The 72,089-nt window shown below is 39.4% G+C and overlaps 1 protein-coding gene across 1 annotated transcript; it reads right to left on the reverse strand.

Moving 5' to 3' along the window:
- Positions 1 to 602: 602 nt before the first annotated feature.
- LOC117478279 (complement C3-like) lies at positions 603 to 44,023 on the reverse strand. The gene is made up of 42 exons (XM_034125264.1): positions 43,866 to 44,023; positions 42,791 to 42,986; positions 42,510 to 42,672; positions 36,459 to 36,553; positions 35,194 to 35,282; positions 30,842 to 30,924; positions 30,411 to 30,498; positions 30,140 to 30,242; positions 29,674 to 29,794; positions 29,303 to 29,418; positions 28,365 to 28,505; positions 27,972 to 28,071; positions 26,407 to 26,501; positions 26,087 to 26,278; positions 25,799 to 25,951; positions 25,079 to 25,208; positions 23,888 to 23,956; positions 21,689 to 21,806; positions 21,491 to 21,579; positions 19,714 to 19,853; positions 18,745 to 18,957; positions 16,214 to 16,277; positions 16,009 to 16,098; positions 15,604 to 15,810; positions 15,220 to 15,295; positions 14,973 to 15,132; positions 14,660 to 14,755; positions 13,919 to 14,069; positions 13,431 to 13,516; positions 10,421 to 10,498; positions 10,157 to 10,312; positions 9,680 to 9,742; positions 9,446 to 9,527; positions 9,303 to 9,351; positions 9,038 to 9,128; positions 8,836 to 8,925; positions 8,647 to 8,749; positions 8,400 to 8,489; positions 6,611 to 6,703; positions 6,416 to 6,499; positions 1,112 to 1,256; positions 603 to 884 (listed from the first exon to the last, which is right to left on the reverse strand). Exons 1-42 carry the CDS (start codon positions 43,940 to 43,942, stop codon positions 740 to 742), a joined length of 4,770 nt encoding a protein of 1,589 aa, XP_033981155.1. The 5' UTR covers positions 43,943 to 44,023; the 3' UTR covers positions 603 to 739.
- Between the last annotated feature and the right edge of the window lie 28,066 nt (positions 44,024 to 72,089).

Consider the following 72,089-nt stretch of genomic DNA (forward strand, 5'->3'; position numbering starts at 1 on the left):
GCACAGGCAGTATGAGAAAAATAAAGAGCTTTTTGAAAATTAAAGCATGGAGACATGTCCCAGTAGAGACACTAAATACTGATATACACCTGAAAATTTGCAGAATTTGTCCCCTTAAATCTTTTTAATGATCCACAATAAAAAAATTGAAAGAAATCATTAGTCTAGCACTACTTCATTACAACTGTATAGCACTATTAGCACTGCCAATTTTCTCCAATCAACACCACAGGCTGCTGAAATATAAAAAGATATTTGTTCGCTGGATGTACAGGTCAGGATGAATCCCTTCATAAGTTCTCAGTTGGGAAACAGAAAGGTCAACCCGATGAATCAGAGCAGATCCGACAGACACGAAGAGCACGAGGAAATCCCCGGGAAGATGAAGTGCCCTGATCACCTTTTCATACGCCTGCATTACAGGAGAATAAGCCACTGTGCAGATCCAGGAGCAGATGAGGGATTATCATGTATGTGATGAAGAGGCCACGAAGGTCCAAGAGACCTGGAACACGGGATGTTCTTTAACCAACAAAACAGTCAAATATTTGTCTAATTTTCTACATGAACTAAAAGTTAATAATAATATAAGACACAGAGAATGAGATTAAGATAATTGTATTTGAATCAATACACTACAACATTGCAAGTCCATACATCTTATAGCAGTGAAAGTTGTACAAGATGGGAATAATGTAAAAATATAAACAATTCCAAAAACAATTTATTTTCTTATGTTTCACCGCTGCTGACATCCAAAGAGTTGGTACTGCTGAACCATCTGCTCAATGCCCAAACAGGTAGGTCTGTGTTCATCAGCTTGACACTCGGCTTCTGTGGGCCAGTACTCGATCCAGGTTCTTTCTCCAAGTACATACTGATAGCTAAGGAGAGCAGAGTGAAAAAACACGTTAGGTCTTCATGTGAACAGCTATCTGTAACATTCAAACATAACATAAGAAAGCCTCCTTCCTCCTTCTGGATACTGTATTACTCTATCAATGGCAACAGTAAGTGAGTACAACACATCTTGACTTTATTTAGTATAAAAAGCAGTGAAACAGACATATCTTAAATTCCCACACCACACATCAGATTCAAACAAACTTACGTTCGATGTGCATCATCTCTGTGAATGTCATCTGATGTTCCCATGATAAGGTACGTTTTACCAACAACCAAATCTAAAGACTCCCTGCAGTGCAGAAAACTGAGGAATGTGCGAAGTTGATACAGAGGACCCTCATCAAACGTTCCTGTAATTTAAAATTAGGAGAACAAAGAAAAGGTAATGATCAAATTGATAGCTAATGATTAATCACAAAACAAAAGTACTTTATTCTCACATATCCTGTTGAATCACGTTTCTGGAAACACACTTTTTTGCCTTCTTGCCAAAAGTTATAAGGGGCCCTATAATGCTTTTGGGGGTTTTCCCTTTCCTGTAGTGTGTTATATAGGGTTTTTTTTTGCATGTAAATGGTCTGCAAAGGCTCAAATCCCAAAATTCCCTCGAGAGGGAGTTTCTCACCCACACTCCCCCCTATGCTTGACGGCTTTGTTTAATTTCCGCAATATAGTATTAGTGACATCACTACTGTAGCGTGAATCACACATGGAGACGGCTCTGACCCCTCAGAGCCATGGCTAACATCACAGTGACACTCTAGGGGTAGATCAAGGAGAAGATTCCCCAGAGACACAGTACACTCCTGGTTGGATAGCTTGAACGATGGGAATGCCATCTCTGTCCTTGACACAGACGTCGATTAACTTTAACATGAAATATTTTATTCCATAATACCTTGGTTTGCAGGTATCTACATATACATCCTGATGAATGAGAATTATATGATGTCATGCTGCCTCAATTGTGATTGTGTTATTTGTTTAAAGGGGACCTATCATGCAAAATGCACTTTTGTACGTCTTTTATAAATGAATATGTGTCCCCGGTAGGAATGTTAAGATTCACCGATTCGCATCGGTGCACCGGCATAAACGTTCAAGATGCGAGTGCACCGGTTGAAAGAGTGCACATCGGCTACAGTTTGGGTTGAACTTGCGATGCATCGATTTGTAGCGTCTTTGCATCAGTAAAAAAGCGATTCATTCATATAATATCCTTTCATCTTGTCAGCACTCAGCAGAGACAATCTTTGCTTCGCACTACGGAGGCCGAGAGTCTCACTTATCAACACACATGGAAGTCGAGGAGAAAGAGAAACACAGCGCACCGAAAAATACATACAAATCAAACGTTTGGCAACACTTCGGATTTTTCAAGAAAGACGGACAACTTGAAAAATCGCTCGCAAATTGTAAACGATGCTGTGCCGCTTTAAAGTACACAAGTAGTACGAGGAACTTAGCGACGCACATAAAGAGGCGACATGGGGTCTGCGGCTGAAAAGAAAACCTGAAAGTTAGACATGAGTTCAATCACTCAGTGAGGTGTAATGTCAGAGAGAGTGGTGTTTAGTTTACAACAGCCTGTGACTGCCAATAATAGTTTAAATATCTTCCTTACAATTGTAAGCAGTTACGAAATACCTGTTTGTGAAAGGTTATTTGTATTTGTTATTGTTCATATAGAAACCACTGCTTTCTGCTCACTGGTGAGTTAGCCTATGAATGAGTGTTAAGCACATCAGGCTGGCAGCTGTATGGGCATTGCACTATGGTAGTTGTTATTTGCACATTGTTCATCATGGGCAATGCATCCTTAAATTGTTAAACTGTGAGGTGTTATACAATTGTACTGTACTCTGGAGAGTGTTTTAAGGTAAAAAAGAAACAGCATGATGGGATGCGCAGTACTAGTAGAGAGAACTAAATATGTAAAGCACTTTTTTGTTAATGTATGATTTGCTGCATATAAGGAATACAACAAAATCCTCTGTCGTACCATATTGAATTGTATCATTATTTTGCATCGTGTTGAATCGCATCGTATCGCCCCGAATCGCATAATGTTGAATCAAATCGTATCGAACTGTATCGCAACAGGGGTGAATCGTATCGCATCGCCTGGTGTTTCAAATGTATCGTTAATGTATCGTATCGTTGGCAATGTATCGAGATGCGCATCACATCGGCCTCAGTGATGGAGATGCACATCCCTAGTCCCCGGTATGTCAGGGAACTCACCAAGTGTCAGAAAACACAACCCTCTCTCTTTTCCTCCATACCCAAATCTCAAAAAACGGGGCTGCAACCGAGCTGATACAGATTTGAAATTGTTCTGACGTCAGAAACAGGGAGCTCCGCCTATATGGGCAACTCTCCACCTATCAGGGGAATGAGAGGTTGCGTGGCATGGTAACAGCATGGTAACAGCATGGTAACATGACGCTCGTGCCTCGCCCCCCTCCTTTGCAGGGGGGCGTGGTCAGCTGCAGCTCATTTGGCACAGAATCAGCCCTTGTGAAGACAGGGCTGGAAAAGAGCAAATAGAGCGAAATGAGGCATGGCTAAAATGCATGATCTGTTTGGTATTTTGAAAAAAAAACTTCATAGACATGTTTTATATAGGTATGGCCCTACAATATATTATTCAAATATAGCATGATAGGTCCACTTTAAATCAAGTGAATGTGTAAATAAGGTCATTTGCATTTGATCTGTATTATTTTAGTCTTTCTCAACAGCTAAAACATTGGATATTTCAGATATGGGAGGGTTAGACATTTAAAACAATTACTAGTCTATATATTTTGTAAGTTTCATTTTAAGAAATCCCAACCAGAGCTTTATGACCTGGGAGGGATAGGGTAAGCCCCGCCTCCTTCTTGAGACATACAAAAGACAGATAAAAATGTAAAACATCCTCTTATCCACTTTTCATCCTCCTGATTCCTGACATAAACTCCTTTCCTTCTCCCTTCCTCCAAGATGACCCCCCACTGAGGTTCTTTGTCTCAGTTTAGTTCTGAGTTTAAGACCCCATTTACACGGGAACGCAAACGCAGACGAAATGCAAACGAACCAAATTCGATATCAAAAAGTATTCCGTTCACACGGATACGGCTCAATAAACGTATCCCTTCATACGAGGCCGCTCACCCGCTGGAGACGCTGTAGTATATATGCCGGGCCTGTAAGTGGCGCTATACTTCCGCCACAAATACACCAAAAGCAGCGAAGAAGACCCCCGAGCATGGTTGCCTGGTTGCCCTTCTGTTTATTCTCCGCGGTGGATTTAGCAACATGTAGTTCATGTAGTTGTGGTAGAGGAGCTGTAGATTTTGCACTAACAGCTGTTGCATGGTCAGTAGTTACTGTCAGGCGCGCCCCCCAGTTTGGGAACCACTGCGCTAAGCTGAACAGCCAATCAGAGTGATTTCATTTAAAAAAAAAAAATTCAAAATAAAACCCACAATGCTAACGCTGAGCCTCTGAATTAGCAACGAGCAAAAATGCTAACAGATTACTGCACCGAAATTCACTCACAAAACCTTATTATTTATCTTTTCTGCACATCCATGACATCGTTTCACATTGTGAGGTGACACAGAATCGAAGGGTACCCTCATTATCACTCAATTATACGAAATCGCGACGTTATAAATAAAAACAGACATCAAAACATGTGGCGCTAGGTAGCTAAAAATGCTAACATGGTTACCTTGTCTCTGTAGTCTGCTCAAAATTGGTCTTCAATGGCATTAAAATGATAAAAACGCTGCTGAAGTTAATCCATAGGTTAATCCAATGTGTCTGTGTCCCTTTGAAATGATTTCTGATAATCCATGAGCAATAAGACTGTTTTTCCGTTTCTAGATGTCAGAGCGAGAGATAGCTTCACTCTCATGCAAAACTACATGCGCAAAGCCCCCACCTTTTTGTTTTACAACGTGTGTGTGTGGGGAAATCCCCCTTCGATTCTATTGGGTCTAACGGTCAGAAAGAGGTGTCAACCATCAAAATCGACAAAGGGGGGCCAGAGATATGGAAAAAAAAACATTTCCACCCAAATCACCTCAGAGGTGGAGTTTTTTTTGCTAAACCTCTCTAAAAAGGTCAAATGTCACTTGTTTTGCATCAATCTTGATACAGGGTACTTATTATATGTTGTACTTTGGATTCCTAAAGCTTTTAGTCTACTAACCCATCATCCAAGGGTGGTTTTCTCTATAAGCAAAAAAGAATTTTTGGACAGACACTATAATTTACAGTTTTTTACTATGTAAAATAAAAAACATCTATATTGTTCTGACTTTTCTACATCCAACTCACAGGTTTATCATTACTTTGAGAAAAAAGATTATTAATTTAACCCTTTTAGAAGGGAAGATATGGTCATTTGTTCTGGGAATGTCATTTTCGAGCCTGAGACCTGAAAAACAGGTTCAGTGCTTAACAGGTTAAAACTCCCAAAATAGTTTCCTGCATCTTTCAGCTGTTAAAGAGTGTTCCAACTATACTTTTCAGTATTTATCAACCATCTGATTCACTGTCCATATATATTTTGTAACCTTCCCTTCTTCCATTCGCCATTCATATTATTTGTGTGATACTTATGTTTTTCTTGAGTGTGTATATTTTTAGTAGTTAATAAATGTTTCATTTATAAAGAACCAGGTCATGTGTTTTTATGTTTGAAGTAAATCAGCCTCTGTTCACCGAGCCTGGACTCCGACTTTCAGATTATGAGACTACAATAATTGATTATGCTATCATATTTTCTCTCTTATTAGAGAGTGGTGCCCAAACCTTATTAAACATTATATTAAAGTATTGTATTAAAGGTAAACTTTCGAGTTGATAGAGTGCTGGCATTTTAGATAAATACTTAATGATTAAATCTGCACGAGCAATATATACTACATATCTTGCCCACGTGCGAGGCTCATTGTTATACTACACTACATAACACTTGCATTTCTATTGTAAACCTCCCGACACATTGTACATGATAGGCTAAGGGGCGGGGTCTGTCCTGTGCCTTGTTCAAGGGCACCACGGCAGGGCCCATGAGGTGAACTGGGATCTCTTCAAGTAGCAGTCCACAATCCATATTTTAAGTCTGTTCAGGGACTTGAACCAGAGACTTGCACTGAATTCTGCTTAGCATGCATACAATTAGCCTGGCTTTGTCTAAAGGTTACACAGTCTTCTTACTTGAGCCTGTCATTTTCTTGTTGCAATCTGTAAAACAATCAAGTGCAAAAACGAGTCGAAGATCTTATTTTACCTACAAACATGAAAATTACCGGTGTTGTCATCCAACTGCCTGACATAAATGCATTTACCAAAATGTTAAACGTTTTATTTTATTGTCTTAGAGGAGATTAAATGTGCACACAAAATGTATAAAGGAGGTAAACCAACTGTTAAGTTACCTACAGTTTTGAGGGAACCTAGAAACATCATGGGCTAGTCCATTTTAGGCATTTAAGCTATAGACACCCACCTTCTTTGATGACTTCCAGTACACGCATTGTGTAAATGTCTGTGGACAAACCGTCTTCAAACACTTCCAGTTTCACTTTGAACACTGAGGACAGACACATTGTACAATTGTACGATTGTACACAATCAAACACATACATTTTTGGGGTATAAAAGTACTATATTGAGTAAATTCAATCCATTTACGCTCTCTTACCAAAATTGATTTTGCTGGTTGGTATACTCTCACAAGCCTTAGCTGTGCGCTGATCATTGCTGATGTTCGCCTTCTTCTGCATACTGCAATTCTCTGGAAAGACACAATTAGCATAAAGTAATAACACATCTGATCAAATGTTTACATTAGTAGGCTACATGAGAATGGATGATGGCAGCTGTATTTACGTCACAATTTAGATTATTAGTGAGGTTTTTTTTAGACTGCAGGTGCTTATGTTTCAATCTTGTGATTGAGGGGAGGAGAGAGAGAGAGAGAGAGAGAGAGGACGAGAGAGAGAGAGAGAGAGAGAGAGAGAGAGAGAGAGAGAGAGAGAGAGGAGAGAGGAGAGCGAGGAGAGAGAGAGAGAGAGAGAGAGAGAGAGAGAGAGAGAGAGAGAGAGAGCGAGCACCAGGGCAAACCAGGGCTGCGGTCGAATTGTCAGTTTAGCTTAGGAACTTTCCTAACGGAGTGAAATGACCCGGAAGTACCTCAGTGGCAGCCATGATAAGAGCAAGCCCCCCAGGAAGTGCCAATATTTGTTGTGTCCAAACGGCCGTACTGCAATTTCCGTATCAGTCCGTGACGTCACCCTGCCCAAATATTTTTTTTCCCATTGACTAACATTGGGAAAGAGACGTCTGTAAATCGGTGGATAATTTTTTTTAAAACTAAATAAACTACCCAGTATGAAATATTTTATAGCCCTTATTAGAATCATTCGGTCCTTAAAGTTGTAAAATGCACTAAAAGCCGAATCTAGATTTATTTTCTCTCTCCATTCATTCTAGTGAGCCGAGAGTGGGAGCTCGGGGGGCGGGGCGGGGCTTAAGGGGCGCGTGCTCTGTGAGCGCACATACGGGTTCTTCTGCTCTGACAGGCAGGCATGACGGGTAATCTGTGACGTTTCGCTTTCTCAAAAGTTGGGCCAATGAGCAGCTCTCAACGGAAAGAACGATACCCCGCCTCCCACGCTGTATCCAATTCTTATTATACATCCATGGATAAGAGCCATTTGAATTAGACCAGTGATTCTCAAAGTGTGGTCCACGCACGCAATCGACCTGGTTATGGGTCTGCGTCAACAGGCTTGAATATGGGCCATACGTCATCACCTCACGTGCTTCACGCACGCAATCGACCTAGGTTATGGGTCTGCGTCAACAGGCTTGGATATGGGCCATGCCCATGCGTCTCTGTTCGGCTTTAAAGGGCCAACGCTCCACACTTCAAGTGCAGTTCTACACAATATATAGTTCAATGCTACTCGGTAATATGATAAGTAAGGTAAGAAACTCCGTACATCAAACTGCCTAATACAGTTATTCTTTTGGGTGTTTTATCGGCTCGGTATTCCCCTCCTGGATGATACTCGCGCACAGCGGGGTCTAATCGCCAAACACCATTTAATTCATCTGTGTATCTTTGGCAATAAATATATATTGTTGCATCAAAAACGTGTCTCTCCTGATTGTAATGCCTTTAACCATTAGCCTGTTACCATGCCAAACTAAGATGATGACCACAATAATCCTTATATCAGCAAAGAGTCAACATGTTTGCATTGTGATTCCAAGCATTTTAGCATGCTGGGACACGCTTCTGAATCTTTGTTTGACCTTCTACCCCTTACTTTTTTATAGTACAATAATAGATTGCTGCAGTTTACACACCTCAGACCTGCAGTCTAACTCTACAAAGCATAATTTAAGTGTTGTGTTATTTAGAATTTTAAATTGAACAAATACAAGTTTACAGTGGATGGGTAAGGTTGTTTTGACCCATTTACCTTCAGCACATGTGCATTCATCATCTCTGCAGAGCTGCAGTAGCGGTCCACCTTTCCTCTCCGGATGGTAGAACTGCACACACTGTGTTTCTGAGTTGGAAGAAAAAGATATTTGAACATTTTTTTTTGGTACTTTATAAAATATACATGAAATACTTGAACATATAATAATGCCTGCTTATTGACAGTGTTATAATCTCTGACATATATTGGGAACAAAACACATGGAGGTTTCTCTAAGACTCACGCTCATAGTATTCATAGACAGACACAGCCGCTGGTTGTAAGACGCCCACTTTCATCTTCTGATGAACCCTAAAAATGATTTCTTCTGGTTGTGTGTGAGAAACCTGAAGATAAAGGTGAGATAGAGATAAATACACAAAGAGCAAGGCACAGAGGAAAACTATGGAGGAAGGAAACAGCGACGTCTTACCTTGTCCAGGTAGATGATGAGTGAGCCTCTTTCTGACAGGACTTTGTCCATCTCATATTTTGCAATGGTGCGGCCATGTCCTTTGGACAACTAAACACACACACATAATCAGACCACTCACCATAATACACATATTTTTTCTCCTAACAAAACCAGCTGGTGCATTTGTTGTGGGTTCATGTGTATCTGTAAAAGTTCTTACTAAGTCCAAGTCCTTTGTGTTAACGGTGAAGCCGGTTAGCAAGCCAATATCCAAAATTGACATTGCTGCATCTCTTTCCTTGTCCTTATACCTGTACACAGAATAGATTGAAGGAAATTCAAGTGTTAAGGAGACAGGGAAAAGGGTAATGAACAGAAGCAGAATATTTAATACAGATTGTGAAATATAATAATATTGTAAATAGCTGGTTAGAAAATGTTATGAATGAAGCCATGTGTCAGTGTGTTGCCTTGGTTGTACTTACAAAACCTCTATCCTCAGCTTGTATATCTTCTCGTCCTCATCCATTTTTTCTGCAGGAGTAAAATATTGTATTTGTATTTAGTTAATTTGTTTCTCAAGAGTAAGGTACAACAAATGAAGAAGAGACAGAAGGCACTAAATCACCTGGGATGAGCTGCACTGACAGGTTAAACTTCTGACAATCACTTTCCTTTTGTTTAGGTAGAATGTAGTACAGCGACACCATCTGTCACACAGAAAAGGTGCAATATTTGATATATAAGTCCTCACAAGGTTAAACGGGTATATGGTCACATCTTGATTTTTTTATTAATAGGACAGATCAGTTATTAACTGTTACTAAAACTCAGAGTATAAAATACAAAATATATTACTCACTGTCACTGTTGCTTCTCCTGAACCCTTGGCAGTCACTGTCACGTTTTGGTTGATAACATTGATCTGTCAGAGTTTAAATATGAGCACAAACACACACAGTCAAGGATAAGCAGATATTAAAGTATTATACCAATATTATTTGTGTGGCGAGATCAACAATCTGTGTGTAAATGTGCAATATACAAATTAAAACTACTTCGGACAAAAAATCGGATAAATCTGGCAAATCTCCACGGAAAAAAATTGAGATCCACAAGTGAAAATTTAGTTCGAAAGTAAAAAATCTTAGTAATATAGTTACTTTTTAGTTTTTTTTTCTGTATTTTCAGATCACTTTTATAGTTCAATATATTTTTGAGAGTTTATAGATTTATTTTGTATTTGTGGAAGACTACACACAATATTCATGCAGAATTTCAATCTGTTCACACATTACCACTTTAATGAGTGCATTTGTGTGTGTGTGTCTGTGCTTACTTGAGATGTCCTTGTGCCATAGTGGTTTTCCCTGTTGAAGTTGTACCTGAAAGGCCTTGCCATGCCCGGCAACAAAATGCACACGTTCAGATCATATTCTGGTTCTATAGCACTGGACCAGTACTCGGATATAGCCTGGTACACCATAATGGTGGCCTTAAGTAAAACAAGAGGGAGGTGGGGAAAACAAATGATCAGAACAAAATAAATGATAATCTAAAACAAGATGGAGGGATCAAGATGGAGAGAGGAGTCTCTTCTTACCTGAGTCGATCCATAGCCTCCGCCAACTCTCTGCTGTTCATTGAACCATCTCACAACAGGTCTGGCATCTTCAAAAGCCTGTATTCACAGAAGGAAGGTAAATGGTTGAACTTTTCTGTCATTTATTGCACATTGGCATTATCAAAAAACATACAAATATAAAAAAGACAATCAAATCAGTTACTTAACAATTGTAATACTTAAAATATTTTTTACTTAAGAGGATAGCATGTCATACGGTGGCCTGGAAGTGCAAGACACCACAGCATTTCACAAAACACCACAGCATTTCAGAAAACACAACAGCATTCAGAAAACACTACAGCATTTCAGAAAACACAACAGCATTTCAGAAAACACCACAGCATTTCACATTGGACGGAAAGGGTATTCCTTTAGGGAGAACACTTCTTGTTTGTGATTGGACAGAGCCAGCCAGAGAAGCACTGCTGTGATTGGTTGTTTTTGCTGCCAGTCAAGAAATGACGCTTCGTGATTGGTCAGCACCCGAGTGTGGACGAAGCAGCTACAGGTTAGTTTAGCTTGATGGATCTGATTCCATTCAGAAAACACGCATTTTAAAAGCTTTTCTTCTGCCGTCTTGTCTGCAGACTTGTCAAAGCATTAATTCATGGTTGTTACTAACCGGTATCAGTATGTAGTTACTTCGGCATCACTTTGAAACGTGTATTACAATTAAATCATGGTCAATATGTTCATTTTGTTGTAGTTGGTATCTCCCATAGGATTTACATGGAGATACGTCCCGCCCCCTCTCCAGCGCGTCTTGTTTGAATGACAGGAGCAAACACAGCTGACAGCCGCGGTGAAACTCGAGCGATTAGAGCGATGCGAATATTGGGTAGTCTACCATAGTATTTACATGGAGATAAGCCCCTTAAAAACCATGAATTAATAAAGCATTAATTCATGTTTTTTTCGCATCGCTCTAATGGCTCGAGTTTCACCGCAGCTGTCAGTGTTTACTCCTGTCATTCAAACAAGACGTGCTGGAGAGGGGGCGGATCGATCAGGCTAAACTAACCTGTAGCTGCTCCGTCCACACTCACAACAGCGTCATACAGACATAAATAAAGCAGCGACTGTATTCGCCATGACATAGACAGTCTGTGGTTTGTACTTGTTTAACTTTTGTCCAGTTTCTGAACAGATATGAGGAGCTGTGAGCTCTGAGTGTGTGCTAACAGCTAACGGTTGATGTGTTGGGACATGTTGCGCTGTCGGGTGCTGACCAATCACGAAGCGTCATTTCTTGACTGGCAGCAAAAACAACCAATCACAGCAGTGTTTCTCTGGCTGGCTCTGTCCAATCACAAACAAGAAGTGTTCTCCCTAAAGGAATACCCTTTCCGTCCAATGTGAAATGCTGTGGTGTTTTCTGAAATGCTGTAGTGTTTTCTGAAATGCTGTAGTGTTTTCTGAAATGCTGTTGTGTTTTCTGAAATGCTGTAGTGTTTTCTGAAATGCTGTTGTGTTTTCTGAAATGCTGTTGTGTTTTCTGAAATGCTGTGGTGTTTTCTGAAATGCTGTAGTGTTTTCTGAAATGCTGTTGTGTTTTCTGAAATGCTGTTGTGTTTTCTGAAATGCTGTTGTGTTTTCTGAAATGTTGCGGCGTTTTGTGAAATGCTGTAGTGTTTTCTGAAATGCTGTTGTGTTTTCTGAAATGCTGTGGTGTTTTCTGAAATGCTGTAGTGTTTTCTGAAATGCTGTTGTGTTTTCTGAAATGCTGTGGTGTTTTCTGAAATGCTGTTGTGTTTTCTGAAATGCTGTGGTGTTTTCTGAAATGCTGTAGTGTTTTCTGAAATGCTGTAGTGTTTTCTGAAATGCTGTTGTGTTTTCTGAAATGCTGTTGTGTTTTGTGAAATGCTGTTGTGTTTTCTGAAATGCTGTTGTGTTTTCTGAAATGCTGTGGTGTTTTCTGAAATGCTGTAGTGTTTTCTGAAATGCTGTTGTGTTTTCTGAAATGCTGTGGTGTTTTCTGAAATGCTGTTGTGTTTTCTGAAATGCTGTGGTGTTTTCTGAAATGCTGTAGTGTTTTCTGAAATGCTGTAGTGTTTTCTGAAATGCTGTGGTGTTTTCTGAAATGCTGTTGTGTTTTGTGAAATGCTGTTGTGTTTTCTGAAATGCTGTAGTGTTTTCTGAAATGCTGTGGTGTTTTCTGAAATGCTGTAGCGTTTTCTGAAATGTTGCGGCGTTTTGTGAAATGCTGTGGTGTTTTCTGAAATGCTGTAGTGTTTTCTGAAATGCTGTGGTGTTTTCTGAAATGCTGTGGTGTTTTCTGAAATGCTGTTGTGTTTTCTGAAATGCTGTGGTGTTTTCTGAAATGCTGTTGTGTTTTGTGAAATGCTGTTGTGTTTTCTGAAATGTTGCGGCGTTTTGTGAAATGCTGTGGTGTTTTCTGAAATGCTGTAGTGTTTTCTGAAATGCTGTAGTGTTTTCTGAAATGCTGTAGTGTTTTCTGAAATGCTGTAGTGTTTTCTGAAATGCTGTAGTGTTTAGTGAAATGCTGTGGTGTTTTCTGAAATGTTGCGGCGTTTTGTGAAATGCTGTGGTGTTTTCTGAAATGCTGTAGTGTTTTGTGAAATGCTGTTGTGTTTTCTGAAATGCTGTGGTGTTTTCTGAAATGCTGTAGTGTTTTCTGAAATGCTGTAGTGTTTTGTGAAATGCTGTGGTGTTTTCTGAAATGCTGTTGTGTTTTCTGAAATGCTGTGGTGTTTTCTGAAATGCTGTAGTGTTTTGTGAAATGCTGTTGTGTTTTCTGAAATGCTGCAGTGTTTTCTGAAATGCTGTGGTGTTTTCTGAAATGCTGTGGTGTCTTGCACTTCCGGGCCACCATAATGTCACTTATATTTTGAGGCTGTGACATTACTGAGAGACACATTTCATTGAAAATTGTTTACAAACCTTTATATGAAGTTAGCATGGATAAGGACTAAATTGTATGTTGTTTGTAGCATGAAAGGAACACACATACATGAGACATGCTCACCTGGGCCTTGACCAGAGCGAGAAGAGCGTAAGCCGTAGCCTCCAGTGTGTAGACACCTCCCTTAGGCGTCGGCCAGTGGTTCAACTCTAAGGACGACACACAAATATCTTCCTTATAACTTTGCTATACATACATCTATTTACTTATAAATCCAGGATATCTCATTTTAGAAAATAATGTATAATTAAAATATGTAAGGAAATATTCAAATGTGCTAAATAATCCCCATACATATATCTGTTATTCAAAAAGTTTTACCAATATTTGTTGTGAGCAGGACATCGTATGGCTGGAAGACTATTTATGTCAATTACAGACTGTTTCTAAATGAGTTCAAACATTTGACATTTCTCTACTGAGCAAAAATCATCCCATAATACCAATGTGTTGGTCAGGCTCTTCTTAGTTGTGGATGAGAAATCGTTTGAACCTAATCACCAAAACATAGACTATGTTTCCAAATAATAGTTTAAGAATATTAACAGCACCTGGGGAAGCAAACTTGTAGAGGATCTCGCGGTTCATTTTGTTTTCATTGGCCATGGCATATGATGTCATGGCAACAGCATATGGGTTGGTGAGGCTGGGCAGACGCCTTTCCAGATAGGCCACCGCTTTGCTTATACTGCCTGGTAGACTCTGTACAAAAGTAAGGGAGGAAAGAGAATAAGGTGAGAACAGTCAAAAAAAGTACTTTTCATGAAATGAACACAAACTATAAGTGAGTCTAAAACGAAAACATAGACAACATCCTAACCGGATAACACTATTTTAGCTACTATTCAATCTCATGGTAGTCACGCCATAAAGCATACGCTGATTATTCGTCTATTTTACTCTAAATAGGACCATCATTTACAAAATGAACATCATGCTTCAATAAAGAAGACTAAAATCTAGCGATTGCGACCATAACCTAATTTGGAAAATCTTTACTGAATACAAAATCAAGTGGAGTCGCCCCCTGCTGGATATTAGATGCAGCTTTAAGGCTCATCCGGATTGGCTTCACTTTTTAGACCCGGAGCATGCTGCTTGGACAGGAGCAGCAACAGGGCTGGCTGTAAAACAGAGCTTTACAGCTTTGCAGATGTGAGATGCTTCCCAGTGGTTTAGTGCCTCAGAAAGCTTTGTTTCGCACATCCTCTGCGAGGAGACGGTAAATAAAGAAATGAAACAGATGAGGGAAAAAGAGAAAACATTGTACAGTATGGAGGTAAATTACTCACACCAACACTGGCAGCACATAGCGTTCGTGACTCCTGCAAAGCAATGAGGCAGAAGGCCGTCATGGAGGCATCTGAATCTGCGCCACGCACATCACCCTAGACACACACACACACACACACACACACACACACACACACACACACACACACACACACACACACACACACACACACACACACACACACACACACACACACACACACACACACACACACACACACACACACACACACACACTTATTTATTTTTCGAATAAGGGTCGATAACATGCTATTGTTTTCAAACGGATTTCTATGAAACCAGTGAACGCACCATCATCTCTCCCAGGATCGCTGTTCCAACTTCTCGAAATAAGCCATTAGGTTGCTGTGCGTTGAGAATCAGAAACTTGATGGCCTCACAGATGTGTGGCCTGTCCACTGTCACCAGATTGTTTGCCATGGCAAACACTTTGGCAACATAGGCCGTCAACCTTAGAGGAGAGAAGAAGGTGTAATAGTTTAGTTGTATTCATATGTGACATACATCATTGTGTGAGTTCAAGGAAGGAATGCCTCACCAAGAGCTACTTGAGCTATGTGGAAACACAGCAAAAGACCCATCATTTTTCCGGTAGAGAAGCTCTTGGATGTAGCCTGTACACCAACAAATACACACAACCATTTTAAAAAGTGCCATTCATTGCTCTACTGAATCTAATTGATTAGAAGCCAGTTTAAGGAGTCCTGTTCGATCTTTTTCAGTCATTAGAGCTTCTTTCAAATTATTCTGCTGGCATAGGCTTTTGTTTTAAAAAGGGAAACCCAAATGAGGGCTTGACAGGGGTGGTGTGGATTGATTTTCTTTTTCAAACCTCTTCTACAATGTCAGACAATTTAAAATCACACTCAGTGGCATTAATAAGATTCTGCTATCTGTACTAAAAATACATCAGTGACCCTACCAGTCCTGATGTGTTGGAGGGCTTCATTACGTTTCTGAAAGCCCACAGTTTCCCACTGGTTGGTTTTGTCTAAATATGTGGCTGCAATGAGAGGTAGGGTCATTCTCATCATGTTCGACTCTGCATTGCCAGCGGGGTGTTTGATGAGAGTACCCATAGTGTTCCCGCTAACAGCGTTCTCCACGAGGGCAGACACTTGTTCTCTCCCTGAATGAACACAGACAGACAGAAAACACACAACGTTATAAATCAACAAGAAGAAACCACTAAGCAAACAACAAAGTGCCCCAACGACCAGTGAGGTAGTTATTCCCAATAAGAACAATATAAATGTATACCAATTGTATATATATCGTTTCTATTGTACATGCACTTTATCACATATCAATCCCCAATATGTCCCACCTGTCACAGAGATCTGTGTGCTTGTTGGTGTGTTTGGAACCAAATCTGTCATGGCAATTCTACTGTTGAGAATTTCTTCTTGTTCACCATCTAAAGGGAGAAACAGTGGGCAAGTTGCAGCATCAATTAGCAAAAGATAAAAACATAATGTTGATAAACCACTATACTGTATAATGCAGCCATGTCATTCTTCAAGGTAACTCACCTACACCTTTATTAGTGGGGTCTAGAATTACTATCATAGGATCTTTTACTAGTACACCTTCAGGCTGGAAAAACAACAGTTAGGACAAACATTAGAAATCACAATGATTTGCATAACTTTTTGAGTAATCGGTCTTTGCTGTTGTTTAACAAAGTAAAATATGGTTCGAATTTAAATAAGATATTAATATTCAATAAGATGAATTTCATAAACATGACAGTTTACCAAAACTGACTTTACCAGACTATATCTCTCATACCCGTAACTGTAGCTTTGTCACGTTATTAAACCGATTGTATTCAAACTGAGGTTTTTAAAGGATTTGTAAACAGCTTGTTGCTTGAAACTAAAAGTAGTTACAAGAATATTGCATCCATAATGTAACAGACCTCGGATAAGTTCTATTTTATGGCAGCTTGAACATTTTACTGCAATAAGAGAACAATTCCACATGGCAGAGATGGAGTACTCGAGTCCTGGACTCGGACTCGAGTGCCGATTTTCGGGACTCGTGACTCGGACTCACGCACTAATTGACGCGACTCGGACTTGGACTCGTGAATTCTCGCACAGATGACTTGGACTCGGACTCGTGAATTCTCGCGTACGCTGACTTGGACTCGGACTCGGACTCGTGAATTCTCGCGTATGATGACTTGGACTTGGACTCGTGCATTTTTCCCCCCACGATGACTCGGACTCGACTTGAACATTGAGCTCCGACTTGGACTCGGACTCGAGCAAGTTTTCTCTGGAGTCTGATGTCCTCTATCCTGGCGTGTGCACCTGCAAGGCGAGTTCACGTACTGATTGATTGATTGATTGAAAAGTTTATTAACAGCTTGTATATTGGGTACAGTACAGTACAGCTCAAAACATACAATTGTTAAGGGGATGCAGACCAGAGAAAGACTTTCGTCTTGTTTACATCAGGGTCCCCCATTTCCAATTCATCATATAAACTGGGCCCCGCTATTCCAGTCTAAAGATGTCTAGAGACACACCCCGCATCGTGCTGTATGCTTTCACACATTCTGCTTCCACATTCGAAAAGAGCAGCGCAAAATGCTCCTTATGTGGAAACAATATTGAAGAGAAGGCTCCGTAACACATTACTCTAAGGATCGAGTTCAGACATATAGGCTGTCTTGAACACTATCATCAGAGTAACGTGATCTAATCAATAAATAAAGATTCAGCCGATAACACGAAAGCACATGGCTACTTAACATGCAGAATGACGTCATTTTGCATGCTAAGTAGCCATGTGCTTTCTGGTGTCACTACCCGATCTGTCCCCCTGCCCGATCTGTACTGCGCATGTGCGAGATGGTCCGCCATATTGGACAACTACATACGGCAACTCTACTAGGACACTTGACACAGTGGCTTTTGGCAAAGCAGAAAAAGAACCGAGAGAGATTATTGTTATTACAACGTGACTTCACTATTATTTAACAACTCTTTTTATTGGGTTCTTTTATTTGGGGTTAAATACATTGTCAGAATAAGTAAGACATGGATTTAACTTCTGTTAGACAGCTATATGCCATACATTTTTGCACACATTCACAGTAAATATGTATTCAGTATGATAGCTGTCTAACAGAAGTTAAATCCATGTCTCACTTATTCTGACAATGTATTTAACCCCAAATAAAACAACCCAATAAAAAGAGTTGTTAAATAATAGTGGAGTCACGTTGTAATAACAATAATCTCTCTCGGTTCTTTTTCTGCTTTGCCAAAAGCCACTGTGTCAAGAGTCCTAGTAGAGTTGCCGTATGTAGTTGTCCAATATGGCGGACCATCTCGCACATGCGCAGTACAGATCGGGCAGGGGGACAGATCGGGTAGTGACATCTGGGGCTTAATCTTTATCAGTAAACCGATTTAACCGGTAAAAGTTCCTTCAAAATAAGAGTCCCGATCTTATTACTATCAAAATAAAAGTGCAAAACGAAAACGTTACCATAGGAAAATATTGGCATACAAATATAATCACTTCTCTAAAAGGTAACTCATTTTAAATATAGTTAGACATATTAAAGATAATTTACAATAATAATAATATTAATATTAGTATTAGTAATAAGCTTTATATTTGTATAGTACTATTACAAGAATTGTAGCCAAACTCGCTTCACAGCAGTTCAATAGACAGATTAGTATAACATGACAGGATAAAAGCAATGTAGAGGAGCAGCTACATTTCAACACATATATCCACGAAGATGATGATGACATGAAGACTTGTGACTCTGACTTGACTTGGACTCTTCTTAGGTGACTCGGACTTGGACTCGGACTCGAACACAGGTAATGATGACTCGGACTCGGACTCGACTCGGACACTCCTTGGGTGACTTGGACTCGGACTCGACTACGACTCTCCCTTGGTGACTCGGACTTGGACTCGGACTCGAAGAGTGGTGACTCGAGAGTGACGTGGACTCGTGAATTGGTGACTTGACTACAACACTGCCACATGGTGTAAGGAAAAAAAACAGGACATGTAGTCTTTTTCTTACCACCACCCGCAGCATCTTCATAATTCCATCATTTAGTGACGAATTGTGAACAGCAGCTTTGACCTCAATGCGGAATTCTCCTTCTTTCATGGGAATGATGATGAAGGGCACATATCGTGTAGTTTGAGCCCCAATTTGGACCTCCTGGCGATACTTTCCACGCTTTGAAGCCGAACTGCACACATAATCCTCCTCAATCAGATCAACCCGCACCTTGAGAACAGGACAAAGATGGACTGGAGATTGTGAAGTTGCTCAAAGATAAAGACTATTATTGAGGATATAATAGGATTACATCAGTTTTATTTTGGGTCATCTAACGATAATGCATACTTGATTTTAATTACCATTTGATGATTTACACATTTTACAGGATAATCTGATCTGGATAATAAAAGGCACACTGTAAATATTGCAGTAAGGTTTCCCGCTGCTGAGGTGAACCACATCTATTGTTTTTCCATCCCAGTTCAGACAACGATGCCCCGCCTCCGACACTGTATCCAGTTCTCTTTATTCATCCATGAATTAGATTTTACCATGTCCACCTCCACATGACGGAAGCATTGACGCAGCATCAGAGCGTCACCTGGGGGATTTTCATCCCACGAAAAATGAATTTGACGGCCCCTATCCTTGTTTTCCCAAGCTAGATAATTGTATTACTAGAGTATTGTTTAGATGGGGAGGGTGTCATTATCATTTTACATCCATGACGCAATCGTAGGGAGCTATGTCAAGCTTTCGTCATGCAGGTAGGGGTGATAATTCAATCTAAACTGGGTTGGAAAACAATAGGTACAGGCCAACCACCATGTGAGCAGGTATTACACTTATCAAAGTCTAGAGCAGGAAGGTCATTCACTCTCTTTTTTTGATACAGTATGTCAGTTGAATATTTACTGTTGATTTTGCCCTTTAGTCTAAAATGTTCTCTTGCCTCTTTTACTGTATGTAACACAGACTTACAGTTGCAGGATCGGGGCTGTAGTTGTGCAGGATTGCCTTAACTTCCAGCTGCTCTCCCCGGACAGCAGAGTATGGCAGCATGAGATCAATGAAGAATTCCTTCCGGACAATTACCTCTAACGGCTCACCAACACAGATTCCTTTAAGATGAGAGGGACAATAAAAAGGGATTACATAGAGAAAGAGAGAGAGAAGATTTAAGGGATTGAACAAGTTCAAGGTTAGATGACTGTAAGAAATTAAAATCAATGTTTAAATGACGTAATTTAGATTAAACATACTGTAAACTTAAAACTGTTTTATTCTGAAAATACTTCATTTCCGGTTAGCATTAGCTTGTGGCTAACGTTATTGCTGAATGTTAAAGTGGACCTATCATGCTATATTTAAATGATATATTGTAGGGCCATACCTATATAAGGTATATTTATACGTTTCTGTTTTCAAAATACCAAACAGATCATGCATTTTAGCCATGCCTCATTTCGCTCAATGTGCTGTTTGCTGTCTATGGGTCTGATTCTGCTGACCACGCCCCCCTGCAGGAGAGGGGAGACGTGCTCTGATCAGCTGCTGGGCTGTCAGAAGAGGGGGAGAAAAAGAGATCTCCGTCCTCCGTGTTTTATTATATAGAGTCGTTATTCATTTGTTTTAAAGCTCAATAAATAACAAAGAAGACCTTTGACCGGCACTTTTCTAATTTTGTCCGGAAGATTTAAACTTTAACGGACATCTTGACCGGCGAAACAAACTGAAACTGAAACTCTGCCGCACGGTCCCCTCGTTCCTTGGAAGAGGCGGAGAGGTGGGTGTTTGTCATCTGCTGGTGGACTAACCGGAGAGAATTACAGTGCTTGCCTCGACGGGGAGGGATTGCATTGCAGCGGGAGCAAACGCTTGCCTCGGGGAGGGAGAAAAAAAAGCCACAGCGGAGAATAAACAGAAGGGTAACCATGGTAACTATGGGCGGGAAGTCTTCTTCGCTGCTTTTGTGGCAGACTACAGCGCCACTTACAGGCCTGGCATATGTACTACAGCGTCTCCAGCGCTTTCGAACGGCAATGGCCGTGGCTGTCTCCTCCTGATTGGTGGAGTTGGCCCAATAGCCGTAGCGCCAGCATCCTGACGTCAGGACAGTGTTCAAATCTGGATCAGTTTTTATCAGATCCATTGCAGCCCCTTTTTTAGAGATTTGGGTATGGAGGAAAATAGAGAGGGTTGTGTTTTCTGACACTTGGTGAGTTCCCTGGAACACCGGGGACACATATTCATGTATAAAAGACGTACAAAAGTGCATTTTGCATGATAGGTCCCCTTTAAATGAATGTATAGTTTTATTTTGAAAAGCTTTATTGAAAGGCGTCCCCGTTGTTTCCAAATGACGTCACTTCCAGTTTCACGTTAACAATGATTACAGCCGTTAAAATGCATTAAATAAAAAGCCATGAATGAGAATACGAGGAGAAAAGGCGTGTGGAGTTATACAATGAACACACAACGTCTAAATCCTCTCATTCACGCGATAGCAGACACAGAAGAACGAGTGGAGGGAGGCCCCCTTCCCCGAAGCCGCCAATGAGAGGAGGAGCCAGGAATTGGATAATAGCTCGCTCCACGTAGAATCGATCTCTCTCTTCTTCCCCCTGTTACTTTATTAAATTACCCATTTGAACCTTTTCAAGACTACATTGACTCTTTTTAACTTCCTCCTGGACATGAGAACAACGAACAAATCTTCATGACTCAATGAAACAGCTTTCAGTCACTGAATTCTCACCGTGAGTTGTTGACAGACTAATGCCAGTAAACTGCCAGGTGGTGATTGAATCTTGCAGTGGAATTGTTTTTGTCACTGATGTGGTATCACTGAAACAAAGAATGGTGTTAAATCTTTGAGAGATATGTGTAGGCTTAAATCTTGGTGGTGTCATTATTGAAGTTAGTGTTTTTTGTGTGTATATGTCGGTTGACTTACCATGGGTTTCGTCCAGGGCAAGCAGGAAGTGTGATATCTGACCACAGCCAACTTTCAGGGAAGTTGGTGCGAGAAACAATTTCATTGCTGTCAATGTAACTGTTGTCATCCTCCTCACCTAGAGGTTTAAGGCAAAAAGGTTTTCCTTTTAAGACCTGGGGCCTCATTTATGAAGGGATATACGCTCAAAAAATGGCGTACGCCAGTTTCTACGCAATGTTTGCGATTTATAAAATACTAACTTGACGGGAAAATGTGCGGTCCTCCACGCAAACTCTAACCCATGCGTACGCACTAAGCACAAAAACGGGAGAGACGAGAAACTGCGACACCGTTGGCAGAAGGAAGAATGGAGAAATATGTGGAAATAATACCATAAATAAAATGTTACCTCTCATTTATCATATATGAAGAATTCATTTTCAAACATTGATTAAAGCCAATCTTAAAATGATTAAACAAACGCCTGTTTGCGACTCCTCAGTGCACACAAAAACATAACTTGGAGAAATAAATAAATATGGATATGTTATTTAAAACCACCTCGAATATGTTGTGTTAATGTTATGAAATGTTTTCTCATAAATGATGCTGTAAGCAGGAGGACAGAATTACGTCTAAACTGACGCCGTTTTGCATTTCTATAGGTTGTAGATACGAGCATGGTTTTATATACTATCACGTTTAATCGTGTTTTATGCCGTTTGCCAAGACTTGATAAGTCGCTCGTAAAACACAAGAGGTATGGAAACTAAGAACACCATATGTGGTAAATTGTACAGCTAATATAACACAACACATTAGTTGTATTTCCTTCAACTGGTGGATTATGGATATATAGTTGCTGATCGAAAGCTGGAACACAAACCACCAAATACAAAAAAATAATTCAGATCCAGTCGTCATGACTCCACTCCGGAGGGATTCCCCGATCATTTCTTACAGTTTCTCATCAAGGGGGTCTCTCCTGTCCCCGGTACAAACACACTGCCTGAGGAAGGTTATGTGTATTTTTTTTGTCATTAACCTTTTTCGGACCACTTATTTATTTATTTTGGTGACGATCTGACCTCCATGCTGCTACTCTGGTTCAAACTGCATCCACCAAACAATATGATTTATCTCGACCTCCCCAAAATAACCTAAATCTGACACGGTGTGAGATGTCTTTTTTAGCTGTTCTGTCCTCATTTCCTGCGATCTTCTTCATGCAGTCAGTCAAAATGAATGAATGAATGGGCGTTTCTTTGACTATTTATAGGCAAATATGGGCGTTACGTGAAGCCCGCAAAAGCTGCGCCGCATTTCGAGTCGATTGTGATTTATAAAGGGAAACAGGCGTAGGAAGTGCCGTACGCACTTCCCTCGCCGGTACGCAATGTTTTGTGAATCGGAAAATGTCGGAACATTTCTGTGCCTATTTTTTTGCTTTGTACTACGTAAGCAACCTTCCCACGTGAATCCTACGCAAGGCGTTATAAATGATGCCCCTGAAGATTTCCCCTCAGACAGAAGATAACAGGAAATTAGGTTATTGCTTTTTATAGACCAGGGGTCGGCAACCCCTGGCACGCGTGCCAATGACACACTAGGAATAAGTGGAATAAGTGTGCAAAATATTTAAATTGTATTTTCGGATCCTGAACAAGACCGCAGCCAGAGCGCGTCTCCCCGTTGCAACGCAGCCCCGCTCTCTTTAACTCCAGGCGACTTTCTGCCGCTTTCCTCCGTGGTGCAGTGCTAATCGTTTCACCACGAAGGAAAGCACTGCTGCCGAGCCGGCACTTCACAAATTGCAGAACCCATAAGGAGCTGTACAAATGCCGCAGTTTTTGCGTGGCTGTGTCTTTAGTTGAAAGCCTGCTCATCTCTCAACAAAATAATATGCTACACAGGGGCGGACTGGCCATCTGTGTGTTCTGGAGAATCACAGAACGGACGGTCGTCCTTATTATTATGCCGTTTAAACCAATTATTTAAATTTGTTTAAACGGCATCATGTAAGTTGCGCTGAAAGAAAGAGGTCCACACACTGCTTCCCCGCCCTCCTATTGACAGTTCACGAGCGCTGAGCTCTTCAGCCACCCCCTACCCCGTTGACAGTTCACGATCGTCGGCACGCTGATCAAAACAAAAATGTTGAATGGCACTTCATATCAAAAAGGTTGCCGACCCCTGGTATAGAGTTATGGTTCTTACTTAAGCTGGTTCTGACATCCATGATTGTAGTCTCTCGTTTCCACCTGCTCGGTGCCGGACATTTCAATTCTGAAATAAGCATCAGAGACAAAATCTTTTACAGAACTCAACCATATTTAACCTACTTTAAAGGTGGGGTAGGTAAGTTTGAGAAACCAGCTCGAGATACACTTTTTGTTATATTCCATGGAATGCTCTTAACATCCCGATAGCAATGAATATCTTCAGTGCTTTGACAAAAAATCCATAAAAAAATGTCATCTGTGGAAGCCGTAATACTGTAAAAAGCACGACCAATCATTTTAGCCGGCCCGGCTAAAATAACTGGATGGCCTACCTGCCTGTCAGCCTTCCATCTGTGCACAAACTTATCTCGTGCCCTCATTGGTCATGTGCGCGTTCGTGTGTGTTGGAGGAGGGGCTCTATAAGGAAGTGGCAGATTTTTTCCGGTTGTGTATTTTCAAATTCTAGCGCACTCGAGCTGGTTTCTCCAAAATTACCTACCCCACCTTTAAGCATTGTATAATTCTTTTGGAACTTTTAAAATCAGAGTGAGGTGATTTCTCTGGTAGGAGAACACAGGGTGTGGGGGTGAGAAAAATGTGGTATAAGATAAGATAAGATAGGACTTTATTTATCCTGAAGGAAATTGTTGTGCCAGAGTTATAACGATATACATCAAACACAGTAGCATAATAATAAAACTGTACCCTAACAGCGCAGAAAAACCAGCTAATTAAATAGCTACAAGAAACATAGACGGTCAAATTATTAATATAAAAAACTGTAAAAAACAGCATATCATTAAACGTTTAATTTCTGTAATTGATTATTTAAAACTGACTAATAACAAGGACAGTTCAGCTAAAGACACATGTCCTACAAACAAATACCCCAGGAAGTATCTGACCGTTTTAGTTTTTTGATTCCATATTTAAGGTATCTGTCGTTTTTCTAGAACTAAAATATTTACAAAATATCTAAACAGCAACAAACTATTTAGAGAGACCAAAACAATCTGCATGACCATAAAGGGGAGCCATAAAAAGACCCTGAACCGAATATGCTCAGCATTTGACTGATGGTGATAAATAAAGGTCTATGTGCTCACCTTTCTTCTTAGAGATTCATTTGTATACTATTGTAGCCTAAAACTATGTTCAGGGAATGGGAGAGTAAAGTAGTGTCACCTTGTCTGTAGGGAGTCCCAGAAGCCGTGTTGGACTCAAACAGCAGCCCAGCATCGTAGAACACACTCATACCGTCCTTCCCTCCACCTGGTGTGCAACCTGTGTCGTACTTCTCTACGATGTCCCACACCTGAGCATAGTGAAAGTCATTCACACACAAATAAATAAACAAGACTTAAAGGCAAGAGGTAGACAGATCTGGAAACTCACATTAAAGTTCTGATATGAAGCTCATTTACTATTTCCATGTTACTACTCTCTCTCCTCTCAATAAGTGATCGGGGGCGTCACTCCCCAGTTTAACCAATCACTTTGCTCTATTCCCACACGCCTATCACAGCGCTCTGCTAAAACTTTAAAATCTGCTCTCCCCCCTCTGACAGCTGTCATTTCAGGTGACTCAATGCAATCCTCCTCCACCCCTTTTCACCCCCTGTCCCTCTGACTCCAGGGTCAAGCTAAGCCCCTCCCCTTCAGACCGACCTAACTATCTATTCACCACCACCAGTGTCTAGACCCCGGGGGGTTTCATCGGATCGGTTCTCCCCTCCCTAATGATACTCCTGCACAACGAGGCCTAATCGCCAAAATCGCCATTACATTCATTTGTGTATCCCTGGCATATGTATTCTTAAATCAAAACCGTCTCTCCTGATTGAAATGTCATTAGAAATGTATTCATGCAATGAATGCAAGAAAAATATGATATAAATACATTGCCTTTTTCTGTGTGAGGCGGTGCTTGTTCTTAAGGACATAGACTTGGTCCACTGCCAACAGTCCAACTCTGGCCCCTGGGTCTCCTGTAACCTTCAGACGAAACATCTTGCGAGGCTCATGGGATGGAGCGGGTCTCAATTGTTCCAGCTTCAGCTAAATGTGAAGGTGAGGTCAATGAATGACACATACAGTTTGGATTTGTTGAACCAGTCGCTTACATTAAAAAATGTCAGATGATTACAGTAATAAATAAATCAGTTTGTGTGTGTTTTGTATTGCGTGTCTCACCGAGCCCATGCAGGAGTCTTTTACATCCACCCAAACAGAGTCTGATACCACTTCATTCCCATTTGTGTGGTAATAGGCTATGATGCGGAACGATGGCAGCATGTCTTTGGTAATGGGAACCATCAGGGAGATCAGTACTTGACCTCTTGTCTTGTATCGGCCTTTTAGCACCAGCTGACCTCTGCTCATTAACTATAGGGACACAGACTTACATATCAGCACTTATTGCACATGAGCGTGTATACTGCACTACACAACTTGATGGACGCAACAATAAGGGTAGTATATGCACACATGCACAGATTTCAAACATCTCTCACCAGGTATGTGATGTCATAGTCATGACTTTCCCGCCTGTTGATGTTGAGGTTGATTTTCAGGTTATTTCCTAATTCTACATCAGCTGAATCCACACCTGCAAATATGACATGTTTTGATTGCAGTATCTCAAGTATTTCTAAAGTAGAGCATTGTAGTACATTTTCTCCCCATAAAACAATGATATTTTACATTGATTCTGATGGACAGTTATTCTAGAGCAAGAGAGTCGTAGATTAATGTATTATATAAAAGTGAAAAATGTAGGAAGAGCATGTTTTCCAGACAAATTATGTTTTAGCTATTTGGCTCAATACCGTCCAAAGCATCCCCAACCTAAACTTTAAATAATTTCCTTAATAATAAAACCTATGCAGTTAATTGAGGATCAATTTAGAATCAAACCGTGATTCAAAAAATAAAAAATAAAATAGTGGTACACAAATATTCCCAACCCTGAGGCCTGTACTACGAATCCGGATTTTCGCTTAGCCGGCTAACTTCAGGGAAAACTCGGGCTTTCCGGTCCTACGACGCTGGTTCTCTTTTTAGCGGGCTAGATCTCCATGGTAACTTATGCTGAGCGGCAAACCTGCTCCGGAGCAGGTTAGGTGGCAGGCTAAGAGATCAACTCAGTGAAAGCACCACCTGCTGACCAATCAGAGCTCCGTGTGCGGAGTTTAAAGCTATCAAGTCATATTACAGGATAGAGGAAATACAGAAAAACTGCCGTTGCAGGAAAGACGGCCGGCAAAAATCAACTGACTGTGTGAACGTGAAAATTAATAGAATATCCCCTCCCATCTTCAGAGCAATCTGACTATTATAATATTAGCGTTAAGAAAGCTTACTTAAATATCTGCCACAACATAAGTAACCGGATCAGAGTAACATTAAGTGCAGTCTGCGGCACTGTGAGTGCAGACGTCGATGTGTCCCATTATCATTCATATCATATCACATCATAATGTATCATATATTTCCTTATTTGAGTCAGCTTCTTGAGCCGTATCTGGCCGTGCAACACTCACAGTGTCACATACTGCATGCAGAAGTATTATTTTAAGCAACACATTAAGTTGACGAAACACTCGAGTCAAATGTAAATAAAGTCAGATCCACTCGTGTCTTAGACGGGGCAGTGATATCATAAACCTGGTAATGTACGCATTCAAGCGCTTTTTCTTTTACCAGCTGTATTCACCTTGCAGGTGCAGCTATGTGGCTTTTATCCTGGATAAAGTGTTTAAGTCATGGATGTTTAAAGTTTAACTTCTTCATATTTGACTAATATTAAAGTTCACTTTTCATTCAGGAAGTATGACGCTGCGTTGTCAGTACGCTTGTCCATGTTTGAGATTGGTCGAATGCTCCAAATACCACCCCTTTCATGTGAACGCGCACCTAACTAGATAGGACACGGCTGGCTTGAGCGATCCACTTGATAACCAGCGTCGTAGTACAGCTTAGCGAGAGCGCGTATGTTTTGGATTGGGCCAACCGGCTAACTCAAACATATCCATGTTAGGTTGAACCAGCTTCGTAGTACAGGCCTCGGATCTCTTACCTATGTGGATATAGTTGTTGCTTTGGGTAATATATGGGAGAGCTGTCATGGTGGCTGATGCTTGTCTGATCGATGAAATACGAGGATCATTCGTCCTTGCCTGAAATTAAAGAAACACATAAGCATACACATGGTTAAATAAATATTACTTAAAAAGTCCTGAGTCTTTCCTATTCCATCTTTATCCTGGCTACGATGAAGATAAGCTTCACCATTTAGATACTGCCAATTAAATGTGCAAGAAGCGGAAGAAAAGCAATGAGCTATAAAGAAACAAAAACCTCCGCTGATAGCTCTGCTTGAATTCACCTTAAAAAATGAATTTCAAAAATGTTAAAAGCTTACATTTGAAAAGCGGCCTGTGGTGCCTGTATGAATTTTTAAGAGACTTACAGTGATTGTTAGTTGTGGGTCCCTTGTATTGATTGTTAGCCTTGCCATGCCATTGTTTGCGGTGATGCCATTCACATAGCCTGGTTCAACCACAATAGCAACACCTTGTGCCGGAGTGTTGTCAGGATACACAACTTCGACCTGCCAACACCGACACAAACAGTTCAACAATCAGAAAGATGTTTTACTGTCTTATTAGACAACATCTTATAAAGGTCAAAACTCAGTACTAATAACTAGCTAAAATAACTAAATATTATGACTTAGATCGTTTATGGTGAAACAAAGCTTAACGGGTACATTTCTCAATTTCTCTGGAATCATAATTAAAATCCATGACAGAAAAATTGCTATGATCTGTCATATAATATAGCAAGATAGAAGTAAAGTCTATATAGGTTTCATAACTAAAAAATATAGTAACTTTTTTCAGCAATGAAACATTTTCTGTGATGGCAGTTCTTAAAGGTGGGAGGTAATTTTGGAGAAACCAGCTCGAGTGCGCTAGAATTTGAAAATACACAACCGGAAAAAATCTGCCACTTCCTTACAGAGCCCCTCCTCCAACACACACGAACGCGCACATGACCAATGACGGCACGAGATAAGTTTGTGCACAGATGGAAGGCTGACAGGCAGGTAGGCCATCCAGTTATTTTAGCCGGGCCGGCTAAAATGATTGGTCGTGCTTTTTACAGTACTACGACTTCCACAGATGACATTTTTTTATGGATTTTTTGTCAAAGCACTTAAGATATTCATTGCTATCTGGATGTTAAGAGCATTCCATGGAATATAACACAAAGTGTATCTCGAGCCGGTTTCTCAAACGTACCTACCCCACCTTTAATACATTAAAGATATAGCCATACTTTTGCTTATGTTATTATAATGTACTTTTTTATAGTACTTTATAAAGTTAATTTAAAGTACTTTACCACAACTTCGAAGGTCATTCCTGGTTTAAAATATTTGGGAGTTTTCTTGAAGTGGATGGTGTAAGGTGATTTGACAATCTGAATATTTCTCAACTCTGCCTCCACCATTTCACCACCTGTTAATAGATGCAGAAACAAATCAAATCAAAACAGATTAAAGATTATTTTGTTTATAATGTAATTATATCTTTCAATTTGGTCCCTTTCTAGTTGATACATCATCATCAGGTTTATTATAGAGACTCAAGGTCAATTTTTTAAAAGACGTACAACACTCAAATATAAATTAAAAAAACGTATCCTATCTTTATATATTTATGTTTTCCAACTCTGTCCGTCTTGTTTGGGAATAGTCTTAGTCTCTTTCTTACCGTTCTCCGTTAGCACACTGACAGCTACAAATATGGATTTCGTCACCAGTTCTTCAATGTTTCCGAAGGTCGTTGTGATGTGCTCTCTCCTCAGCGTGACAGCTCCAACACCTCCCTCAATCTAATGTAACATAGTTGAAAAATGTGTCTTAAAATATAGTATAGTGTTACAGTGAACAGTTGATAGTGCTTTACTGAACTTGTAAATTCTGGGTTTCAACGTAGAACATGTAATTTCCTGCTGCTAAGGGTCTCTCAATTAAAACATCATCAAAATAATGTGTTTTGTCACCACCATTTGTGGTACATTTTCAACACGCTAAATACATAATATCCGTGAATACAAATGCATCATATTAAGTCAATTAACTGCAGATCTTGGAGTTGGAGGAAAAATACTACACATTTTGTGAGTATGACTCTTCCAAAACACATGTAAAATACAGTAAGTGTAGAATGTGCTCACCTGCACTCTCTGAAGAGAACTGGGAAAGCTCTTCTTTTGACCATCATGTATGACCCCAAACACAACGTAGGCCATCCCATTCACCTCTTGATCAAACAAATACCTAAATCAACAAGAGAAGGAATAGTATAAATCAAAACAGGGTAATTTTAAACAAATGGTTAAAGAAACTAAAAGAGCAAGAGCGTCACCCAAACTTCTAAACAGCAACCTGTATTCATTCCTACAATCAAACAGTCTCTGAAGCCACAAAACAAGAACTTTCTCTTACGTGGCTTTAATGTTGACTGTGAGCTCTTGGTCGTCCACGTAGAAGAAAGGGCTCGTAGGATTCAGTTTAACCTCAAAACGGGGAAGCACTGAAAAATGATATTTATGGTTTTACCAATCCAAGATCCAAGGCAAGGCAAGATTATTTATATAGCACATTTCAACAAAAGGCAAGTCAAGTTCTTTACAAAGAAGCATGAAGAAATTGTGTAGCGGAAAATAATTATAAAATGGCATTTAAAAACAGGATCAAATAAAGATAATAACACAGAATAACACAGGTATAAAATACATGCATGTACAGTGCAGTGTTAGATATGAATAGTTCAATTAAAAGCAGCGGCAATAAGAAAATCCAGTAAGAAATGAGTGAATGCTGTGAGTTAATATACTGAAGGTTTTAAATGAAAGTGCAGGTAATGGGAGACTCACCATATTCTTTGACCTCAAACTCTGCTTGAAAGCTCTGCTGTGTGTTGCTCCGGAACTTCGTGACGATCTTCCACAGTCCGAGACTAAACATAGAAACACACAACGTTTAAATACAAATTTAGAGAAGTGACAAGGTAATACAGGAATCAGGCCTCATATTTATATCTTGTTGATTCACAAATGAAATATATAAAAATGAGCTGCTGAAAATAATTATTAGTGCCCTACAGAGAGCAGTCACCACAGAAACACTTTAAAGGTCTAAAATTAAACGTGTTCAGGTTAGTACCGTAGTAAGCAGTAAAAGTATTAGTATTATGTCTGTTTCCGCTAATTTAGTGGGAATCCTGATACAGCATTCCAACTCTCTGTTATGCTACGCACAAAATTCTTTATTATTCCGCCGGGTTATTTTGCACCTCTTCTTCTCCCACATTCCACATCGCAGAAACTCCGTTCAAACATCAAAACGTTCAGCTCAGTCGGGAATCGATGGCTATTACTTTTCTTATTCATAACTTTCATAATTCCAGAGATACATCCCATAATTCATCAACATTTTTTACATGGAATTCAATGGAGAAACTCTTCAGACTTGAGCAATCTTCATGCAACTTAAACTGCTAACTGCTCCTTCATACTTTCACTCAGAAACCTCATTCCAACTTTAAAATGTTACACATCTTTCTGACATTATTCGTGTAACACAACTTTTAAATCTGATTCGTACTTTTAGAGATATTAAACATTGTTCAGACCTTGGTAAAGAGGCCTTCTTGAGATTTTAGAGTGCGTGATGTCAAAGCTAGAGTGGAGGACAGATTTAATTTTGCCTTCATATTTTCTTTTAAAACTGCCATAATTCCCAAACCCTATATTCCTGAGACATAATTTTTCATGAGAAACGTAGGAAAACATCTCGTACCTTGAACATTTTTAAAAGAATTAAACAAAATAATTTAATTAATTAATGCCTCTTGAGGGCATGAAGTGACAAAAACTTTCAACATGTCTCCATTAAACCCAATTGTAAGTTCAGCCTCATCTTTCCCCACCACAGCAGCCGCACACCTTTAGTTAATCTGCCAAAAAGGCCACATTATTAACACGAAAGTACACTTCAGATGCTCAAGTTCCTTGACATGCTTCACACTTTGAAATGTCACCGATATCTGTTACGGTTCTTCAACAAAACGTTCACATGTAAACTTCGATTGTATATCACCGGTCCATGGCTCAACAGCTCTACGCCAAATCTGAGATCTCAGCATAGGCTGTTGCCATGGAAACGCATCCCTCGCCATAACACACGATGTTGTCGTGATACCTATGCAAATGGTCTAAAACAGCACCAGACTTCAGATAATGGTTAATGGACCATTAACCATTATCTGAAGTCTGGTGCTGAGCCCTCAACAGCTCTATGTCAATTATGGGGTGTCATCATATGCCGTTTCCATGGATACGCATCCCTCGCCATTAAATACGATGTCGCTGTAATTCCAATGGACACAGTCCGATTGTCCCCAAACTTCGCTTGTCACCGGTCCATGCCTCAACAGCTCTCCGCCAAATCTGAGATCTCACCATAGGCTGTTTCCATGGAAACGCATCCCTCGCCAAAAAACACAATGTTGTTGTAACTGATATGAAAATGGTCAAAACACCACCAGACTTCAGATGACCGTTAATGGTCCAGCTATCAACATGTCTATGTGCCATTAGTGAGTTTTCCTCAAAAGCTGTTGCCATGGCAACGCATCCCTCGCCGTAAAATACGATATTGCTATAACTTCTATGAAAATGGTCAAAAAGTGCTCAAACTTCACGTGTGCTAACAGTCCAGCCGTGAAGACATCTACGTGACAGTTTTGAAATTTCTTCAAATGCCGTTGCCATGGCAACACAATGCTCGCTATGAAACACGGTTTTCTCATAACTTCAGTGAAAATGCTCCAAACGGCCATCAAAACATCTAAGCGTATTATGGGGTGTCATCAAATACCGTTGCCATGGCGACAGATCATTCGTCATCAAGTTAGTTCAATAGTTTGCAGTTCAAATATTCTGCTGCTTTTCCAAGCTTTTTTACTTTCTTTTCTTCTCTTATCACACATTCAAGCCCCCAGTGTTCATGTATCATTTCAATCTAAATTCTTCACTTTCTTCTTACACATTACATTTCAGAATAGCAATTCAGCGTCAGATTTTCAGCATAAAGCATTCCCACTAGCAATTTCTTCAGGAATTGCATTCTCTAGTTAGTTTTACTGTACAGTTCATAAGGAAAAAATGTTGGCCTATTTCTGTTGAATCTGTCCATTTACAATAATGACTACAAGAATACTGTGCTATCAATCCTTAATCATTTCGGCCAGAAAGCGAATATGCTACTTTAGTACATTCAGATGTGAAATGTAAAAATTTAAATTGCATGATCTCTATAGTAGATTTAGCATTCAAAGCAAAGATGGCACCTTTTGCAATCTAGTTTATCCTGTTAGTCTGTCTCATCATGTAGGCACATTATGTATAATTTGAAATCCAAACTTGTTAGTTTATCAGTATCTATATATAACAGAGTCTGGTGAAAAAAACAACAACACTATATTCGGCTGATTCTAATTCACACCTGAATAGGGACTATGGATATTAAGTTAGCCTCTTTGAATATTAAAATCTAATGTTTATTAATAGGCACTGTCACTGATAAATGAAACATACAATACAAATGTTTCTTCAGCTCAGACTAACCATGACAATCTTGCAGCTTTAAAATACAGATGAAGTGCAGTAAGGTGTTATAGAGCCCAGGAACTACTCTACCAACCAAGTTAAACATATTTCTAATACAGAAAGTCAGGGCCAGCCCTTGGCATAGGCAGTATAGGCGAATGCTAAGGGCGCATCCATCCATGGGGGCGCCCAAAATTGGGGGGAAGAAAAAATTATAATAATACTATTAACTAGGGCTGTGCAATTAATCGTATTTTAATCTCGATTACGATTTTGGCCTGCAACGATTACGAAAACAACGTAATCGAAATAAAACGATTATTATTTTTATAAAAAGAAAAAAAAAAATGTAATTATTTTTTTTTAAATATTTTTTTTTATTGGTTTTTCAGTTGAATTATACTTTAAGTTCAGGGTAATCAACTGTTAAAAACATACTGTTCCAATTTTATTTTTCAATAAATGGATGTTTTCAAAGTAAATGGATAATCGTTTTTAATAATCGTGATATCAATTATTGACCCAAATAATCGTGATTATGATTTTTGCCATAATCGCACAGCCCTACTATTAACGATACTTGATAACAAAACAATTTCCCAATTTGGGATCAATGAAGTACATCTTATTATCTTATCTTAACAGAACTACGCCTCTACATTGCGTACAGCGCCCATAAACGATGGATTTTCTGAACCGACACTTGACCTGCCATGACAAAAAAAAAAACTACCTGACGATAATTAGCCATCACCATGTCAAACTAACAGAGTTATCTGGTGCCCAGGGAAGAAACAAAAGAAAAGAGGAGGAGGAGAAATGGGACAAAGATACAGTAACGTTAATGTGATCATTAATCAAATGTCAATTGAATAGTTACCGTTGATGGAACAGAGTGTTAACTTGTTAGCTCACTTTTAGACGATAGCAAGGTCGTTTGTTTGCTAATCAATAGTTATATTTAGAGTTAACGTCAATTACCGTTACTCCCACCTTAAATTCAGGGGCATTTGGAAAGATTATTCAGATGTGAAATATTTCAAGCCTTTTTTGTTTGAATTGTGATGATTACAGCTTCCAGATCATGAAAATCACTAATCCTGTATCTAAAAATAGTATAATATTAGATAAGACCAATCAAAACAGGATTTATAATACAGATATTTTGACCTTCTGAAAAGTTTGTTCATTTATTTACTCAATACTTGGTCGGGGTTCCTTTTGCATAAATTCTACATGGTATGGACTGGAGGCAATATATTCCATGATATTCTAATTATTTTGTGAGCTGCACCTGTAATCTGATTTCTATAATATGTTTTAGGTCTAGCAAATATAATGCCAGCTAAAATCTTGCCTTGGGCAGCAAATTGGTCAGGGCCAGCCCTGCAGAAAGTAAAACTCAACTTCCACTTCTTCTTTTGACATAACAAATAGTCATACTCATAACCCTATATTTTCAGTTTATGTCGTTCTGATCCAGTGTTTTTCCCTTACATTCATCATCTTGGAAGTCTTTCTTACAAGATATTTTGGTTAGTTCTTTTTCAAACACTACATTTGCAACATGAAAATTCATTGTAGAGAACCCAACATAAACAAGATAAACTACTAACCTGACAATTTGAGCGAGTTGGTAATCTCCAGAGTGGATCCCTGATTTTAAAGAGACTGGATCAAGTGGTAAAATGATGCCTTCAGGGGTCTAAAAAATAACAATATATAAAAAAAAACAGGTGAGCAGCAGCACGGGAACACATCAGCAGCAGCATTAGCGAGGCAGAGGCAGGCAGACCTGGCAGCTTAAATAGAGCGGCAAATTTAGGAGAATGTGTTTGGTTGGTTGTAAGAGGGACGAGGTGCGTCACGTGTTAATGTATCATTGGTGCTCGAGTTGACTGTCTGAACTAGCTCGCAGGCTTCGCCCTATTTAATGCATGTCTCCATGAGCTTGGTCATTGGTCAATTTCAGCTACTCCTTAAATGTATCTATTTACAATGTAAGGAAGCAGGGGTCTCCAACATGGCGCCCTCAATAAGTAGCTCGCCAAGCAAATCCAAAATGTCAAAAATACACAGAGAGAGAGAGAGAGAGAAGAGAGAGAGAGAGAGAGAGAGAGAGAGAGAGAGAGAGAGAGAGAGAGAGAGAGAGAGAGAGAGAGAGAGAGAGAGAAGGGGGCAGGGCAGGGCTGCGGTCGAATTGTCAGTTTAGCTTAGGAACTTTCCTAACGGAGTGAAATGGCCCGGAAGTACCTCAGAGAGAGAGAAAAAAATTAAATAAATAAAAAATACAGTTTAAAAGGGGAGTGATTAGTAAAATATGCATAAATAAAAAGAAAGAATGCTAACTAAGTAACATAAACAACACAATTGTCCCAGGGGAGCATGCCCCCGGACCTCCCTGAGGTCCACCCCCAAATAAGGCAGGTTCACATGGATAGGATACTAGATAAGTTTGCCAGGCATTATACACTACACTTTTTCTTGGATTTGTTAACACCATAGTCCTGACCAAATATTTGTAGAAAGGCAGGACAAGACCCAAAACAGCTCAGAAGGGTTAAAGGTAAGCATATCATAATTTTAAAATGTGCTAAATATATACACAAAACAAAACAGAAAAAAGAGGAGTAAAAGTAGCTCACGACTTATTTAATTTTTTGAAAGTAGCTCTCATCCTAAAAAAGGTTAGAGACCCCTGCACTAGAGGGTAGCAAGTGATAGGACAGGTGTTCCTAAAGTAACACAACCCAACAACTCACAAGGTTGGCTGTGTTTTTATTTTTATTTTGGTAATTTCCGGGGAAAAGTATCTACTGTTAAGAATTTGTAATGCAAAGAGGCTTGGTATATGTGCTGATCAAAAATCGGAAAACAATACCACAATCTCAATGGCAATAGAAGCATTCTCTTGGTTGTCGTCATCCCTGTCCACGGGCTCCATACGGGGAGTAACAGCAAACATCCTGAAACGAACTGACATAGAAAAAGAGTGGACTTAAGACTTTTTGATAAAGCTTATAGTTACTTACTTTGGACCAGCCCCTAGTCATGCTGCTATAGGCTTAGACTGCCTCTCTTTTCCGCTGCCTCTCTATCTTTATGCACTAATCTCCAATAAATGCATGGTAATAACTCCACATTTTCCGCGCTCTTTCCTCTTGCAAAAAGCCACATTAAATCGTTGCATCTACACCATTGTGGTTGAACCTGTTGCAGTTGTCCTGATTGAGGTCCGCTGCTACTACTATGTTTTACAGGTCCCCTATTATACTCTTTTCCAACAATATATTATAGGTCTCAGATATATACAGAACATGTCTCTGAAGTGTTTGGCTCCAAACACCAAACAGATCATTGCAGCATCCCATAATCCCCTCTGTTTCAGCCCTGTTTCAAAAGTGCTGATTCTCTGTCTGTTACTTTAGATGAAAAAAAGGAGCCACTCCCCACGCCCCTCTGAGAGATATTTGGTTAAAAAGAACACAATGGTGCTCTAGGAGGAGATTCAGGTGATAAGGTGGGGGGGGGGGTTACCTTGGTTGGTGATTGGCTAATGGTTACACAAGCCAAAACATCGTTATGACATCATTAAGTGGCCAAAATCTGATCAGCTCATTTTCAGACAGGTGGAATGATAAATGGATCAGGACAAAAAGAGAACAAATCTTTATTCCTGAAACTTTCCGAAGGAGACACATATTTATATATAAAAGACATATAAAAGTGGATTTTGCACAATAGGTGACCTTAAAGTCATATCGTTTTATTTTTTCACTGATTAATTGAGAGTGATTTTCCTAATCAGTCCCTGTTGGAACATTTGTAATTTGTGATATGGGGCTTTATGGATAAATATTGCTTGATTTATCAACACACTCTCACTCCCTAAACGTCCAGGAGCGACGCTTGGTCAGGGTCCCGTGGCGTGCAGTTGTGACGCGCCGATGCTCCTTCAGCTTCATAAACGGACGCAAAGAGCTTTCAACTGATTGCAATGTATTCCCATCGGCGGCGGTATTTGACCCTCATGGAAATACCGCATCGGTCCATGTCGGCGGCTGTTTAAAGGCAATGTGAGCGTCCATTCCCATTGGATAACGGAGGATTTTACACCCGGAAGTAACTATTCTCCTTACTGTCGATTGATTTTACAGTGATATCTGCACTACTCATCAACTCAAAAACACCAGATTATGCTTGTTAATTACACAACATTGATTGGTTTAAATTGTGTGCAATGGTTTTGTATTTTTCCCCTTCGATTCGGAGAAACAAATATTTTTTCGGAGTTTAGGATGGCAGAATACACTACACTACCCAGAATCCTCAGCTATCGTTTAGGACTACACCATGTGCTTTGTTTGGCAAACCCCGTAATTAGTTCTCAAGCTCTGTGATTGGTTTACCTCCAACTGCATTCCATATGAAAAAAAACGTTTCGTAAAAGATAAAATCATACTTTATTTATTTACTCTTTGAAAGTCATCACATGAATGCATTGTAATAAATGGTTCGGCTGCATTAAATATTACACATCTGTCGTAGTTCTTTATTTATCTACAGAGATCGGGCCTCAGAATAGACTGGAAACTATTCTTTTACAGTTCTGTTTTAATTTCACAATAAAGTTAGTAGTAATATTTCGTTTTGATATTATTGTTTTTTATTAACTACTCGACCGCTGGGTCATGTTAAGACCATCTTTTCTGTGTTGCTGTGGGTTTTTTCCATCGCTTTTGTGTTACAAATATCAAAACAATAACAAAATATATCCGTCGTAAACTAAACCGGAAACAGCAGTATATTTTATTTTGTTAACACTGTAAACTTGACAGCTTTTTAACCCAAACCACCTACTGGTTAAAGCACGTTATTACACGTTTAGAGTAATTGCAATGCAGGTAGATTGTGTTGCTTTTTAATGACTGTTTAAAATGCCTTTTTCTTAATGTCTTTCATTTTTGTAAAGCACTTTTGAACGTGTTATATTTTATGAAAACATTTAAATATTAAGAGTATATACAAAATAGGAGGAAAGTAGAAGGTCAATGATAGAAATATAGAATAGAAAATATCAAGAAGATACTGTAAATGGTATCTAGAATAAAACAGTTTAGTGCCGGATGTACAAAGATATTAATAGGAGGATGTGCAAAACAGACAAACTAATTAGGCTTTATTTAAAGGAAACCTATCATGCTATATTTAAATGATATATTGTAGGGCCATACCTATATAAGGTATATTTATACGTTTCTGTTTTCGAAATACCAAACAGATCATGCATTTTAGCCATGCCTCATTTCGCTCTATGTGTTGTTTGCTGTCTACGGGTCTGATTTTGCTGACTACGCCCCCCTGCAGGAGAGGGGAGACGTGCTCTGATCAGCTGCTGGGCTGTCAGAAGAGGGGGAGAAAAAGAGATCTCAGTCCTCCGTGTTTTATTATATAGAGTCGTTATTCATTTGTTTTAAAGCTCAATAAATAACAAAGAAGACCTTTGACCGGCACTTTTCTAATTTTGTCCAGAAGATTTAAACTTTAACGGACATCTTGACCGGCGAAAGTAACTGAAACTGAAACTCTGCCGCATGGTCCCCTCGTTCCTTGGAAGAGGCGGAGAGGTGGGTATTTGTCATCTGCTGGTGGACTAACCGGAGAGAATTAAAGTGCTTGCCTCGACGGGGAGGGATTGCATTGCAGCGGGAGCAAACGCTTGCCTCGGGGAGGGAGAAAGAAAGCCACAGCGGAGAATAAACAGAAGGGTAACCATGGTAACCAAGTCTTCTTCGCTGCTTTTGTGGCAGACTACAGCGCCACTTACAGGCCTGGCATATGTACTACAGCGTCTCCAGCACTTTAGAACGGCAATGGTCGTGGCTGTCTCCTCCTGAGAGGTGGAGTTGGCCCAATAGCCGTAGCGCCACCGTCCTGACGTCAGGACAGTGTTCAAATCTGGATCAGTTTTTATCAGATCCGTTGCAGCCCCTTTTTTAGAGATTTGGGTATGGAGGAAAATAGAGAGGGTTGTGTTTTCTGACACTTGGTGAGTTCCCTGGAACACCGGGGACACATATTCATGTATAAAAGACGTACAAAAGTGCATTTTGCATGATAGGTCCCCTTTAAGCATTAAATAACACTTTAGGTTAAGGTCTTCTTTTAAATACATGTAAGCAAAAAGCTTTGGGGGTATCTATATTAAGCCTGACAAAGTACTTAACGTTTAATATATTGCATGGTTTGTTTTGGGACTTGACAATCAACTTTCCTGCAATGTTAACCTGTTAAGCCCTGAGCCTGTTTTTCAGGTCTCAGGCTCAAAAATAACATTCCCAGAACAAATGACCATATCTTCCCTTCTAAAAGGGTTAAATTAATAATCTTTTTTCTCAAAGTAATGATAAACCTGTGAGTTGGATGTAGAAAAGTCAGAATCAATATAGATGTTTTTTATTTTAAAGAAAATTCAGATTTTACATAGTAAAAAACTGTAAATTATAGTGTCCGTCCAAAAATTCTTTTTTTACTTATAGTGAAAACTACCCTTGGATGATGGGTTAGTAGACTAAAAGCTTTAGGAATCCAAAGTACAACATATAATAAGTACCCTGTATCAAGATTGATGCAAAACAAGTGACATTTGACCTTTTTAGAGAGATTTAGCAAAAATAAACCACTTCTGGGGTCATTTGGGTAGATTTTCCATATCTCTGGCCCCCCTTGCTCGATTTTGATGGTTGACACCTCTTTCTGACCGTTAGAGCCAATAGAATCGAAGGGGGAGTCCCCCACACACACGTTGTGAAGAGAAAAGGTGAGGGCTTCGCGCATGCAATTTTGCATCAGAGTGGACCTATCTCTAGCTTTGACATCTGGAAACGGAAAAGCAGTTTTAATGCTTATGGATTATCAGAAATCATTTCAAAGGGACACAGACACATTAGATTAACCTATGGATTAACTTCAGCAGCGTTTTTATCGTTTTAATGCCATTGAAGACCACTTTGGAGAGACTACAGAGCCAAGGTAAAAATGTTAGCATTTTTAGCTACCTAGCTTCACCTGTTTTGATGTCCGTTTTTGCTTATAACGTCGCAAATACGTATAATTCAGTGGTAATGTCGGTGTCAATCGATTCTGTGTCACCTCACGATGTGAATCGATGTGTTGGATGTGGTGAAAAGATAAATAATAAGGTTTTGTGAGTGATTTTCGCTCGTTGCTAATTCAGAGGCTCAGTGTTAGCATTGTGGGTTTTCTTTTGAAAAAAAAAAAAAAAATGGATATAAAATGGATATAAAACATGGATATAAAACATTCATAGTTTTATTAAATGAACATGCCCTCAGACACTGTTTCCTGCAAGATGTTGCGGCAGTGCCCCGGTACCGGGGTCTCTCGGGCTTAACAGGTTAACTGTGTTGAAGCACTTATTTTAACCGATATTATACATATTTATTATACTCTTATAAGATGTCATTTGTGTGTATATTTTTCCCTCCTCCTGTGTCTGTGAGTGTGTGTGTGTGAGTGAGCAAGCAGGTGGTGCCCGTTAGCTGATTAGCTACCTTCTGCATGCTGATTGGTCCACCTGAGGAGACGGGAGCATATTTATCTGCAGCCGTGCAGTTCCTACTGCACGGTAACTTCTCCTACTCACAACTCTGCGCGTGTTGAGATCTCTGTCCTGTTGTGCTGTGTACTTACATTTGACCGTATACCGGTCCCTCTCTTCTGCTGTGAGACTGTAGGAAGAAAAGCTGCTAAACCTGTCTTTGTAGACACCATTTATTTTCTCAGGAGTGCAAAACCCTTTTTCTTTTGGATTATTCGTTTTCTCCTGTTTTACATTAGAGTAGGTAAAAAGCCTGTACGTTTATTTTTCTCATTTGTTAGGTAAGATTTTTGTGTTAAAGGTTAGTTCGTTTTGTGGTTTTGTTACTCCACGTTCGAGTCTTGATTTGGATAGTGTGCCGTCGATGGGTTTCATTCCATTTCAAAGTGCTGTTTGACGCGGTGTAAAGTTTGCGCACTGCCACTCCAACATCCAATCACAGAGCTTGAGAAATAATCACGGGGTTTGTCAAACAAAGCACATGGTATAGTCCCAAACGATAGCTGAGGATTCTGGGTAGTGTAGTGTCTTCTGCCATCCTAAACTCTGAAAAAATATTTGTTTCTCCGAATCGAAGGGGAAAAACACAAAAGCATTGCACACAATTTAAACCAGGGGTGTCAAACTCAATTTCATCGCGGGCCACATTCGCATAAAGGTTGCACTCAAAGAGCCGGTTGTAACTATATAAATATATAATAAATATATCAAATAATGTATTATATTACATTATTGCCTCTGAATTGGATTATTATCGGATAGGATAATAACTTCGTAATGAACTACGTCTGAAAGCAGAAGTCCAGGGCAAATAATTGCAAGTCTCTTCAGTGCGCATGTCACAAAACGAGATGCATTGTGGGACATGTAGTTTATGGGCAACCTGCTTCTGTAAAGTGGCATGTAACCGTATAATAAACATATTATATTCTTTGCAAGCTCTTGCGGGGCCACATCAAATCAAGTCACGGGCCGGATTTGGCCCCCGGGCCTTGAGTTTGAGAGCCCTGATTTAAACCAATCAATGTTGTGTAATTAAAAAAAAAAATCCTCCGCTATCCAATGAGAATGGACGCTCACATTGCCTTTAAATGCCGCCGACATGGACCGATGCGGTGCTTCCCTGAGCGTCAAATACCGCCGCCGATGGGAATACATTGCAATCAGTTGAAAGCTCTTTGCGTCCGTTTATGAAGCTGAAGGAGCCTCGGCGCGTCACAACTGCACGCCACGGGACCCTGACCAAGCGTCGCTCCTGGACGTTTCGGGAGTGAGAGTGTGTTGGATTTATTGATTAATGAATAAACTCACCTCTGCTGTTGGGGGTGTAGAGGGTCTTGTCAGTTTGGATGAAGATATACCCAGACTGAAAGGAGACCAGGACAACCTTCTCAAGCAGTCGTTCAGGGAACATAGCTTGCAGATACACATACTGCTTAATGCTGGGATCCTTACTGAAGTCTCCAGTAGGGATCTGAATCATTATGAAGAAACACAAACAGTGCATTAGGAGCAGGGTGTGTACATGATGTGCATTTTTTAATTCATAGATCATCTTAGAAAATGCAACCGAGTTATAGCGCATCATTTACCATTATCTTTACCAGCGCCTGGAAGTTATTTGTTCTGGTAAGCGTCACAGATGCAGTTGCCAGCCTTGTGTTTTTGGTTGGATGGTTCATCACATAGATTTCCACCATTTGGTCTGCACCTGTGCAGTCCTGACACTCCACAAAAACGTTTTCTGCTGTTCCTACCCTCAACAAGTTGGGGGCAGACATCACCTCCCTGCAAAGCGGGGGCGGAAAAGAAGATATATATTAATGTGAAAGTGATGTCACCGAGCAGAAAGAACCACATGCTGTTTTGGATGTACTGAAAAAAAAGAGTTCAAAATATTACTTCAGTTCACACACAAAACAACCTTTTTAATTAATTACACACTTTGAATTAATAATGCCTCCATGGTTTATTTCCATTCGCAGGACGAGTTTGAAGTGTTTCAAATAGTAAAGTTTAAAAGAATATTCATGTGTTTTGGAAATAGTGAGCATACAAATAAATATATGGGATACTGCATGAGTTTTGTATATGTGCTTAAAGTGGTCAAAAAAATAAACCCAATTGGTAAGAAGATAATTAAAAGGAACAGTAAGAGGCAGCAGAACATTTAACTTTAGGTTTCAATTCCCCCAAACTGAAGAAAAAAACTAGATCTATTTTAAAAGATGTGGATCATGAGCTCCAGCATGGACACAATGAGTAATCTATTGATTACATTGACAAAGATCCAGCACTGGATCAACACAATATTTCATCATATCTCTAGACCCTTGCTCTGTCTGGCATTTTGCATCGTTTTGCAAACTCTAAACAAAAAATGAGGCCAACTTATTGGCATCATTTGAAACACCACATGACCTTGCATTTTGTAACACAGAGTGGACTGTAGCTCCTCATTATGAAAGACACAAGTTAAGGTAAATCCAAAAGCTTTTTGAATAATATGAATGTAGCGAACAACAATTGTTGCTCCCATTACAGTTCAACCAATAACAATGTGTATACCAGGAAGATAACCAAAAACAAAACAAAAATATATCGTTGTTTTCTGAGAAATTATCCCAGCAGAGCTGAAGTTAGTAAAGGTACGACATGTCTACTTACAATGGAGCTCCATCAGCAAGAGAAGTCAGGGAGACGAAGGCCAGAGAGGCCAGCAGCCACAGCAGAGTCTTCCTCATCCTCCTACCTGATCCTGATCCGCTGTCAGTGAAGTGTCGCTGTGCAGCACCCTCCTTTTATCCTCTCACTGCCCCACCGCCACCTCACCTCACGTAGTCTTTCTGTACACATGTACGAACACAACCACATACACACCATTTCCCAGAAGCAGTTGAGAAACTGATAAACATGAGGTCCACTTTGAGGAAAAAGATAAACAGTAGAAAATCAATAAGGGGTTAACATGTTTGACTAACTGGAGCATAAAGTTGAATGACCAGTTCAAAATGACTACCAAATAACTATTCTGCATTTATGTTGTTTTTAAATGTGACAACTTGTTCTTCTTTTCTTGTTTGGGAAATGTTACTAATCTTTAATTCATATACAGGACTGTAGCATTCAGTCTGCCAACAGTCAATGTTAGAGGAAACAGAAAGAAAGCCGCCAGAGGGCTTGTCCATCATGTTGGAGGGACAGGGTTTGTGCACATGTTGATGTTAGCTTATTGGATTCAATCCAAAAGGACTTATACACATTTTAAATCACATTCATTAAAAGGGCACATTTTTCATTTGACATTTATCAGTTGGCCAGATTTACAGCCTATCAAAAGTTCAAAGTTGGTTTCAATTGTTGTTTTTGCACCTTTAAAAGTTAGACACCATTGTTTGGTCTCACATCTCTTATGAGTTTACACCTAACAGGAAAGTAAGAAAAGTAAATTATTCTGTCTACAACTGCTATAGTAGAGTAAGCTTATCCCTCTACAATTTGACATTAAGTCTTCATGCTTCCATTCATTCTTGATAAGCCCCATACTGTGATCAAAACTTCTGAAGCAATGGAGACAGGACTCAGAGAGACACGAGGAGAGCAGGAACTTTGATGGCAAACACTGATGGTTTATTTGGAGCTTCGGCCGGAGAATTCACAAGACATGTGCTGTGCCACGAGTTGACACAGCGGTTGCCAAACCAATTCTGAAGATCTCTACCCCAGACCCATGTATTTAGCTGGTTCTGAGAGAATAATCAACAACATTGTGCATAACAAGATAAAGCACTACACCTCTATCAGGTGACGCCAACAGGCAGAACAGGGAGACAAAACACTGAGAGCACAGCAGCCCAAGGTTGCTCATTGTACAAACTGATAAACTGGGTCAACGTTATGGGCCTAGGAAAATATTTCCCCAACAGTTCCTCCCTTTTAATAAACATATTAATAAAACATTTCAGATTGAAACAGTCAATCACAATCCTAAAAACATATCTTCCATAGTGTTTGGAGCATCTTTTTCCAATGGTATAACAATTAACATAGACAGGAATATAATAACACAAATCATTTAATCCAAGCAAACTTTATCATGTATTTATCAATTAGCAATATTATAAATGTGTATTATCAATGTAGTAGATTCAAATCTTACTCATTACCCTATTACATTTAAAAGACTATGTACGAAATAAAGGTATTCTGATTCTGAAGCTAAACACCTTTTATTTTAACAATTACCCGGCACTATAAATAATCCAACATTTTGATTTAAAAGGCTAAATTATAACATAAGAGATAACATTATAGAACTATCTGACACGATGGGCTCACAGGAACTCAGACGCACGATTCAGTTTGAAGTTCCAAATAAAAAATGTTATTTTATTTTAAAAGACTAAAACAACAAACTTAAGACTACAAACAAAAATCACTAAATAGGAAAAACTTCAATAACAGACAATATATCACTAGGTTAGACTAGGTTGCTCTAAGGATTACGGTTATGGACTTGAGGTGGAGACAAGACGAACTGGCACAAGACAAAGGGAGACAGGAGGTTCATCTCAATATCCCTCCTCGACTCCTCTCTCCCCCTCCTCTGGGACTTGACCCGGAAATCGATCAAGACACGCCATGTTGAAGGACGTCCCAATCGCTGAAATCGCCAGCTAAAATCTTGCCTAGGGCAGCAAATTGGTCAAAACCGGCCCTGTTCAAGTTCGTTCAGCTCAATTTGGATCGAATTTAAGGGTTTTCAGAGGGGGTAGGGAGACGCACCTAGCTCGTGCTTCACACCCTTGTATACAAGTAAGATCGGTACCTGATGAGCGTCCAAGGGCGATAACTAGCTTATCCCCTTGCGACCACCCTTGCCACTTCTCTGCAATGTCAGACAATTTAAAATCACACTCACAGTGGCATTAAAAAGATTATGCTATCTGTACTAAAAATACATCAGTGACCCTACCAGTCTGGATGTGTTGGAGGGTTTCATTACATTTCTGAAAGCCCACAGTTTCCCACGGGTTGGTTTTGTCTAAATATGTGGCTGCAATGAGAGGTAGGGTCATGCTCATCATGTTCTGCTCTCCATTGCCAGAGGGGTGTTTGATGAGAGAGTACCCATAGAGTTCCCGCTAACAGCGTTCTCCACGATGGCAGACACTTGATCTCTCCCTGAATGAACACAGACAGACAGAAAAGAAACAAAAAACGTTATAAATCAACAAGAAGAAACCACTAAGCAAACAACAAAGTGCCCCAACGACCAGTGAGGTAGTTATTCCCAATAAGAACAATACAAATGTATACCAATTGTATATATCGTTTCCATTGTACATGCACTTTATCACATATCAATCCCCAATATGGCATTATGTCCCACCTGTCAGAGAGATCTGTGTGCTTGTTGGTGTGTTTGGAACCAAATCTGTCATGGCAATTCTACTGTTGAGAATGTCTTCTTGTTCACCATCTAAAGGGAGAAACAGTGGGCAAGTTGCAGCATCAATTAGCAAAAGATAAAAACATAATGTTGATAAACCACTATACTGTATAATGCAGCCATGTCATTCTTCAATGTAACTCACCTACACCTTTATTAGTGGGGTCTAGAATTACTATCATATGATCTTTTACTAGTACACCTTCAGGCTGGAAAAACAACAGTTAGGACAAACATTAGAAATCACAATGATTTGCATAACTTTTTGAGTAATCTTTGTTTGCTGTTGTTTAACAAAGTCAAGTATGGTCCGAATTTAAATAAGATATTAATATTCAATAAGATGAATTTCATAAACATGACAGTTTACCAAAACTGACTTTACCAGACTATATCTCTCATACCCGTAACTGTAGCTTTGTCACGTTATTAAACTGATTGTATTCGAGGTTTTTAAAGGTGAGAGAGAGATCAGTGTTATCCTCAGCAGGTCAGGTGATTAGTATGCCATGTCTGAGTTTCCTAAAGTGGAAACGGAGAGACAACAGTCATCAGCGTAGTGTATGACCTTCTTCAGCAGAGCGTCTCCTTTTAATCTCACCTGGGACTGCATGCTTCATAAACAAACACAAAAACAATTTCCTGACTAAATTACCAGCTAGAGTCGCAGAGGAGATGGAGGCGAAGAGCGAGTATAGAGGGCGCCCTCAATTCACAACTCCAGTCTGAAGTTTGCGGCGCTCTCATCTGATTTCCACATTGTGAGCGACACGGTCAATAAGAAATGTTTTCTGATCATGAAGAGCGAGCTGAGTAACCTTGAAGACAAGAAACAGGATTAGAGGATGTATTTCATGTAATTTGTTTAGAAAAATCATATCCAAGGATGCATACAATCATGATGTATTAAAGAAAAGCTGTTATAAATATTTTACACGTTTGCAGTTAAGAAGAACTTCCTTTAAGAAGCAAAACAAGGTCCTTATTGTACGGAAGCCCTGAGACGCCAGAAAGAAAGAAATACTTCATTTTTTTTAATATTTTAAGTTTTCTTATAATAGTTCTCTATCTGTGTTTTTTTGTTTAACTTTTATGTATGCACCACTACACCTAGTAAAATTCCTCGTACGTGTCAACCTACCTGGTAATAAACCCGTTTCTGATTCTGATTCTGATTTATCTGACAGCCTCTTGTGGCCAAAATGAGTATTACAACAACAAAACAAAAAATTCCCGTACCAAAATTAGTTTTCCTCCTGTTTTCAAATTAAACAAATACGGTCAATCTATAAATAAACCCAGGTGTGAAAGACAGGTGTTTTGAGGTGTCAGGTGGTTTCTTTCTGACACCAGAGGTTGAATGTGAGCCAGCTTTGGCAGGAACTGGCTGCCAGATGTAGAAAAAGGTTCTGGTGCTGCTGACAGGTTCTGATTTGGCCCGAGTTTCAGCCCCAGTTAGGAGCACCTGGGCCGGATTTGGGCTGCAAAATTTTGGCAGGTCATTTATCAGGATCCTGGCACCAGTCAGGCGACCAGGTTTGCCAAATGTAGCCTTTTTTGGACTTAAAAGTAATTTGACCAACACCATGAGAGAAAGTTCCTGCAGACTTTGTTTTCTTTGATCAACTGCTCATTAAAGGTCACCTATTATGCAAAATCCACGTTTTCATGTCTTTTATACATCAACATGTGTCCCCTCTGTGTAAAGAGATTCTGAAAATTTCAGGAAAAAAGATTCTCTCTCTTTTTGTCCTGATCCATTTATATAAAAACCTGTCTGAAAATGAGCTGATCAGATTTTGGCCACTTTATGATGTCATAACGATGTTTTGGCTTGTGTAACCATTAGCCAATCACCAACCAAGGTAACCCCCCCCCCCCCCCCCCACCTTATCACCTGAATCTCCTCCTCGAGCACCATTGAGTTCTTTTTAACCAAATATCTCTCAGAGGGGCGTGGGGAGTGGCTCCTTATTTTCATCTGAAGTAACAGACAGAGAATCAGCACTTTTGAAACAGGGCTGAAACAGAGGGGATTATGGGATGCTGCAATGATCTGTTTGGTGTTTCAGCCAACACTTCAGAGACATGTTTTGTAAATATCTGAGACCTACAGATGTAGCAGCTTATTTAGGACAGTTTGAAACGCGACGGTCGTGGTCGTGGTCGTGGTCGTGGTCGTGGTCGTGGTCGTGAACGGCCCGTGAACGGCCCGTGAAAGGCCAGTGATGAAGAGCCTGCCCCCAGTCTGACATGAGACCGCCCCCGTGATAAATACATTGAATTATTGTGAAGACAGCTGCAATGGATCATTGATCCACCAGGGGGTGCAGTGGGGTTCCACACTGGAGCTCATGTGAAATGAACTTCGATACAGTAAGCTGGATGTACAGTATGTCTGGTACTACTGTATAGCGGATCTTTGTTAAGATCCATATGTCACGGATAGGATCATAGTCTGTGCTAAATAAGACATGTAATCATTTACAAAACATCACCATGTTGTTATTTAACTAAATAATGTTGTTTAGTCGAAAAAAACGAACGAGAGGAAATGCAGCCGGCTCTCGATTTTTAATCCTAATTTAATCATCATCTTCACCACGATCATTTATGTTTATGTTCGCCGAATTGACATGAAATCACTGACAAATATGAATATTCTGTATTCAACTTCATTAAAACGTTATTAACATGCCTAAACTCAGTAATTCACTAAAAATATTTATATTTTAATGGAGCCTTGTCAGGCAGATCAGGATCCCGACGCGTAGCGGAGGGATCCTGATCTTGGGAGTCACGACATGACTCCCAATATTAATTGAAATGCTTTTATGGATTTAGAAAATGTTTTTATTGATTTAAAAAATAGTTGTATGTATTGATTTAAATTGACATGCATCCGCTAAGAAAAATAGTCCGTTGTTACCGTTTTTTAAACAGTCTGAATGCTGTGTGTTTACACACCTAATGGCCCATCAGCCACAGCTCTCTCCCCCCCCCCCCTGATATTTCTTCTCCAGCAGTTAAGTTAACTGTAGGTTACTCTGAGTGACAAGCTTACAGTTAGTGAAGTAACACTTTTTTTGTGTGAGTCACGACCTGGCTGTTTCATTCAAACATAACGCTCCAAATGCTACTGTTTCCACTCGGACTTCAATACAGCTACACCATTGTTTGGTTTCCATGGTAGCGCGTCTCTTTATATATACAGTCTATGCTCTTTAGTAGCGCGCACTCCTTTCCTGTAAATTACAGGTCCAGCTGCTGCATGAGACAGACACTGAAAAGTATTATCATCTGAAATTAATCATTATGTTATTAGTGTTAAATACATATAAGTATTTTTACAGCTTGTATTTAGAAATACTCTGTTGTAATTATTGATGCATACATGTGTTCATCCATTCAATGTGGCATCTGCTATAATGGGGTTAATGTATGATATTACTTAATAATACAATACACTATATAATATATGTGACCCGCTTTATCGAAATCAGTCAGAAGTCGCAACGGCTCATTTCAAAATAAACGTGGATTTGCGTAAAAAACTCTTTTTTCGGGGTTCGGGTGTTTTGTTTGATTTTAAATAAACAAAGTCTTGACTTTCAGAATATGAAACTTTTATTTCCAAAATCACACGATAAATACATTTGTGAAGCTTGTAAAGGGAAGATGACAGGCACCTCTCACTCGCAATCTGCTCTTCCGCAGCGCCGCCCCCCTCCCTCCGGCTGAAATTATGAATATACAGTAAGGCGTATAGTAATCATAGATAACACGGCAGGGTCCGTTAGAGTTTGTTTTCATCTGATTTCAAATAAACAAAGTCTTGGCTTTCAGATTATTAAACTTGTTTCGGCAAATTTAGATGATAAATACAACTATGAAGCTTGTAACGGCATAATTACAAGCGGAGAACGGAGTAATTTAACGTTACAGCAGGCATAACAACAGCCGGTGTTTCTCGTGAGTGTTTTCCCCGGGAAACAAACACAATATACACTTACGCAAAATACACAAACACACACACACATACACTCGCGAGCTTCCCCCAGACCAGTAATCCAAATGGAAATATTTTCCGTCCGGACTATTTTGATCATTTGCTCCGCTAATAATCAATCAGATCGATGGATTCCAGAGAAGAGGAAACTTTGAAGGCCTTTTTCTCAAAATGATGACTCGGTGACAGTCATTATATAATGTGACATATTTTGCTTAATATTTGGAGTACAAAAACAATCCTGATACCATTAGAAAGCTAGGAATCTCCTCTTTCCAACAGTGTATACAACTCAAAATGTGTCACTCATTACTGGATCAGCTGCTGCATGAGACAGAAACTGACGCTGTCAGAAGAGAGGGAGGACAAAGAGAGGCCAGGCTCCGTGTATTTTATTATTATATATAGTCGTTATTCATTAGTTTTAAAGCTCAATAAGGAAGATTTAAACTTTAACACACGTTGACCGGCGAAAAACTCTGCCCGGTTCCCTCGGCCCCCACCACGTTGAATAAACAGAAGGCTGCTTTTGTGGAGGAAGTTACAGCGATACGTACAGGCTCGGCATATGTACTGCAGCTTTTTCCAGCGGTATCCATAAATCTCTTAATTTTGACCTCAAAGTGCACCAGATTGATGCATTTAACTTCAATATAAAGAAAAACATCTTCTGTTGTAACAACAATAACATTATAAATAGAAACATAGCTGAACATGGTATTGCACATTTAGCTTTCAGTGTTACTGACCTGAGATGTTTTTATTACATGAATTAAGGTGACTGAGGCTTTTTAACATAGACTTTTCAGTGTTCCACATTTTGCACAGAACTGTCCCACATTAGGAAATGCAGATTGTCTGAGACAACTTGGCACTAAGAGTAGGCTACTGATATGTCTACCATTTATTTTATGAGTGTAATATCTGCATTTTCTATTTTGGTTTGATTAGGACACATCCTGGGGATTGTGTTTACAAACATTGACCATACCGTTCACCATCCCCCACCCCCCTACTGTATGTTGATTTTTGACTTTGTTTGCCTACATGTAAATGAGTGGCATTTAGTACCTACCCCCCTCTGAGTGAATACCTGTTGACTTCACATCTTGTCACAAACTTTTTGGAAGACAAGACTGAGGCTATTTTTCATCTGTAGTTATTCCCTGGACAGATTTTAAAAGTCAATCCAAAACACATTTCATTTTAAACAAGTAAATACAATACATTTAAAACATGCAACATACATTACTGGGATACTTAAATAAAACAATTTAAAATACAGAACATTAAAACAAAACAAATAAAACAAAACAAAAGAACATGTTAAATCTCCCAGCCTCACACTTTTTTCGATATCTACAGATCCGGAGCTTTATGAGGTCTCATGTAGCTACATTTGCAGATATACCACAGCATCGGGCACTTGAAGAGATAATTAATGTTAGACCAGGATGTAGAGGAGCAGTGTCAACCCTATACCAGACACTTCTTAGTCAGGAAGTAGTCAGCACAGAAAAGTATAGAGCTGAGTGGGAGACAGAATTGGGTATGCCGATCACTGAGGAATTTTGGGAAACATGTCTTAGGAATATTCACCGGTGCTCAGTAAATGTTAGATTAAATCTGATACAATTTAAAGTTCTACATAGGTTGCACTACTCAAAAGTTAAAGTAAACAAGATGTATTCCAGCATATCAGCATTATGTAACAAATGTAAAAATCAAGCTGGCACCCTTACACACCAATTCTGGACATGCCCCAACCTCCACTCGATTCTGGACTTCTGTATTTGATTTTTATTCAAAAGCATTTGACAAGCAATTGAAGCCTGATCCCCTTGTGGCCATTCTGGGGTCCACGAGTGACACTGATCTGAACTATGGCAGTGACAAATGGCCGGTGTTTTTGGGTACTGTTTTGGCTAAAAAACTTATTTTGAGGTTATGGAAGTCTGATACTGTGCCTACATTCGAGATGTGGCTGAGAGAGTTGGGTGAGATCCTCTACCTGGAGAAACTCAGATTCAAGAATAGAGGAAGGGGGAGAGTGTTTGATAAGGCCTGGGCTCCAGTGATGAGACACCTAAGAGGTCTGGGTGAGGATGAAGGTGTGGGATGAATGATCAATAATGTTAATCCTGTAACTTTTATCTTGTTGTTTTTTTTTTGTTTTTTTTTTTCAATTTGCTATGTACATTTTTTATTTTTCCTGATGTGCTCTCTTGGACTGCCCTCTTGTTTCTGGCATGAATATTGCATTTCTTGTTATCTCGCCCATGGATGTGTTTTAAAACCGCCAACAGCCTAATTGTACTAGTATGTTCTGAATCCGCTGTTTTGTTGTTACTGAAAATGGAAAATATGATTGCTTTGATATATCAATGCGGTTGGTACAACACATTTCTGCAATAAAAATATTCTTAAAAAAAAAGAACATGTTAAAACATGTTAAAACACAGGCAGTGGGCTGTAAGGAGCAGAAGATTGGGTCAGTGTTGGCAGAGCATCTCCCCATCCCATTCAAATTCAAATTCTTGACTGAAAGAGCCTACAGTACATGTAAATGGTTAGCATTGCCTATATGCATTTGAAAATAATTAGTACCCCCCTCTGAGTGACTACGTGTTGAGTTCACATCTTGACTATACTTCCTGATTTTTGGAAGACAAGACTGACCCAAGATACCTGTACATAGTGGAAAGTGAAATTGACATTGTCAAATTTAATAAAAATACAAAATAATGTTCACATTTGGGAACCGATTGGAAACATAGGACTCAATCTTTTGCTTCACATTGAGGGGAAGAGGCATTTTCCCATTGGTCCCAGTCCAGTTGGTTCTTTTCACCATTCTCCCATATGTCACACATGGCTGTCTAGCCCTGTTTGTTTTTTTGACCTTTCAGATGTTGTTGTATAGCCTCTGGAGCAGAAATGAAAGAGTTTTAAAAATGTTTACGTTTTGGTAAGTTTTTAGGGAAATGTTGTAATATTGCAACGTTGGCCTTAGGTGGGAGCAGAATTTCTGTATTTCTACTCACATTGTCTGAATAAATATATTGAACAACTAAGGGTTAATTTGCAGGATTGATTGCTTACTTAGCCCTATATCAGTATATAGCATGAATAATAATCACACATCAGTCATATTTGTTATGAATAATCATTTATCATTTATTAAATAGTAAGTCGCTTTGGATAAAAGCGTCAGCTAAATGCAATTTATGAAAGCCTCACTCAGGATTTTTTTACCAAGTGTTTTTATTGCTCTTGGGGCATTAAAAACTGCATTTTCTCTTTTGAAAAACTAAGTCTTAGTTTGGCCATAGTTATTTAATATATAAAGACTATATATTATTGAATTACAAGATTAGATATACTTTATTTGATCTAAAATATTGATGTGTTCAAATGCTCTTCTAAACAAAACTGAAAGTTCTCTTCCTGTTTTTGTGAATGAAGCGCCATCTCCTGGTTAAATCCTGAAATTGAAAATCTGGCAACGCCCTCTTGGAAAATAGTGGGAGGGCTTAACATTCCCAGATACTGGTCTTTGGCAGGTAGCTGGCAGGTAGCTGGCAGGTAGCAGGCAGGAAGCAGTAAGCTGGAGTCTGAAATAAGCTGCTCCATCTGTATAATATATTGATGAAAAACAGTATAATAGGGGACCTTTAAATCATTGGTGGAGAAAGTTATGAGATCCCTTACTTGTGTAAAAGTACTAGTACCTCAAAGGTATTTTAACCTCAGACCATTTACATGCACACAAACCTAAAGAACACACTACAGGAAAGGGGAGAACCCCAAAAGGAGAATATGGCCTCTTCAGAGTAGTGGACATTGGAAGCAGGGACAGGCTTCAGTATAGGATCCAAATGTGTTATCCTTGTATGACTTATTCTTTACTTTTATTGGAGTTTGTTTGCACTCTCTTTTACTTTGTCTTAACTGCATATAAACCTAATTTCACATGCTTTTCAATCTTTTATCTCCTCACAATGCGTTCTGGTATTTGACCTAATTTCCCCGACGGGGATCATTTAAGTTTCATATTATCTTTCATCTGCGTCTTATCTTAATAGGTCTTGGCGTTCTCTGATTGAAATACCCAGAAAGCCGCTCTCCGTGATGTCGGACGCTGAGCAGCATGTGTGGGAGTGTAATGCAATCTAAAAAAAAAACAGCAAATTAGACTCCAGCTGACAGCCACATTCAAACACCTGATGCTGATCAAAGTGTGCAGATGACATAGGATTTATTGATGAAAATGCATAAGGAGGCAGCAAAGAACAAGATTAAAGAAGATATTCTCTCTCTATATTCATAAAGCACACTTACAGCAACATTTGAAGTTTTTCAATGCATTTTTAGACTCTAGTTTTATATTTTCAGAGATGTTTCTGTGGGGGAAATTGAGATAAAGTCTCTTTGAAGCTGCCTCACTGTAGGCGGTAACTGTAAATATATTAAAATTAAAGAAGGACCTGTTTGTTGTGCAACTGTTTCTAAAACCACTTTATGAAAGCACCTTCCCCCGGCAGCGTCACTTTACTGATACGAGAGGAGAAGCTTTGCAGGGAGGATGTATTTAACATATCTAACGCCGGATTTGCAATTCCTGTGAGAGCGAGTTCTGCAGCGTCATGAGTGACACTTCACTGGAGGAGAGGTGGGTAGAAGACTGAGGCTGAAATTAAAGGAGGAAAAACCAAATATTATCTTCTTCACTGTCACCTCCAGGGAATTCGGAGGAATTGAGGAAAGTAAATAAATAGGAGAAGGATTTGCAATCATAAACTGCTGCCCAACAGCCAGTCACTGAGGATTACTGCTGCAGCCATTCATCTGTTGATTCTGATTGTGATTATAGGAGAATGTCACTAATTGTACACTTCAAGGTCAACTCACTCAAGAAGGAGCTGTATTTATCATTCATAAAAACTGTTTTTCTTGTTTTTCGGAAGTCTCGTGATGTTTGTAAGCGTCATCACTGGGTTATCTTAGCTTGTGCTTTGAAATGTATTTTTGGCATGGGTCTAGGCACAGCAATGTTTTTCTCTTGGTCAGAAAACTTTGGTTCAACCTGAAATATCCCAATAAATATACTGTAGGATGGATTGAGGAAGCATATGGTTGACCCCTGACTTTTCCTCTGGTTGAAACCTTAGGCTTTTACTTAAATATTTCCATTTAAATTAGTGCAGATATCCATGGTGCTGAGTTGATTGTTAAAATGAAATAGTGTTAAATAAGGGAATGTTAGATAGCTAAACCTGGAAGATTGTTAATGAATGCAACGGTAACCAGAGATACTACTCATTACTTTATTATATATCACTTATTTTGTATTGATATGAACTTTAACTAATTGTTTTTGGTTTTCTCTCCTTTTACCATGTGTGTAAAGAATGATTTGTGCATGCATTTTTGGAATGTGCTATTTCCAGGAGGTGCACAGCAATCTTCTGGTCAAGGAACTCTATTCTATTGTTTTCTATTCTGTTCTAGGAAGCTCGGTAGTGTCGCTTTTGACCTTTTACAAAACAAACTTCAACTATATGGATTGGCCCAAAATGTGGAACTGATACTCAATAGCCGCGTTCACACCAGAGTACTTTTCCCCGTACTTTTCGCGTTTAGTTCCGTTAGTACCCCTTATGTCGCGTTCACACCAAAAAGAGTACTGAGTGCCGGGAACTTTTACCCCCATTTTTAGTGCCTGCTAGAGAGGTGGTACTTTCCTGGGGGAAAAAAGTGCCCCAGTTCTGATTGGCTGGGCGAATTGCAAACCACGCCCCGTACAACTCTGAAATGTTTTGTAGAGCCGCCATTTTATTATCCTCGCATTAGCATTATTAGCATTAGCATTCGCCCAGTGCACAAACGCAAAGAGACTAACTTATGGCAACACAAAATAAAACATGGGAGCGGTGGAGTGATGAGGAGGTGTCGGTGTTCTGGCGATTTACTCGGAAGGCCTCAGTAGAAGCTGCTGGGAGTCCCAGCAGCTTCTACTGAAGCCAGTCCCCAACTCCGGGGACTTCCGGCCGGGGACTTCGGGTGGCAGTATACGCCGTGAAGTGGTTTGCGGCCTGCCAGTAAACCCAAAGCAGAAGAAGACGAAGTGACGTCAGCGGCTCATTTGCATAATCCTACCTCAGGGAATTTATTCTGGTGTGAACGCAATCTGTACTCAGTGCCCTGGGGTAATAAGTGCCGGGGCACTAAGTACGGCAAAGTACTTGGTGTGAACGCGGCTATTGCCCCCAGAGAATGGATCCTAAAGAATGAAACCTTATGTTTTGATGATCACCCTACTTTTGATCTAGTGCCACCATAAATCAAATATCAAGAAAACTAATCTATAGATTGCCATGAAGTTTTGTTCAGGATAAATGCTAATAACTTGCTAGCATTAGTTGATACTTGTTTAAAAGCTACCAGAGCTAAATACAACGTCCCAGATCCTCTAGCATTGCTCGAGACTCTAATCTTCTTTTCCTGTCTTAAACACGTGTGTATATTAGATATGTGAATTCTCCTGGTAAAATTTGAGGGACTCATAATCTTTAACTTCTCAAAGCTTTTCTTGTTTTTAGTTTTTTGTTGTATGTTTATATGTATGACACCTGTGGCATTCCACAAAGGTATCTCTAACTTACTAAATATTTGGGGAACAGTAGAGGATAGAGAAGGAGATAAGGATGGATGTGAAGTAAAAGGAGCCTCTCTTGTTCCTCCTCCTCTCTCCTCCCGTCCCTCAGAGAGATTCCCATCATCCGACAGCAGTGACTGATCTCCATGTCGACAGAACAGTGAGATCAAGGTGAACAGAGCTCTGCCTGAGAGATGAAAGAGGCCAATCGCTAAAAAACAAACAGAGAGGCGGCAGCCGCTTCTTCTCTCAGCTTCCTGGAACAAATCGCACCCAGGATGAGACGTAAAAAAAACTCTAAAATCCTGCGTGATATTGCTCACCCTTGAGCTGACAAACTGAACTGCCTGCATGTCCAAAGTGCTGTGAGGCAAATCCAGCAGCTTCATTACTGCGGCCTCAGTCAGTCAGTTATCTTTGTCTTAAAGACACTCTGAAGGGAGCCCAACATCACAGCAGCTCAATGGAGACATTTAGAACTCTGAGATCCTGACTGGAGCTGAAGGATAAATTATGAATAAATTAACATATACAAAATGGTTGCATTCGTTTTTTAGCACCTGGCTGATAAGGGCATAAGCTCTTACAGATGGAGCCTCTTATTTTGGACCCCAGCATACAGCTTCCTGTCGACTGCCAGCCAGTTGCCAGCCAGTTGCCTGCCAAAGACCAGTATTCAGGAATGTTAGGCCCTCCCACTATTCTCCAATTTCAGGGTTTAACCAGGAGATGGCGCTATATATTAAATAACTAAGACTTAGTTTTTCACAATAGAAAATGCAGATATTATATAAAAAACTAAAGTTAAAATCTTGTTTTTAATGCCCCAAGAGCAATAACATCTTGTCACAAGCTTTTTGGAAGAAAAAGACTGACTCAAGAGACCTGTAGTTGACTAATTACAGGCCTCAATAAAGTTCTGCCATTGGTTGTGAAAAACAACGGTGGACATAGTGGAAAGTGAAATTGACATTGTCGAATTTAATAAAAATACAAAATAATGTATCTGTGTACGTGTTTTACTATGTGATCTGCACTTATCAAACATCAAATTAAGGCGAGACACCCCAGGTGAATAGGGTATTTTTAACTTAAAGATATCAGCTAAATATTTCTCCAGTTAATTACTTACAATAAGGCAATTGTTTTTTGTATTACAAGTTTTCTGAAATAGCATGTTTAAATATCCAAATGAACCATTATCTCATGAAATATGTGCATATTTTAACACATTTCAGGAACCGAAATCTGAACTTTGGATAAAGCCAGGATCAAAATTATTGTTTCATTTTGTAGTCATATTAGTATCTAAGGCTTTTACAGAAGGGATTTTGGATATCTCTTTGTATCACTCCATAAATCAGAAAATACTGTCAACAGCCCTAAAATATCAATTTTCACCATGTTTTTAGGTATAAAATGTTATATAATTCAGGCTATGAATTATATATGACCAAACCCTTCTGTAAAAGCCTTCATAATATTGATAGGAATATAACTGGAAGGTTTGGTGTATGTAACTGCTGAGTGATTCTACAATTTAGGGTACATTCCATGTCCATTGATGTCCATTGATGATAATTATAATTATTCTAACTATTTTCTTCAAAAATATCATATTTTGCCTATTATTGGAAAGCATGTTATAATATCACACAAACATTATGTGCATCCTATGCTTTATTTAGCTTGAAATGTGTCATGATGTTCTTAAATTGTCAGTTTTTGCTATGTCCGTTTTTCAGTTGAGGGTGTCTTGGATTCAAAATAATGAATAAAAACCATTAAAGTAAATTTAAAAAATGATTCATTTATTTCAAAAGTCTAAATACTAAAGAATAATAACATATTTTTAATTGATTTCCCCCTTTAAATAATTTAAATATCTTAATATATGAATGTCCGCAAAAGTTCTGTCAACTATGTTACTAACAGAACTTCCCCCTTTAACTCAAAAATTGTTTGTCCCAATACCATGTCACCAGCATCACATGATGCCATGTTCCTCTTTGGCAGACATTTTGAACACACTGTGGTGATTGTCCTCTACATTTTTACAATATTTTATGTATAATAGCACATGGTCAATTAATATACTCATTGACAATCAACAATGTTACGTACATTGTTATGGTTTACAATTGTTTAATGATTTTAATTCAATTATATGTGCAAATGTGATGTTAACCTGTTCAAGAAAATGACATGTGGTCATCCAGGCAAGGCCTACCATTGAAATGATGGGTCAAAATAGGGAAATTGTCAACTAGGTTACCTGTCAACTGAGTTACCCAGTACTGTAATAACTGTAGTAACTTAGTTGACAGGTAACCTAGTTGACAATTTGTACGACATGTAGACGTCATTACACATCATTATCAATGGAATTTTGCACTTCTGCCTTGAAATGAACATAGTGCTGATGGTTAATAATGTGTCCAGTCAACTATGTTATTTGCGTCAAATGTTTGACTTTCATTGTCAACTATGTTGCACCTCATTTTTTCAAATTTAAAATATCTAAAATAGTGCTTCTGATATCCTTTATAGTATAATGTATATCTACACAGGTTGGAGTTTTACATGACATCTCTTAAAACTATCAAAATGACCTGTATGGTAGTTTTATAATACAAAATATCCCTAAACTTAATGACAGTGCTGAACATATCACATGAAAAAACAAAACTTTAATACAATTATTTTTTAAACTTTAAAAAATCTTTGGATATATGGTAGAATAGACTCAAGAGCCTTTCAAATTTGATTTTACTTGAAGTGCAGGACTTAATCAAATGATTGTAATGACATCAAGTTTGTCCGTAACATAGTTGACAAACTGAGTAGTGAAAACATCCTTTCCCTTAAAATAAAAAAATATATAAAAATGTTTAAGCTTTGCAACTAGTGGATATGTTACACTGAGGAATATACTAACTTGAACCACTGATTGTTCTATCTATACATTTTATTTGGCATTAGTAAATAATTATGCACATTTACAGATATTTTACATGATATGAGTGATAACACGTGTTATAAGGGCTATTTCGCACAATAGGTGTGCCTTGAGATTTTTACTTGTCCTTTGGTGTGCCTTGGGCACAAAAAGTTTGGGAACCACTGCTGTAGAGAAATGTAAACGTTCACCATCCCCCACCCGCCTACTGTATGTTGCTTTTTGACATGTAAATGGGTAACTACCCCCCTCTGAGTGAATACCTGTTGTACCTGTCCGGGGCTAAGCCCATAGGACGATGCTCTGATGTCATCACCCTCGCACATTGGTCATATGTTTACAAAAAACGATGTTAACACTTTCTCGTTCTTAATATATGCTATATTTAGGGTCGATATGTGTTGAATTTACTTTAAAATAGCAGATCACTGTGATTCACTTCTCCGCGGCTCCTCCGTGCAGAGAGGCCCCCCCCCCCGTTGACAATTCACGAGCGTCTAACTCTCTCCCCCCTGTGAAGAGATATCACAGGGGGGGGTTGGGACACACACATTCCGATGGCCAATTCGTTTTAAACAAAGAGTGGGGTGGGGGCTGGTGAACGGTATGGTCAATGTTTGTAAACACTGTGACATTTTGACTTTATTTGATCATTTCAGTTAAAAACTAACGTTCATATTTCATATTACTGTTTTGCCTGGCTGGACCTGTAATTTACAGGAAAGGAGTGCACGCTACTAAAGAGACACGCTACCATGGAAACCAAACAATGGTGTTGCTGTATTGAAGTCCGAGTGGAAACAGTCATATTTGGAGCGTTATGTTAGAATGAAACAGCGAGGTCGTGACTCACAAAAAAAAAGTGTTACTTCACTAACTGTAAGCTTGTCACTCAGAGTAACCTACAGTTAACTTAACTGTTGGAAAAGAAAGATCAGAGTTAGGATTGTGAACACACAGCTGAGAGCTGCCGTTTCATTCTGACTGTTTAAAAAACGGTAACAACGGACTATTTTTCTTAGCGGATGCATGTAAATTTAAATCAATACATAGAACTATGTTTTAAATCAATAAAAATATTTTCTAAATCCATAAAAGCATTTTAATTAATATTGGGAGTCATGTCGTTACTTTGTTGAGAATGTGGCCATGTAATAAGCGGGATAATTTGCAGCGACTTGGTCATTATGGGGAAAAATAACACCCAGGGATCAGTAATTTTTAGTGAATTACTGAGTTTAGGCACGTTAATAACATTTTAATGAAGTTGAATACAGTATATTCATATTTGTCAGTGATTTCATGTCAATTCGGCGAACATAAACGATTAAATTAGGATTAAAAATCGAGAGCCGGCTGCTGTTCGTTACGGTAACCCAACTAGGACACTTGACACAGTGGCTTTTGGCAAAGCACACAAAGAAAACAAAAAAAACCGAGAGAGATGAGTTATTGTTATTACAACGTGACTTCACTATTATTTAACAACTATTTTTATTGGGTTCTTTTATTTGGGGTTAAGTACATTGTCAGAATAAGTGAGAAATGGATTTAACTTCTGTTAGACAGCTATCATACTGAATAAATATTTATGCAAAAATGTATGGCATTAATAATGTATATCTAATTACATTTAAAAATGTATGGCATTCATAATGTATATCTAATTACATTAACTGTGAATGTCTTTCATTTTATTTAAAATGAAATAAAATTACATAAAACATTTTCCATAAAAAAGTTGATTCAAGAACAAATCAGTACTTTTCTTATATGACTATTATTGCTAAATTTGAAAGGTCTTTACCAGCTTTGGAATTATATATATATATATATATAGCACCTTCTGCCATCCCATCTCTACTGACATATGGATCTTAACAAAGATCCGCTATACATTAGTACCAGATATACTGTACACGGACATTTTAGTGAACCAGACCAGCTGTTTCCGCCGGGTCTTCGCTTCCCGGGCATCACGTTGTTTACAAGTGTGTTCAGATGCTAAATGACAAGTGCAAGTGACAATTGTTGTCGTCTTCTCTGTGAACGTTTTTTTCTCCGTTATTTTGCCATTTTCAGATTTAAATTTCGAGCGGAAAGCTAACCAGGAAGTAATAATTACTTAAGCGGAGAACGGAGAAAGTAAACGTTACAGCAGGCATAACAACAGCCGGTGTTTATTTTATTATAATATATATCATTTGTTTTAAAGCTCAATATATAGTTCTATCCGTGACATATGGATCTTAACAAAGATCCGCTATACATTAGTACCAGATATACTGTACACGGACATTTTAGTGAACCAGACCAGCTGTTTCCGCCGGGTCTTCGCTTCCCGGGCATCACGTTGTTTACAAGTGTGTTCAGATGCTAAATAAAAGTTTAGCTTGTACTTTTGATACCCCGCCTCTCGGCACCACAACATCCAGTTTACTGTATTTCACATGAGCGATGTCGAACATTGAAAAGTCCTTATAAAATCTCTGTTATTAGATCAGTACTTTTCTTATATGACTATTATTGACTTGAACACTGAGAATGTATTTATTAACTTCAGACATTTGAAATATTTGAAATCAGATGAAAACAAACTGTAACGGACCCTGCCGTGTTATCTATGATTACTATGCCTTACTGTACATTCATAATTTCAGCCGGAGGTAGGTGGTAGGCGTTGCGGAGGAGCAGATTGCGAGTGAGGTGCCTGTTCTAAACGAACTATTCCAGCTGTTATAAAGCATTAAATAAAAAGTAAGCAAGGAATACAGAATGTTTCGTTACGTAACTTTGTTGAGAATGTGGCCATGTACATGTAATACATGGGATCATTTGCAGCGACTTGGTCATTGTGGGGAAAAATAACACCCATCCTGATCGTTTCAATGAAGTTGAATACAGAATATTCATATTTGTCAGTGATTTCATGTCAATTCGGCGAACATAAACATCAATGATGATGATTAAATTAGGATTAAAAATCGGGAGAGCCGGCTCGTTCGTTTTTTCCGACTAAACAACATCTATTATTTAGAAGTTGATTTCACATGACTCCAGTGTGGAACCCCACTGCACCCCCTGGTGGATCAATGATCCATTGCAGCTGGCTTCACAATAATTAAATGTATTTATCATGGGGGCGGTATCAAGTCTGACTGGGGGCCGGCCGGCCATCACGGAACGTGCATGAACCGATCACGACCCTCGCACTTTAAACTGTCCAAAATAAGACGCTTCATCTGTACGTTGGTAATGATTGTATAAAAGCAAGGGTGACCAATAAACACCATCAGTTGGAGAGTCTGACCATCATTCAACCGGGGACGCTACAATTATTATAGTGAATGTTTAAATTATATCAATAAAGATTAAGCCTCAGAAAGCACATGGCTACTTAGCATGCAAAATGAGACATTCTGCATGTAGCCATGTGCTTTCGTGTTATCGGCTGAATCTTTATTTATTGGTTTGATCACATTACTCTGATGATAGTGTTCAAGACAGATGTCTGAACTCGATCCTTAGAGTAATGTGTTATGGAGCCTGCTCTTCAATCTTTTTTCCACATAACGAGCATTTTCCGCTGCTCTTTCCCAATGTGGAAGCAGAATGTGTACGTGTGTGTGTGTGTGTGTGTGTGTGTGTGTGTGTGTGTGTGTGTGTGTGTGTGTGTGTGTGTGTGTGTGTGTGTGTGTGTGTGTGTGAGTGTGTGTGTGTGTGCACGTGAATCACAATCATTCATTGCCAATTAGTCATGACATTAACTAATCCTGTACCCATCGTCCACCGTGTGAATGCTGCCGCTGTTCCCATGTTTTTTTCTTGTTGTGTGTTACCTGATAGCGGGGGTCTCTGTTCGTCACCACGGTGACCTCCGTCTGTAGTTTCTGCCTGCGCTCCGATTGTCGCACCTCCCCTCAAATTGGATTCGCTCGTATATTCAAAAGAGGAAGAGATGCAAGAGGAATTTGTGTTTTGAACCATGTTTGCAAAAATAATTATCCTCAGGCTGTGATGCGGGTAATTATGCAGGTACGCAGACATTATTCAAATGAAAAGCAGTTTAGCAAAGTAGTTTTGTCTTTTGTGTGAGTGTGTGTGTGTGTGTGTGTGTGTGTGTGTGTGTGTGTGTGTGTGTGTGTGTGTGTGTGTGTGCGTGTGTGCGTGCGTGCGTGCGTGCGTGCGTGCGTGCGTGCGTGCGTGCGTGCGTGCATGTGTGCGTGCGTGTGTGTGTGTGTCTCTGTGTGTGTGTGTGTGTGTGTGTGTGTGTGTGTGTGTGTGTGTGTGTGTTTCTGTGTGTGCGTGTGTCTGTGTGTGTGTGTTTCTGTGTGTGTGTGTGTGTGTGTGTCTGTGTGTGTGTGTTTCTGTGTGTGTGTGTGTGTCTGTGTGTGTGTATGTGTGTGTGTGTATATGTGTGTGTGTGTGTACGTGTGTGTGTGTGTGTCTCTGTGTCTCTGTGTGTGTGTGTGTGTGTGTGTGTGTGTGTGTGTGTGTGTGTGTGTGTGTGTGTGTGTGTGTGTGTGTGGGGGGGAGTTAGGAAAACTAACATAAAAAGAGAACCAGCTATAAGTGAAATGAGGACACTTCAGAATAATGTGCTTTAAATGAGTTTGAGGAAAACACGCTGTAGTCTCTTGGTGTGCCGTTAAGTAGATTTTTAGGAACAATAATTATTACCTCTGTCATCTAATGAGCTACTCCTAATTTAACTGACACCCATGAGTTATCTTTATAAGGCTTAATAGAGGAGTTCAAATGAGCAGAATGACACATAAAGGGCTGGTACTGCCACTCACCTGTAGTTAAAGTTGATCCTTAGAGCAACTATGATATATATTTTTGCAGAGCTTTACAACTATTAATTTTCTGCTGAAACTGAACCTGAAAATTAGCAGAATATGTCCATTACATAGCTTGTGCGTACTGTAAACAAGCAACTGTTTGCTAGGGATTCACCATATTGATTTTAATATTTCAAGGTTGTGCTCACAAAAATGCTCTGCACCCAAATGGCCACAAATAAGTGAATGCCGTTTAAAAGGTGGAACCTGTTTTATGAAAAAATCTATTGTTTCATCGCCTTCCCATGTGAAGGTTAACGTCAGGAGGGATTATTGATCCGGTAGACCTAAAATAACACAATTAGAAAAAAAACATGGGAGTGGAAGATGATGTTAAGGTTGCAAGGTGGAAATGTTTTTTGTTGTCAGTCCAAAAGAGAGAGCACATTTTCTAAGGACAAAACTATAAGAAGCACAGCAACAAACTGGAGTATCATAATCCTGGAACGTTCTGTCTTCCAACATCTGTTGTTAATAAGAGAGGACTATCCATCCATCATATGGCATTATCAAGAGGAGTTATTTTTGCTTGAATTTGAAGTGTACATATGTTAATGATTCCAATCTTCCAATCCCAAGAGAGTTCAGTAAACGAGCCAGAACGATATGTTTGAAATGAATATAAAAATGTGATCTATACATCTGTAATTAATGTGTGATCCTTTAATCACGTAATCCTGACTTTAATTTCACTCGTATAATTTTCCGTTAGATCTCTGCTCTCCGCTCTGAATGTATTACTCGCTCAGGATAGTTAAGGAGAAATCTATAGTGTGAGATGTGTTAGTGTTCCTCAGTCGTCCTTTTCTACCTTCTTGACAGGTGTAATTCATGCTGTTGGACAGATGTGACTTAATAACTTGGATGGAAAGAGGCTGCAGAGACTTTGCAGACAACTTGAGTCGTCCGGCTGCTTCAAATTAGAAGCTTTACGGGAGAGGAGCAAAGAGAAACTAACTCTTGATTAACATCTTTGAAAAAAGGCACACACCCAGGTCAGATGGATGAAACTTCGAAACAGTATTAAAGCAATATATATATATATATAAAAAAAATGTTATGAAGGCCCTGAAGGTCCAAACATAACAAGAACAACAGTTACGAAGACGTTTAAAGGCCCTGACACACCAAGCAGTCACCAGAGAACTCGCCGACGCCGACTGTTGCGTCGCCGTGTTCTCCTGCGTCTTGGCCATGTGTCGCACTGGAACACACCGCAAAGACTTCAGCCGAGCACGTACGAACTGCGCATGCATGAGTGGCAATAACTCTCCTTACCAGCAGGCGGCGGTAGTGTGTATTCGTCATTCAAAAGAGGCAACAACCGGAAGACAGAGAAGAAGAACAGACTGCGTGATCTAAACAAACAACAAATAGCGTGTGCGTTCCATTTTCACTCTCGTCCATCGAAAACATGTTTCGTGCGGTACTGGAGCTATCAGCCATTGGAGTGTTGCTAGTGGAAGACATTCTCAAGCAACCGTTTCGCTTCTCATGCACTGATTCGCTAGCTGAACAGCCAATCAGAGTGATTTCTTTGTCCGACTGCCTGTGGTCGACGCACGGCCGATTCAACATGTTGAATCGGCCGTGCGTCGGTCATGAAAGGCCAAATAAGGCGTGTCACGGCCGACGGTGCGGGACACACCAAATTGAGTTTGGGCGACAGGGCACGCTTCGTCGTCCGACTAACGAAAACGGCCGATTTCGGCCTGGTGTGTCAGGGCCTTACGCCTATAAAGTCATAATCAGAATCAGATTATCTTTATTCGTCCTACAAACGGGAAATGTACGATTGTCACATCAAAGAGCCTGGACCTGCTAATGCTGCTAACTCTGCTAATGTCATGTGATCACACTCGTAGCCGGAGTGAGAAACCCTGCGTTGATTTACCGAGTTGATAACCAGTGTTGTAGTTAAGCAGGATTACATTTTATATTAGTGTTAGTTAAGCTAGATAACACAAAATATCTGGGATTTGTTGAACTGGCGTTTCAGTACAGGCTGGTACGATTCGAGAGAAAATGCAGGTATGGCTGTGAATTATAGCAGTAACATTTCAGGGACAAGAACATACTGTACAGGTTATTCTGTCTCACTCTTGAGAAGTGAATACTTGTGCAAAAAAGTAGTATTTTATATTTGTAAAGGTTTTAATTTCATCTAGCACTTTGATTTAACGTTGCAAGACAGAAAACATGAGAAGTTACAAAGGTGAGTTCCTCCTATAGACATTTTAAAGTTGTATGCATAACTTCTCCCTCTTTCTAACTCAATTGTTATAGTAAGAACACATCCTGCAGTATTGCTAGATTAGAGACAGATGCAATTAACGAGTCTTTCAGTGGGTCGGATAGAGCTACAGTGAACCGCCGCGGTGCAAATCATTCTGGATAGTTGATGTGCGCGATAGGCAATTTAAAGAAGTCATTATTTCGATGTAATCTGTATGAGAAACCTCTTGTTCTCCATTTCAGATTTAATGAAGCGAGGGCGCTGCGAGGAGATGAAATCTCTTTCTTCCCAGGTGCTTTGATGACTTCAAGCGAAGTGACCGGAAGAAGTACAAAAGACTATGCATGACATGGTATAATTGCCCTTTGCCTTCAGTCAGACATCCAGACTGTCTGTGTTCTGGACTGAAAAGGGATCTGAGACACGGTCAGATAAAACGGGGAGCACAGATGTTAATGAAAAAAAGTTAAGAATATCTAAATATAAGTTCAGGGCAAGGTCGAGGAGAGGGTTAGTTTGGTACCTGAGCAGATACTGCCGGACATCACCAGAGGTGTGAAGTACTGGAGTACAAATACTTCGTTACTGTACTCCAGTACTTATTTTTCTGATGACTTTTTACATTGACTTCTTACATTTTGAACACAAAGAGAAAGGGAAACCCCAAAAAGCAGAATAGAGCCTCTTTACTGGTGATTTAGCCTAATGTGGGACATTTTTTGTATTTCAGACTTCTGGACAGTGGCGAGCCGTGACTTTTATACCTTGGCCCGCCCACCCATTTAGAGGGAAGATATGATTGGTCAATTGTACTGTCATTTGACATTACTCTCTCATTGAGTTACTGTAGCTGGCCCTCTGTGAATTTACAGCAGGACCACCAATCAGCTCCTGTCTTCACAGTAACTCGCAGAGACGGCTAAAGGAGCTTCTTTCATTTAACCCTTCACATTCAAACAGAAACAAGCAGATTCAAAGCATTTATTTCTTTGGAAATGTTATTTTAAATACATTTAAATCAAGTTATTTTGGTAAAACTATTGAAAAATATAATTAAAAAATGTTTTCAAATATTATTTGTTAGAATATCTTAGGCCCTCAGAGAGGGCCTAGAGGGCCCTGACGGCTCACGACTGCTTCTGGAATATATTGCGATATGAAGTATGGGGTGCTTCCTGTTTGAAGGTTGCTCCACCCTCATCTGTGATTGGACATTTGAGAAATCACATGACATCACAGCTTGTGTTAACCCATAGTTTTATTGACTCTCATTTGTTTGAGGAAGACCTACACCCACTGGAGCTTAGCTGTCCCACATTAGGAAGTGTCCCAAATACTCTAAAGACAAAAATGTGTACTGTCGACTCCTCAGTATTTATTTTGTCACCTGGTGTTAAAAGGAAGGAACACTGAACAAATGTAACGTGTTATTTTATTTATTTATTTATTATTTAGTGACTCAGTGGTTATTTAGCTTAGAAAACTATAAAGGTAATATGATATAACTTCCATTTTTAACTGAGAAGCTCCTGTAAAGCATATTTCAGTAAGACCTACAACTGATTACTGTTTGGAGAGGACTTACAGTGGCATTGTGTTTAAAGCCCTTCAGTACCCTGCTGCTATTTCTAGCTGTTCATTACAATATAGAAAGGCGCTTAAGTGTTTTGTTTTTCCCGCTTCAGGAAACTCTAATTTAAGAAATCTCTCCTTTGCAGCTTTTCCTAAAGGTCAATCAAAAACGAATTATTTGTCTAAAGCTGAGGTAGATTACACCGCTACATTAACTCGCTCTGACCTGAGAGTTCAGCGACTTTTCTAAACCCGAACAAAAGGGGTTTTTGAATCTCGACATCATCTTGCTTTTACAGACGGAGGGTTACAACCGAGGCTCCTTTCTGAATAATATCCTGCCCGTCATAGTGAGAGTAATTCCACCAAACACATTCCTCAGCCTGGCTTTCATTCCTTTATTTCAATAAATCCAATGGCTCATATTCAGCTTTCAATCAATGCCGTATTTCCTCCTTTCTTTGCAGAGGCAGGCTCTTTGCCACTAAGAGTCTTTGCCATTAAGAGTCATTTAGGGTGTAATTTAGAGGAATTGTGTGGAAGTGGCACAGAGACGTTTTTTTGCTGGCTGAATTCTTGCAGGAACTTGATGGCAGCGGCTTTGTTACCTGCTGAGCCGCAGCTCTCACAGATTTAGCATTGATTTTCTTTTTGAACTTTTTGGCTTGAAGCTAAGATGTAACATAGATTGCACATAAATGCTCATAAATATGTGACTTACAGTCGAAACATTTTCTTTTCCACTGATTTACTGATAAAAATGGTTGAGAAATATTCAGAATAATTCCAAATAGAGGGTTAAAACAAGACAAAAGAAGCCCAATGTAATTGTCATATTGGTACCTCAAATTATTATGAGAAGGGGGATAGAACCATTTGACATAGAACATTTGAAAAAGGGGGATCAAAAAGAGAACATTTTTCAATAACGTTTGTATCTGTTTTTTTATTATAATTAAAGCTGATTAAAACATTTTGGAAAATATATGTATAGTTCATGTAGGAAAAAAGCATATACTTGTTCAAATCTTTTCCGTCTATAAAAAAAAAGGGAATAAAAAGAAAGTAAAATTAGATCTGCCACCATACTGACCTTGTGGTGAAATTATATTTAAAAAACACATACCTGTAAACGAAGTTCTAGCCTTTACAAATCCCTGAAATTTGGAAGTATTTTATTTGTAAAACAAGTCAATGGCATTAAGCAAAATCAAAGATGTATTTGTATTTATAACCACAGCAGATGTTCTGCATACATATATCAAATATCTCTCTGCAGAATTATGAAAGAGGAGGAAGGCTGTGGCTCAGTGGGTAGTGTGCTGGACTTCAAATCAGGGGATAGCAAGTTCGAGTCCCACTGCAGTCAGCATGTCGTTGTGTCCCTGGGCAAGACACTTCACCCCAAATTGCTCCTGTGGGGATTGTCCACAGTACGGAATGTGTGTAAGTCGCTTTGGATAAAAGCGACTAACAAATGACATGTAATGTAATGAAATGTAATGAAAGAGCCACACAAATGTACGAATGACTTAAATCAATTCTCTGCTCGTACAGATCAATATCACATACAGTGCAGAGAAACCAAGAAAGAAAACTGAAGGTCAATCTGAGAGGCATCAGTAAATGTGTCTTTGTTGAGCAGCATACAGCACGCTATAAAGTTCATATAGAGATCAATATGAAGTGTAATTACATTCCTTCAAGAACATCTGGGGGTCAATTCCTTACTTCCTACACTGCAGTCAGAAAAATACATCTGAGCCATTTTACAAGAACAAATGTTACTGCGCCATAACTTCGCTGACAATAAAAAAAAGAAATCAGTGCTAAATGTAACATACCTCTGAAAAGCAGCTAGCCCCGCTCCATCAAAGGTAAAATAAAAATAAGTAATCTGACTCTTTACGATCCTGTTTATTCTTTATCATTTTTAAAATGATTCTCAGCTAAGTGCCTGCTTGTTTGTTATTTTTTATTTAGCATCCAACTCTCGTTTTCTAGTGTCAGTGGTTCTTACACAAAGTACTCGCGTGAGATTCAGAGAAGCTCTCCTATCTTCCTTAGAGCTGACTGTGCGAGTCACTTACCAAAATCCTAGGAAAACGTAGAAGTCGAGAGTCTACAGAGTCCGAAAATATCTGCACATTATTATTTCCCTAAACTTAGCCAAGTTGCTTTGATGCCCAAATCCAACAAAATAGAAATAGGAATTCAAATTGAAACGTATCTCAATCGTTACACACCAGCACAGAACACACACTGACACTAAGTGTTGGGAAAATACTGAATGTACTCTTCCAATATCAGATTAGCACATGATAACAGAGGCCCAACTGTAGCTGTGTACGTAACCGGATGTATGATTACATAGAAGAAGCTCATGAGACACTGTGTTGAACATACGATAGCTATGTTCCAACGATTAAACATGATGATTCTATGGAGATAGACATATGACTGTCATGTTTATTTATGGGCCTTAGCTAATCTGAAGTAAACATTGAATACTGCTTTATATTCCTCCATCTTGTGACTGTGTAACTCCCTCTCTTGTATATCAGCATGTGAAGGACACTGTTCAGGAACTAGTTGATGCTCTGCATGTGATGACTACTTCCATTCTGGAGAGGATCAGAAATACATGTTCTTGATTTTTGAAGCTCAAGCCGGTGACGAGTGATATTTTTCTAACACTGTGCATTTAATGTGTTTTTGTATAAGGGGAATAGTGGGCAGCTGTACATAAATACAGTGCCAAAGCCTCCACTACACTCTCCACAATGGCCGTTATTAAACCGGCCACCTTCCAAGTCAAAGTACAGACTGAGCTGCTGCCTTGCTGTTGGCAGTCACAAAAAATCCACCTTTTCAGTCATTTTCTTTTGGAGGACTTGAGTGCCATGCATCATACCACATCACCAATTTCAGCTGGGCTGACCTTCATTTCTGACACGCTGTTCAGAATATTGTTTCACAAAGTTGTAAGAACATCATACATTTCTAAGCTTCTACTGAAAAGTAACTTACATGAACCACAATGTCACTTTCTTTCATGTAGGCTGTGAAGTCTCTGCCTTTTTAAATTACTCACTGAAAGAAAAAACACTACAGAACTGAGGAATACTGCACTGTTAAACTAACAGTACTGTATCCTCATA

This window comes from Trematomus bernacchii, unplaced genomic scaffold, assembly GCF_902827165.1.
Source record: "Trematomus bernacchii unplaced genomic scaffold, fTreBer1.1, whole genome shotgun sequence".
Classification (NCBI taxonomy): Eukaryota; Metazoa; Chordata; class Actinopteri; order Perciformes; family Nototheniidae; genus Trematomus; species Trematomus bernacchii.

Excerpts from the sequence above, each read along its gene's own strand:
- LOC117478279 (XM_034125264.1), bottom strand. The coding sequence starts at position 43,942 with ATGAGGAAGACTCTGCTGTGGCTGCTGGCCTCTCTGGCCTTCGTCTCC. Across the intron at positions 25,952-26,086 it reads AAGACTCCTGCATGGGCTCG|CTGAAGCTGGAACAATTGAG; the intron begins GTGAGACACGCA and ends CTTCACATTTAG. Across the intron at positions 10,499-13,430 it reads TCGCTCTGGTCAAGGCCCAG|GCTTTTGAAGATGCCAGACC; the intron begins GTGAGCATGTCT and ends CTGTGAATACAG.